Here is a 72,089-nt window from a genome sequence, read left to right as displayed (position 1 = left end):
TTTAGGGTTGTTTGTTTTTTGCTGTTGTTGAATTGTGTGAGCTGTTGTATATTTTGGTAATTAAGCCCTTCTTGGTAACATCATTTGCAAATATTTTCTCCCAGTCTGTAAGTTGTTTTTTCATTTTGTTTTCTTAGCTGTACAAAAGTTTGTAAGCTTGATTGGGTCCCATTGCCTTATTTTTGCTTTTATTTCTGTTGCTTTGGAACACTGGTATGATTTATGTCAGAGACTATTTAGCCTGTGTTCTCTTTTGGGAGTTTTATGGTATCATGTCTTATAAGTCTTTAAAGCTATTTTCAGCTTATTTTTGTGTATGCTTTAAGAGTGTATTTTAACTTCATTGATTTACATGCAGCTATCCAACTTTCCCAGCACTGCTTGCTGAAGAAATTGTCATTTTTCCATTATATGTTCTTGCCTACCTATCAAAGATTAATTAACCATAGGTGTACAGGTTTATTTCTAGGCTCTTCATTCTGCTCCATTGATCTACATGTCTTTTTTCATGCCAATACCACACTGTTTAAATTACTACAACTTTGTAATATTGTCTGATATCTGTGAGGGGTCTAATGCCTGCTTCACTCTTTTTCATCAATTTGCTTTAGTATTTCTGAGTCTTTTATGGAAAGCCTTTGACTGTGTGGATCACAATAAACTGTGGAAAATTTTGAAAGAGATGGGAATAACAGATCACCTCACCTGCCTCTTGAGAAATTTGTATGCAGGTCAGGAAGCAACAGTTAGAACTGGACATGGAATGACAGACTGGTTGCAAATAGGAAAAGGAGTACATCAAGGTTGTATATTGTCACCCTGCTTAATTAACTTATATGCAGAGTACATCATGAGAAACGCTAGATGAAGCATAAGCTGGAATCAAGGTTGCTGGGAGAAATATCAATAACCTCAGATATGCAGATGGCACCACCCTTATGAAAGAAAGAGAAGAACTAAAAAGCCTTTTGGTGAAAGTGAAAGAGGAGAGTGAAAAAGTTGGCTTAAAGCTCAACATTCAGAAAACTAAGATCATGGCATCCAGTCCCATCAGTTCATGGCAAATAGATGGGGAAACAGTGGAAACAGTGGCCGATGTTATTTTTCTGGGCTCCAAAATCACTGCAGATGGTGACTGCAGCCATGAAATTCAAAGACACCTACTCCTTGGAAGGAACGTTATGACCAACCTAGACAGCATATAAAAAGCAGAGACATTACTTTGCCAACCTAGGTCCATCTAGTCAAGGCTATGGTTTTTCCAGTGGTCATGTATGGATATGAGAGTTGGACTTAAAGAAAACTGAGCAGCAAATAATTGATGCCTTTGAACTGCGGTGTTGGCGAAGACTCTTGAGAGTCCCTTGGACTGCAAGGAGATCCAACCAGTCCATTCTAAAGGAGATCAGTCCTGAATATTCATTGGAAGGACTCATGTTGAAGCTGAAACTCCAATACTTTGTCCTCCTGATGCAATGAACTGACTCATTGGAAAAGACCCTGATGCTGGGAAAGATTGATGGCACCAAAGAACTGATGGTTTTGAACTGCAGTGCTGAATAAGACTCTTGAGGGTCCTTTAGACTGCAAGGAAGTCAACCAGTCGATCCTAAAGGAAATCAGTCCTGAATATTCACTGGAAGGACTGATGCTGAAGCTGAAACTCCAATAATTTGGCTACTTGATGTGAAGAGCTGACTCATTTGACAAAACCCTGATTCTGGGAAAGATTGAAGGCAGCAGGAGACGGGTGCCGGGAGCCAGCCTGAGGAACTCCGCCCATGGCAAAGGTCATGAGGAAGGAGGCTTGGCATACGCAAAGGCGTGATCAAGCCTCAGGAAACCCCCTGTTCCCGAGCATCTACCCCCAAAACCAGAGTCTATCTACTTTACTGTTTCATGCTCTCACTTACACCTCTGACTTTATGGGGGGCTGTTCCCCACTGGTTCTCTCAGAGAAGGAGTAAACGTGCAGCTCCAAGTCAATAAAAATTCCTGGGCGTGACAAGAGTGTTTCAACTTAGGAACTCCTCTGAAGGTTATCTAGCCCACCTGTATAGGTTCGTCAGGCCACAGGTGATTGTTTACAGCCTCCCAACCTGAGAGTCACGAGATGTTTTAGACTTACTAAAGGCAAATTCTTTTGGGAAGTTAGAAATTATTAGTATAGTGGGTTGGTTAGGAATTATATTGGTGAACGGTTTTTCATTTGTTGTGCCAGTAATTGCTGCTAATTCCCTGCCCTGGGTGTGACAAGGGTGTCTCAGGTCAAACCTCTCTGCTGGCAAACTAGCTTGTGTGATGGGATTATCCATACTCCTGCCACTATGCGCATGATTGTTTACTGCCTCTCAACCATAAACAGCACAGAGAGTTTGGAAAGTCTTAATTAGCATAAGGCTTTCCTCATTGTTAAGTCAATGATTGCTGCCAGGCTTCCATATCCTTAGGCACCTGGGAATATATTAATCAATGTATTTGGAATATAGAAAAGGAAATATAGTAGTTTTTAAGGTTAGCAATACTAAACTTTTTGTGTTAATGAATTTTTTCTTTTGTAATAGATCACTGTACTTTGTTATAAATCACTGTCCTTGCTATGTAAAATGTAACTTTATCACTATCTTAAGACTAAATAGATCTTAAGGGGAGCATTGGTGAAAGGATTTTCATTTGTTGGGCTGATGTTTGCTGCTAAATCTCCATATTCCCTGCTCTTATAATGAATATAACTAGCATATAGGAGAAATAAGTATTAACCTTTAAGATTAATCATGTTAACCTTGGGTTAAATAAATTCCTTTCTTGATTGTAACTCACTACACCCTCACCCTATAGGAATGCAACTTTATTTGGAGGGTGGTGCCTGGTTTAAGAAAAAACACCCTTGGAAAAAATAAGTTTTTTGATTATCAGAAAGAAAGGGTCGTAAAATGTCAGCAGGCCTCAGGGCCAGAAGAGGATGTAAAACCCCTAACATCTTTTTTTATGTAAAGCACCTGATTTTGATAAAGGTCAGGACTGCTGACCCCCGCGTGACTCTGTATTCATCCCTATGTGTAACAAAAGGTATATAAGCAAATCCCAAAATAAAGAAATCGGGATCAGTTTCCAGAAAGACTGATTCCCCCATGTCGCTTCTTTCTTGCTCTCCGTTTTTCTGGCCGAATTCCCATCTGGTGCATGGGTACCCACCAAGCCTGCTAATTTTGCCTGGGCTTCTAAGATTGAACCGGGGCGGGGGAGGGCGGCTCAGGGCTTCCTCTCCTTCGGGAGAATGGGAAGATGCCTGCGGCCTACGTAGGTGGTGACTGGTATTCCATGTAAACCAAGCTATTCAGCCTCTTTTTCTCTGCTAATTTTCTAATCCCTCTCTATCTGTAATTAAATAAGTTATTTCCAAGGACGCTGACTCCGTCCCCACCTTCAAATCACCTTGGATCCACCAGGACTGGACCCCGGCAGAAGGGGATGGCAGAGGATGAGATGGTTGGATGGCATCACCAACCCAATGGACATGGGTCTGAGCACATGCCAGGAGTTGGTGATGGACAGGGAGGCCTGGCATGTTGCAGTTCATGGGGTCGCAAAGAGTCAGACATGACTGACTGAACTGAACTGATATATTTTAGTATTATTTGTCTATTTCTGTGAAAAAAGTCTTGATAATTTGAGAGGGATCACACTAAATCTGTAGATGTCTTTGTGTAGTATGGCCATTTAACACTATTAATCCTTCCAATCCAAGAGTATGAGATACCTTTTCATTTTTTTCAATCATTTTCAATTTCCTTTCAAAATGTTTTATAGGTCTTAGCATATAAGACTTTCACCTTCTTGGTCTGGTTTAATGGTAACATGTTTCAGGGAAGAAGCCAGTTCTGACTACATGTTGGAAATTGTTTCTTTGACTTGCTTTTCATTGCTCTTGTTATTACAGTCATACTTAATGGCTTGTCTGGAGGACTCTGCCCCTCTGCTTGACTGTAAACTAAAGTGCCTTGGCTCAGCTCATGGAGAGAGTTTGTCCCTGCCCACTTATTAATAGAAGAGATTGGTGGTGTTGTTGTTGTTCAGTCATTCAGGCATATCTGACTCTGTGACCCCATAGACTGCAGCATGCCAGGCTTCTCTGTCCTTCACCTTCTCCCAGCATGTGCTCAGACCCATGTCCATTGAGTCAGTGATGCCATCCAACCATCTCATCCTCTGTTGTTCCCTTTTCCTCCTGCCTTCAATCTTTCCAGCATCAGGGTTTTGTCAAATGAGTCAGCTCTTCACATCAAGTAGCCAAATTATTGGAGTTTGAGCTTCAGCATCAGCCCTTCCAATGAATATTCAGGACTGATTTCCTTTAGGATTGACTGGTTTGACCTCCTTGCAGTCCAAGGGACTCTAAAGTCTGTCACTGTTTCCATTGTTTCCCCATCTATTTGCCATGAAGTGATGGGGCCAGGCTTTAATTTCTTGGGCTCCAAAATCACTGCAGATGGTAACTGCAGCCATGAAATTAAAAGATGCTTACTCCTTGTAGGAAAAATTATGACCAATCTAGACAGCATATTAAAAAGGAGAGACATTACATTACCAACAAAGCTCCATCTAGTCAAAGCTATTGTTTTTCCTGTAGTCATGTATGGATGTGAGAGTTGGACTATAAAGAAAGCTGAGCACCGGAGAATTGATGCTTTTGAACTGTGGTGTTGGAGAAGACTCTTCAGAGTCCCTTGGACTGCAAGGAGATCCAACCAGTCCATTCTGAAGGCGATCAGCCCTGCGATTTCTTTGGAAGGAATGATGCTGAAGCTGAAACTCCAGTACTTTGGCCACCTCATGTGAAGAGTTGACTCATTGGAAAAGACTCTGATGCTGGGAGGGATTGGGGGCAGGAGAAGAAGGGGATGACAGAGGATGAGATGGCTGGATGGCATCACTGATTCGATGGACGCGAGTCTGAGTGAACTCCGGGAGTTGGTGATGGACAGGGAGGCCTGGTGTGCTGCGATTCATGGGGTCGCAAAGAGTCGGACACGACTGAGCGACTGAACTGAACTGAACTGAACTGAACTGAACTGAGGCTGGGAAAGATTGAAGGTGGGAGGAGAAGAGGATGACAGAGGATGAGATGGTTGGATGGCATCATCGACTCAGTGGACATGAGTTTGAGTAAACTCCCAGTGTCGGTGATGGACTGGGAAGCCTTGTGTGCTACAGTTCAAGGATTCAAAAGGAGTCGGACACGACCGAGTGACTGAACTGAACTGATAGGGCCAGATGCCATGACCTTAGTTTTCTGAATGTTGAGATTTAAGCCAGCTTTTTTACTGAAGAGATTAACACACCTCTTCCAAAGGCAAGTCATTCCCTTGAAGATGTCCAAAACTGCAGACCCTTTCACTTTGCTTCCCCTCTCTATTTTGCCTTTTGACTTTCATTCCTCATTGCTTTTTTCTCTTTGTTCTATAAAAGAATCTTGCATCCAGACCCCACTGAGATGGTTTTTTTGAGGCACTAGTCTGCTGTCTTCTTGTTGTGCTGGTTTCCTATTTAAAGTATTTCCCTTGCCTCAACCCCTCAGATTCATTGGCCTGTTTTGCAGCAAGCAGAGCAAACTCGGACTCAGTAACAAGTAATTTGGGTGTCCTTTTGGATGCAATTTTCAAAGGGATTTTTTTTTTTTTACATTCACTTTCTGATATCTCATCATTAAAGAATATCTTGCCTTATTCTTGATCTTAGGAAAAGGAAAGAAAGTCTTTAAACTATCTGTTTGTTGCTATTTCTTTTTGCCCATATCCCTACATTCTGCCTTTTTCTAGTCTATATATAGAAGGAATTGAAATAAATATATCTTAAAAAATTTTTAACTGTGGCAAAATTGTTTAAATTTACCGTCTTAACCAATTTTAAGTGTACAATTCAGTTATGTTAAGCATATTCACATTATAGTGCATCGGCTCTCTAGAATTTACTCATCTTGCAAAACTGAAACCCTGTAGCCACTGTATGATATTCCTTGTTCCCCCCCATCATTGGAAACCAACTTTCTATTTTCAGCTTTTATAATTTTGACTACTTCATCTGAGTAGAAATCATATAGCATTTGTTTTTTTGTGACTAGCTTACTTAGTATAATGTCCTTGAAGTTCATTCATGTTGTAGCATGTGACAGAAATTCCCTTCTCTTCTAAAGCTGCAGGATATTCCATTTTTGTATACACCACATTTCCTTTATCCTTTCAATTGTTAATGTGACATTTGCATTACTTCTTTCTCTTGTCTATTGTGAGTAATGCTGCATTAAACACGAGCATAGAGGTATCTCTTTAAGGTAATACTTTGAATTCTCTTAGACACATACCCAGAAGTGGGGTTACTAGTCATCTGGTAATTCTATTGTTAATTTTTGAGGAGGCTATTTAATGTTCTAATAATGGCCACACTATTTTACATTCTCAGTAACAGTGCACAAGGATTTCAGCTTCTCTGTCCTCACCATCACTTGGGCATAACCTCTGCTGGACTGAGGGGCCCTTCTTACTTAGATAACCCAGTTATTGGGAAATCAACATTTTTAACATTCCCATTCCTACTGCCCTGCAAAAAAGCAAGCAGGCAGGCAGACAAATGCCATGTTTCTCCTGCTCCACTCTGATCTTGTTCAAATGGCTTAATTAACAACAACCAGTTTTCTATTAGTTTTTTAGGTGTTGATGATTAGAAGATGATGAAGTGTAAACCCTTCCCTTACCATCTTCTTAGTTCTAGAAATATGGTATAAAGATGAGTTATTTGTGAGGCATGGGACTGAATGAGTAACCTTTGCTGTTATCTGGGAATGGGTTACATAGGATTTCCCGGAAGAGTTGATAGCAGAGTTGAATTTAGGAGGTTAGTAAGGGCACCCACATAAGTATGTGAAAGAAAAGCCTTCCACGATAAGTAGAATAACATATTTAAATTTGGAGTGGTAAAATGTCATTTGGCAGTCAGGAAAAGGTAAGTAGATTGGTTTCATCTGATCATTAAATATGAAGGAAGGAGTAGTAGGTAATTAGGCTGGAGTTGTCACAGAAAATTGTTTATGCCAATTTAGGAGGTTTTTTTTTTGGGGGGGGGGGGCGTGTGGGGGGGTGGTCTTCCCTCATAGCTCAGTCGGTAAATTATCTGCCTGCAATTCAGGAGCCCCGGTTCGACTCCTGGGTCGGGAAGATCCTCTGGAGAAGGAAATGGCAACCCACTCCTGTATTCTTATCTGAAGAATCCCATGGACAGAGGAGCCTAGCGGGCTACAGTCTGTGGGGTCGCAAAGTTGGACACGACTTGGTGACTAAACCACCACCACAAGCTCACATTTTAGGTACTAAAGAAGGATTTTCTTTACCAGGAGAAAAGCAGTATGAATATGGCTTGAATTTTTTGAATATCAATTTGGTGAGGGGGGAGAAATGATAAAAAATAAGACTGAAATTTAAGCGCTGTCAATGAAACTGCATGGGATGGGGAACACATGTCCACCCATGGCTGATTTGTGTGAACGTATGGCAAAACCACTACGGTATTGTAAAGTATTTAACCTCCAATTAAAATAAATTTTTTAAAAAAGAAAGAAACTGAATGGAAGAGTCGGAGTGCTGAGGGATTAGGATAAATTTATGTGTATTACTTGGGTTGTAGCGCCACCTGGTGTTCATTATACCGTATAACTTGATTCTGTTAAGTGTCCGACTCTGCGATCCTATGATCTGAAGCCCTCCAGGCTCCTCTGTCCATGGAAATCTCCAGGCAAAAATTCTGAAATGGGTTGCCATTCCTTCTCCACGGGGTCTTCCCGACCCAGGGATCGAACCCAGGTCTCCTGCCTTGCAGGTATGTTCTTTACCATCTGAGCCACCAGGGAAGCCCCAAATAGTTGAATGTAATTTGAGAAAATTGGGAAAAGAGGAAAATGAGCTCTCAGCTGAGATCGGAATGTGACTTTGCAGGTGCTTAATTAATGTCTTATTTTGACACATTCTAGAAGTTCCTGGGAGCAGCATGAAAGATGTATCACTTTAAGTCATTTCAGGAGGATCTATGTGCATAGATAAATCATGAGGGAAGTGACCTGATGAATATGCGGGGCTGAGAGAATGTTTCTGATCATTTACTGATCTCCCCTAAAGAAAACAGTCATTCCTCAGCGGACATAAGTCTGGCTGAGAAATCATTAACTTTCCCAAAGCAGACTCAAGAGTATCGAAAAGACAACCTTATCTTGTAAGAAGTAGGTCTGTTACTTAAGCTGAAGACTCCATGGAGTCAACTTTTCTAGAGAGGAAAGATAGCTGAACCAAGATTAGGGTTATTGCACAGGAGGATGTGTTAGTTTGGTAGGCTGCCTGAACCCATTAGCAAGGCTTAAACAACAAAAATTTATTTTCTACAAGTGCTGGAGATGGGGCATCTATAATCAAGGGGTTGGCAGGGTTGGTTTCTCTCCCGAGGAGACCGCTGAGGCCTCTCTCCTTGGTTTGTAGGTGGTTGCCGTCTACATAGGTGTGTGTTTGCATGCAATCTCTCTGAATGCACCACTCTGCTATGTCTCTGTGTATCCAAATATCCTCTTATTAGAAGGACGCCATAATATTAGATTAGGGCCTGCCCTAACAAACTCATTTTAGCTTGATTGTCTCTTTAAAAAAAGAACAAAATAATGCCATTTGCAGCAACATGGATAGACTTAGAAATTGTCATACTGAGTGAAATAAGTCAGACAGAGAAAGACAAATTTATATGATATAGTTTATATGTGGTATCTTTAAAAAAAAAGGTATGAATGAATTTATTTAAAAAGCATAAGTAGAGTTGTGGATGTAGAAAACAAACTTATGGTTACCAGGGGAGAAAGATAAGGGAGGGATAAATTGGGAGATTTGGACTGACTTATATACTTGACTATATATAAAATAGATAACTAAATAAGAACATGCTGTATAGCACAGAGGAGTCTACTCAATATTCTGTAATGGCCTATATGTAAAAAGAATCTTAAAAAAAAAGAGTGGATATATGTGTATGTATTACTGATTCACTTCACTGTACACATGCAACACAACAGTGTAAATCCAATTATATGCCAATAAAAATTTGACATAAAATCCTGTCTTCAAATGTGGTCCCATTCTGAGGTACTGGAGTTTATGATTTCATTTTATGAACTGAACTGTGGGAGACACAGTACAACCCAGAGTAGTGGGTATGGTCACTCAGCTGGCTATTATATACTTTCTCAGAAACATTCTCAGGGCTTATAATTAAGACCTGGGAAAAAAAATGGAGTCCTGTGAAGTAATCTGCCTGCCAAAATCCATACTGATCAGCTCTCCAAGTAGTAGTGAATTTTCTTTTGTGGTGTCAGGGAGCATACCCACCTGATAAGCATTCTGGCAACTTTCTTGAACACAGACACCAGCAAAGCGATGCTTTAGGCAACTGTGATGGAACTGTTGACACCTGGGTGCACAGATCTGTGTTTGTACTTCATTTCCTGAACAGAGAGTAAAGAAGACATTGTCTCATTCCCAGTGGAGAGGGACATCATGGTCTGAAGATCTAATGTAGTGCCATTTTTGCTTCTCAGTACAATTGCTGGCCTTTTGGGTTCTTTAAGGCAGGTATAGAAGTTAGCGTTTTTAAAATCACATTTAAGAAAAATTTCTGGGAGCAAAGTCAAAAAAGTGTGATTAAAAGAATCATCACAACAAAAGGTGAAGGTGTTTGCAGCTAAACCAGGAGCCTGGGGGCAAAGCCAAGGGCTTAGAAAGTCCAGGGAAATGAAAGCAAGCAAAAATGGATCCAAATGGACAAAGGGAGGGCTGTAGTGGAAAGAGTAACTAAAATGGGTAAGATTTTTTAATATTTCTGGTAGTGTAGGAAGTGCAGAATAAAATTATTTAAATCATTTAAGTATGACTCCCTTATATCACATGATTGCCTATTTTGTGGATAAAGTGTCTTATAACACTTTTGATTACCATTACAGTGCCTGGGAAATAGAAGTGGCTGAATAGAAATTAGATAATTGAATAAATGGCTCATCACAGAGGTTATGCTCCTGTAAGCCAGCAGAAGCTACAAGCAAAGAAAGGCTACACTGGCCTACCTGGTGTTGAAATAGGAAGCAGCTCTATATGTGAACTCTACATCTTGCGTTTTTCTAAGTAGTTTTAACTGTTCCGCGAACGGATTGGATTTCAATTTAGCTCCATACAGTTATAACCCTCTATGTCCATTAGATGGCAGCAGAGACAAATTTTTCTTTCCTTGAGACCACCTTATTGAATAGCTTTCTCAGAAAAAAAGAAAACAAATTCACTGGTTTGTTTTCTACCTATTGTTATTGATAACTACAAGCAGTGAAAAAGTACTTTACTTATATTTTTATTAAGAATATTTTAAAACAAACATGAACTATAGAAGAGACTTGTAGTGTCTTGTGTGTGTGTGTGTGTGTGCGCGCGTGTGTTAGTTGCTCAGTTGTGTCCGACTCTTTGCGACTCCATGAACTGTAGCCTAACAGGCTCCTCCGTCCATGGGATTTTCCAGGCAAGAATACTGGAGTGGGTTGCCATTTCCTTCTCCAGATCTTACCGACCCAGGGATTGAACCCCGGTTTCCTGCATTGTAGGCAGATGCTTTACCGTCTGAGCCACCAAGGAAGTCCCTATAGTGTCTTATATCAAAGATTAAATAATAAGTAATAGTTCTGTTCTCAGCACTGAGCTGAAATATAGGGGAAATAGCAATAAAGAGAAGGCTTTATCCCTGACCTTGAATTTATTAATATCTCTTACATTATGTAATGCATCAGTCAGCGGCTTCTTGATTTCACCATTGCTCAGGATAAACAATAGGAAAGCTCTGTGAAGAGCACCTGTGCTCTAATGCTGATCTGCTTAGTGTAGGCCCCAGATAAGACACAGTGTTTATTTCAATATTAAGTGATTTTTAACCCTTCAGCCAAGGCAGAACTCAGTTGTCCCATTGTGTGGTTTTAGTGGAAGTAGGAGTGGGAGTGTGGTAGCAGCCTGTCTTCACAAGACAGAAACTATTGTCTCCAGTCGATGACCTCAAAGAAAGTGTATTCATTTGCTAGGGCTGCTATAACAGAAGATCACAATCTGGCAGCTTAAATAACAGAAATATATTATCTAGCAGTCCTCAAAGCCGCAAGATGAAAGTCAAGTGTTCGCAGGGTTGGTTCCTTCTGAGGGCTGTGAGAATCTGTTCTGTATCTTGCCTAGCTTCTGATGATCTGCTAGAAGTCTTTGGCATTACTCGGCCTAGAGAAGCATCGCCCCAATCTTTGCCTCCATCTTTGCGTGGTCCTGTGATCATTTCTGCATCTAAATTTCCCTTTCTCCCACCTATTTTATCCTCTGAGAGAAAATACACAGGATGTAGAAGACAAGGTGCTTAAGGATACTATAATTTTTGAAGGGCTATTAATTCACTTATAAATATAATTATAGAGAAATAAATACACATAGGATACAATGAGACATATAAATGCTGACTGAAGGGGACAAAGTAGGGGCTGATTGGAAGATATGTTTATCTTCTGAATTTATGAACCTTTGCCTGGATAAAGATTTGGAAAAATCAAAATGATCCATTAATTGTAATTTATGTAATGGTTTTTCAAATTACACATGGAAATGATCTTTGATAAAAGGCATGGGCAGATTAAGGAAGGCTGCACATTCCTGGCCTACACACTCTAGAGCAGGGCATGGGTCTGTGTCCCCTCCCCTGAACTGTGAGCAAACCCTGTGCTTGCTCTAATAAAATATTGCAGATGATGTTCACCAGTTTTTCAACCCAGGCCTCAAGAAAGTGGCAGCTTTCACTTCTTAGCTCTTGGAACACTGAGTCTTGTAACCCTGAGGCACCACGGAAGCAGTCTGGCTGCTCTGCTGGAGCTGGAAAGACCAGGCATTTGGGTGAAGCCACTCTGGACACCCCAGTCCAGTTCTGCTGCAGCCCAATTCCACCAAAATTCCCTTGTTATAAGAAAGGGCTTATCCTACCCCAGTGTGACCTCATCTTAACTAATTATATCTGCAGTGACCTTGTTTCCAAGTAAGGTCACATTCTGAGTTGGGGAGTTAGGACTTCACCATGTGAATATTCAAGGATAACAATTCAACTCATAACACAAGTCTTTAAAACTAGTTTCTTGCAGGGTATTATAAGTATCTTCTGGTTGATTTCCTTTTTTAGGGGCAGTGACTTTTAAAAATCATGACAGAGCTCCTGTTTAAAATGTATCATAGAATCTTATGCTAAAAAGCAATAATAAGTTATTGCTCCTTTTTTTTTTCTTTCTCCCTTTTTCCTTCCCTCTCTTTTTTTCATTTTTTTTTTTTCTCACACAGTGGTGTTGCACTTACATCTGGTACATGACTAGTAAATACTGAATCAGTAGAAAACAGCAAGAGCACAAAGGTAGGAAAGGAGAGGATTTTAAAGTATTGAAATGTTAGCAGTCATACATCATGTTTAAAACAAAAAAATAACAATATAGAGCTTATTAAGTTGTGAATAAGTTTCCTACAACAGATATTCTAAGGCCACTTAGCTAAGTGAATCCCATTTTTCTTTAAGTCTCGAAGGACACTAGCTGCTTACCTCAGAGGCAAGGCAAGCTGCTTGAAACATCTTTCTGTATCCTCTTTGTTATCCAAGATGTAGCACTGTGGAGAATGGTGTGGCCTTTGGCAGCCAAACTGGCCATAAGGAAGAATATTCAAAAACAGGATGTTGGTGAACTTAGTGAGTGCATGAGTCAACCTTGTTGAACTGTAACTGAACTCTTGGTGTTGAATTAAATTTGACTTCACAAGATGCATTATTTACATCATTCCCTGGTGGCTCAGATGGTAAAGAATCCACCTGCAATGTGGGAGACCTGGGATCAATCCCTGGGTTGGGAAGATCCCCTGGAGGAGGGCATGGCAACCCACTCCAGTATTTTTGCCTGGAAAATCCCCATTGACAGAGGAGCCTGGGGGGGCTACAGTCCATGGGTCCCAAAGAGTCAGACGTGACTCAGCAACTAAGCACAGCACAGCACACCGTTTATGATTAAAAAATGCTGTTGTCTTCATTTACATATACAACAAACTTCTGAACAATTCTTTCTGTGTGAAGGCTCAATCGTTAGTACAGAGAACTCAGAACCAGAGAAGGCATGATCTTCTTTTTCAGGAGAATCACTCCACTCAGTTGAGTCATTCAACAACCTAGATACACACTTGTGCATAACAGCAGCATGAAGAACACCTGAATATCCGCTGAGCCTGGTGCCAGAATCCCAGACAAGAGTCAGAAACTGCATGTGCAGGTTGTCGATGGTGATCCCCGGCCAGCCTGTGGGGAATTCTTGTGCTCTTGCCATTGTCACTTTTCTCCAACCTCTTTGACTGTTCTGCTGGCCACGTTTATGGGTCAGGCAAGCGAGGGTAGGCAAGACATCTGGAGAATGTCTCCTGGATATACTCTGAGCACATTTGCTGAGTATGATTGTCATCATGATTAGAGTCCAATGAAGGATGAGTCTTGAATATCCTCTACTAACCTTAATGCACTCATTGATTCTTCAATCCATCAGCTTTCTCAAATAATGTTATCTAAATACTTAACTCTTCTTTCACTGGTTCAAATTTATTTTCAAAGCTCTCAATTGTGTTTTATTCAACAGCTTTTTAATATGTGAAACAATGTATTCCTGATTATAATTATATAATTTTTTGTTCATGCAGTAGAGTCCTATTTTTGCAGAAAAAAAAAAAAATCTTCCTCATTTGCATGCCAGATCAGTAATATGTCTTCAGAGAACACTGTGTTTTTCAGCCGCTCTGCCAAGTGAATAAGTGTGAGTCCCTCTGTCACATGAGAATACAACCAGAGAGCGGGGTGGAAAACTGCCAGGCAAAATGTACATTCCTAAAAATTGTGAAAGGAGCCCTTGTGGTAGGACCTGGCCAGAAATGGAAGTCCACATGTTAATATAAGATGTAGTTCAAGTCTTCAAGGAGTCCCACAGATGAAAGATGGCACCTCATTTGTTTTCATTCACACTGTGTTCCCAGTGCTGAGCACAACGTCAGTGCATGTTCACTGACTGTGTAACAGGTTGAAAACCGTTAACTCAGTGGTCTTATTGGAAGCTCTATTAAAAACTGCTCAAAGGACCAACAATTTAGTTGACAAATGATTTTCAAGTAAGTCATAGGAAACTGTAAGTCCAGAATTTATTATTGATTTTATTATTTTTAAGAATAAATAATTTAGAAATTGACAAACATAATTGAAGTATGGCCTATAAGATCAAATCAAAGAAAATTTGCACATTTATAAATCAATAAACCAGAACAATTACATATCATGAAATAAGTATGAATCCTTTGCAACCCTAATTTCCTATGAATATCCCATTACACCTAAGCTAGTGCTCCTGACTAGTGCATGGTGTTTGCTTGACTAGCTAGCACTCAGTAACCATGTATTTATTTAAAATTGAAGGCGAAGTGTCTAAAACTAATCTCAGTGAGTTTGGAGGATGGATACAATGTATACATATGGCTGAGTTCTCTCACTGCCCGCCTGAAATTATCACAACATTGTTAATCAGCTGTATTCCAATATAAAGTAAAAACTTAAAAAATACAAAGTAATTTCAAGTCAAAAGCAATGTAAATTCTTTTGTAATAAAAACTTTACACCATGATGACAAGCTTAAAGATCCCATTTGAAATTACTTGAGTCGCTACTATGTATCAGATATTCAGACTTATGCAACTTCCTTTTCTGGACTTTATTCATCATTTCACAATAATAGTTTTTCTTACCATGTGGATACAAATTAAATTGGATATCATACTCTATTAATAGAGACAAAATTTCCTTCATTAAGCTGTTATTAGAGACACAAGTCTTCCCACTCTGAGAAAGATCAAATAATTTCTAGCTTTTAAAATTCTTTAATTCCATAAAAATTAATGCTAGGAATATTTCAGTTAAGGAATATGTAAAGTAGTCAACTTGTTTAAGAGCATGGTAAAAGTCATTTCAAAGAGATTCAATTCATGGAGGACATTAATTATAGCAAAAGGTCTTTTGATATTGACATCATGTTTGTGCTAAGGTCATAGACTTTCGTTATAATTTAAGTGTTTTGACGTGCTGACATGTTTAATTTTCTGAAACACATTTAAATATATAAATCATCTACTAAAAATGAAGAGAATACTACTGTTAACACCAAGTAACCTTGAGAAATGACCACGGCATTTACTATGAAGACACATTACAGAGTCAAAATTGCTAGTCTTTCTGCAGTGCAAAATGGAAATGTTTTATGAGTCTAATTGGGACCAATGAGTATTGGTGCTGCCATTTCTAAAGCAGCTGTGGCAAGGTCACTTCAATGCTTGTAGGTAGATAAAACCATCCTATTTATCTAAGAGTTTAATTATCTGCAGACATAACCATACAGTTTAAAAATAACTGACTGTATTACATGCAGTGTCCTCACCTTACTAAAGTGACCAGGCTAAAACAAAGAAAAGTATCACTGAGTCATCTGCAGTGTGCGTATTCATGTAAACAAAAGAGAAGTCTTACCTACTAAAGTGAAGAAAAAAAGTGGTTTCGGCCAAAACAGAACAACTATCCAAAAGACACAGTCTAACCAGGAGAAAAGTGATCAGGATTGTGAGACCAGGAGAGATTGCTTCTTTAAAAGATTCCTAAAGAGCATCCAATTCCTTTGCTCTGATTCTTTGTTACTGAGCAACCTTCTGATGACATATTCATTTCCAAATAATTGAAGTCTCTTGTATCTAATACCAGGTAGAGTGCCCTGAATTTGTTGGAGGTATTTGTTCTTCCATGCTAAATTAACAAACCTGCCAGTATCTGCTTTACCACCTGTCTCTTGAGAATGTGGTTGTTATAAACCAGTCCCTAAGAAATCAGTTAACTCTTGGCACACTGACAAATTCAAATTGGGTGGATTAAAAAGGAAGAAGCTTTTGGAGATAATAGGTATAGTTATACCTGGATAGGGGTGACAGTTTCATGGATGTATATATATGTCAAAACTCATGAAGTTGTATATTTTAAATATGCTCAGTGGGTCTTCCCTGCTGGTCCAGTAGCCAAGACTCCCTGCCCTCAATGCAGGGGGCCCAGGTCAACCCTTGATCAGAGAACAAGATCCCACATGCTGTAACCAAGAGTTCGCATGCTGCAGCTAAGTTTGCATGCCAAAACTAGAAGATCTCTCATGCCAAAACTAAGACCCAGCACAAACAAATATTAAAATGAACAAATATGTTCTTGCATAATAATTATACCTCAATAAAGCTTTAAGCAAAAAAAGAAAACAAAACAAAACAAAATCAAGCTGCATACTCTGGGCCCTGTAAGCTCAGCAGTTGCTGAGGCTCATTCTATTCTCTTTCAAGGTCAACATGTTCTAATCATCACTTGTCCTTAGTACAACTGTTTGACACAACAACAGCAGCAGTAAGAAATTTGTGAGTGATTACCACGAGTTAGCCAATATGATGGGTACTTTATCATATATTTAGTTATCTAGTTATCTCTTTGCCCCGTGAGACAATTTCCATTTTACAGGTGAAGTAATAGAGGCTCAAGGTAATAAAATAACTTAGTCACACAGTGGTACATTTATGGCTTGAACCTAGGCTTATTTGACTCCAAGATCTTTATGCCATTGCCTGCTGTCTGTCTAATATATTAAGTGCATTTTAATAAAGAGCCTGTCCTTTACTAGTACAACAAGTTCCTGGTAAAGAAAACTCCTACATTGCAAACAATCTACATGTTAACAGTAGAATAGATCTCACCAATTAAGACAGTGGCATATCTAGTAACTGAACTGATTTAGAATTTTTTAATAGGCCTCTGTTTAACTAAAAGATTTTAAACTATTGATCTACTCTGCAATGGTTGGACTGAGTTGATTGCCTGTGGCTTAATTGCTGCAATGCCCTCCACACTGGCAGTCTTTTCACAAATTCCTTTAAACCTGAGTCCGCTAGTTGGTGTTGTGAAGGGCTATCAAATTTACTCTTTAGGCTGTAAGTTCTAGTAAAAGAAGTAGTTAAATAAATATAATTGTAATGAAATGTGTTGTTACAACTGTCTGAACCAATTGCTGTGGGAACCAGAGGTAAGCCAGTAAATTACTTAAGTTTATAGGAGAGCTTTCAGAGAAGGCAATGGCAACCCACTCCAGTACTCTTGCCTGGAAACTCCCATGGATGGAGGAGCCTGATAAGCTGCGGTCCATGGGGTCGCTAAGAGTCAGACACAACTGAGCAGCTTCATTTTCACTTTTCACTTTCATGCATTGGAGAAGGAAATGGCAACCCACTCCAGTGTTCTTGCCTGGAGAATCCCAGGGACCAGAGAGCCTGGTGGGCTGCCGTCTATGGGGTTCCACAGAGTCGGACACGACTGAAGTGCCTTAGCAGCAGCAGCAGCAGCATAAGAGAGCTTTGTTGGTGAGGAAGTATCAGTTGGGTCAAGTCTTCAAGGATAGGTGAGTGTTTGCCAGGTGAAGAATTGAATAAGTGAAATTGCTTTGCAGGCAGTGAACCCAGGCTCTGCAAAGTATTAATGTGGGAAAAAGTTCTATAAGACCACAGAAGGATAGGGAATGCAATGTGGTAGCTTAGTTTGATTTTGTAATTATGAGCATATTGGCTAGGGGTTGAGACAGGTAGCATGTAAGGCTGAGCCAGAGTATGCGGGAGGATTTGACTATTGCTTACAGGTTTTCTCTTGGTGAGGGACTACAGGTCTAAAGGAGGAGACACATGAGGCAGATGTCGTCCTCCATCATCAGGTAGGTTCCAATTTTTAAGTCTGATTATCTCAGCTTTCTGGACTTTGATTAGCCTCTGTTTCAGGTCATGTTCAGTGTAGGCAGTGAAGAATGGATGGATCTTTTCATTCACACTGAGTATTCTTTAGATAAGAGATTGTCAGTGTGTGATTAAGAGACCATTGTATCAGGAAATTCTGTAAAGTTTGCTGAAAAGGCAGATTCCTGGGTCCTGGTATTTTGATATTGTTGCTTTGAGTTAATATTAGGAATGTAAACTTTGAACATTCTGATTCTGTTGCATGTGCAAATGTGGGTACCTTTGTTCTATAGGATAAAATACAAAAAGATATAGTTAATTGATTAATTGCTGCTCTCATATAATTCAGATATTTTCTTCACTTTAAGAGAAAAGAAGCTGCAAGACAATATATTGATAACACAGAATTACACGTTTAGCTTCAATATTTAGAAAACTAAGTATATCACAGATTAGGAGTAATTCAATGTGTATTATTCTTATATACGTTACAGCAAAGGCTACACAGTTAAAGGCTATTCAACCTGAATTTGCTCCTGGAAGTGTTTGTTTTGGCCTGTAAATTTCTTAAAGCTTAAATTAACTTCCTCATTTAGACACAGCAATATTTTATACAAAATATCACATTCACACAATGCATTAATAAACAGTTGAAACTCGTTAGTTCCAACTGTTTTCCTTTGGGAAAGAATCCAGACTATGCAGTTCAACATAGACTCCACCAAGTCTAATCTGCCCTGGGCTCTTGCCGGGCCCATAGGACTTGCCTTTTCTCCCTGCAGTGAGGCTGTTCTGCACCTAGCCAATGCATGCCTTCTAGATCCATCCTTGCCCTTTCTCCAGTTTTCCTCATGCTCAACCATTGCCAAATTGGGAGGTGGTTGGTCAGAGACCTTCACACTTCTGTGTCTTTGCACATGCTCTCCTTAGGTCTAAAATATCCTTATAAACTTTATATTTTTGGTCATCTTTTAAGAGTCACTGCAAGTATCATACCAGTTTTGCAGTCTTCCCTGACTCCTCCTAGGTTAGGTTAGGAATTCCACCTCTGCTCTCTAACAATTTTGCAAAACTCTCTTGCATCTCATAGCATGTTGTACAATAATTATTGGGCTGAACATCACCAGTAGACCATCAATTTATTCAGTATTTGACATTTAAAATAAAATTTCACCTAGGCTTGATATAGAAAAGATACTTTCAGACCTACAAGCAACCAGAAGATTTAAAATAATCCAAGTGACCCAACTGCTTATCTTACTGAGACATTGTGGCATTATTTTACAGGAATGCATAACGATTTTGACATTATCAGAAATGTTTGGGCAGAGTTCTTCAAGTAGGTACAGTGTATTCTTTCTTATTTCATTACTGTTATGACACTTATGAAATACAGCTGAATATATCACAGGAAACCTAAAAGCCTACTTACTAAAACTCTTCCTATTAGATACACTATAGCTACATCTTAGCTGAATGCAATTTATGATAATTCCTTAAAAAAATCCTATTCTGCTTTTAACTGTAAATTTATCTAATATTGAAGTCACATTTAACAGAATTTTGTTTATTCTTTTTTTGATAGAGTAATCTATTGTCCCCTTCATAATAATTCTTGTTTCAACTGTTCTTTATCACTTTCGACATTCTATTTCCTCCAAATATCAAAGGAAGTTATTTTTCCTTTTCTTGAACATATTTATTAATTTCTCCCTCTCTTTTTCTGGTCAAATGCCATCAGGTTTTAATTAATTCCCTCTACAATATCTCCATGCTATGACTTTCTTTAATTTATTCTGTCTACTCTCTTGCCTTATTTAATTCAAGGAAACATTCGGGGAAAGGATATAGTTTGCATAAAAAATGCTTCACAAATAAATTATTCTGCTTCCAACTGCCAAAATGGGTAAACAAAAACTTGTAAAGCCATTTCTGTAAAGTTAATCTACAAACAATGAGAACATTTCTGATTAATGTGTGTTAAAGCTACACTGAAAGTCATTAGTACACTTCAGTTGCACTTGCCCACTTCAAATTTTAAAAAGTGATACTGAGTTTAAGTGTTTGAAATTATGCTTTCAGGACCAGTTTTAAAAAGAATGCGTAAATCTGTCTTTGTTTGACTAATAGTCCTCTATCCAGATGGAACTGTGCATATGAGTTTTTAGAGCAATACAAGCTTGGAGGTCCAGTGATGGTGCCATGATGTTTCACAAATCAAATTTCTGTCCTGTGTGAACTGTTGCCAGTGTGATCGTATTTAATTTCTTGAAAAGTAACTTTAATTCCATTAAAATGAACTGGTTGAACTAATATAAAGCATGTTTTTGGAAGCTGTTAGGAGAAGGAGAAACCTAAGGAGATGGAGAGACAGAGTTAGAGGAAAAAATACTGGTATAAAGTAACGCAGAGGGGAAAGTGTCTGATTAGAGGTCTCTGAGAGAGAGACAGAGAGAGAGGGCACAGCACAGGCTGCCAGGCTGTAATGATTTTTTTCACTTTTCTTACTCTCTATTATCTCTATATAGTCATCAAACTTTATGACTTGATATTTTAGAAACACTCATGTAATTGCTTATTATCTCTTTCATGCAGTAGAGTGTAAGTTCTAGGAGTGCAGAGATCGTTTTATTTTCAAATATATACCAAGTTCTGGTAAATCATAGATTCTCAATAAATATTTGCTCAATAAAGTAAGAAAGGCTGAGAAGTTAATACATTTCCAAGTTTTGGAAGTATATGAGCCAAAAAGATCTGAGCAACCCAAGCAGGAAAGGAATTGTGATGGCAACTTAAAGGTAAGTACAAGGAAAAATGAGACGGCAGGAAGACTACAGGTGGAACAATGGAAAATTCTGGTGTTTTCTTACAAAATTAATAAACATTCAAAATTCCTTAAAGGATAAAATAATCTGTTTGCAGTAGATTAAAGTAGATAAAGACATAATTGATGTTATTATGTGTATATATGAGTTTTATGGTGAAAAAGTAAAGAAGTAGAGGAAATTGAGGCATATTTTGTGTGTTTAAGCAGGTATAGTTATTGTCATCATGTTTCTGAACAAATGGGAGACTCTTCTTTTGCTTGTCATCAGTTTAGTGTTTTTCTCTTCTACTACTACTTACTACTACTACTAAGCCACTTCAGTCGTGTCTGACTCTGTGCGACCCCATAGACGGCAGCCCACCAGGCTCCCCCGTCCCTGGGACTCTCCAGGCAAGAACACTGGAGTGGGTTGCCATTTCCTTTTCTCTTCTACCAAAATAAATTTAAAACATCTCCATTCAAGGTTGAAAGGCAGTATGCTGCCGAGTGGCCTCCTTTAAGTCTTGTCAGACAAAGGACAGGGGTGAATTCCACAACAGTTTATATAGTAAGGGGTAAGAAGTAGGTTTTATTGGGTAAAAAGAAATAACGCAAGACAAGATCGGGGACACAAATGCACATGTTTGCCAGTCTCACACTATTGCACAGAACGGTACTCCAGAACCACGGCTTCCACTGATGAAGCTGAGGATCTCCCTTTTAAGGGCAAAAATGAGAAGGTGGCTTTATCAAGGAGGGAATAAACTGACTGGTTTGATTGTGGGCATTAGTTATTTATAGGAATATAAATTCCATCTGGAGTGCCCATGGGCTTCCTAGGTGGCGCTTGTGGAAAAGAACCTAACCTACCAACACAGGATATGTAAGAGACGCAAGTTCAATCCCTGGGTCAGAAAGATCCCCTGGAGAAGAGCATGGCAGGGCACCCTGCTATTCTTGCCTGGAGAATCCCATGGACAGAGGAGCCTGGCGGGTTATGGTCCAGAGGGTCACAAAGAGTTGGACACAACTGAAGTGACTGAGAATGCATGCACAAATGGGATGCTCATGCCCACTGTCTGAAGACCTGGAATCTATGCAACATTGCAATTCTCAGGTGAAGGAAGCCTGACACCTGGGATGCTGAGCCTGGATAAGCTCCTTTCACTGGGAGCCTCCATCAGTTCCTTAGCCTGTTTATTGTCTGGGAAACCCAGGCAGAGAAGCATAAGTCATTAGTAGTCCTTTCTTTGTGCCCTTGGACAAACTAACTTCTTAAGGTTCAGCTTTTTTATCTTAAAATAGGAATTGTGTGTATCTCATGGAATTCCTTGGAAATTTTATTTTAAATGAACTACTAGATGTATTTTTTTTCCTCAAAAATGTACTATAGAATCATTTATTAATGACCACTGAAAACCATGAAATTGCATTTTCCTAATCTTCATGACTTTTTGAAATTTACATACAAACAGTAGCTCCATTTCAGGGAAGAGGTAATACTGGGATTTAAGTGCAGAGTGCTTAAATCTAGAAAGCTAGAATTCTGCCTGAACTTAAACATTGTTTAACATTTGTTTTAACATTGTTACATGGACCTCAGTATTAGATAACAAAATGCCCAGTGGTCAACACTTTGAGACCTTATTATTTACACTGTTACTGCAAAATAATTCTGGAAGGAAAAACAAAAGGGTGATATGATTGTTTAGGTAATGTCAAAAGGACAATTCCTGAGTTTTCTGGTACATATTAAGAGCATATTTCTTTTAAAAAAAAAAATAAAACTGGCATGGAGAATCTCAATGTCTATGTTCTTACTGCTCAGAAATAACTCAAGCAAGACAGTCCATATAGTTGGAGAGGCTAAGGATGTTCTAGGCCAGTCTATGAGGAAGGAGGTCTTAGTGTGGTGGGCTGTAGAGCTAACAGGATGCCTTCTTTGTACCAGACACCATGATTTACCTTTTACACATATGATTGCATTGCACTGCATTTTCACAGCAGTTCCTGTTGTCTTCCTTTATGGTTCATCTAAGGAAAAATAGATTACTGAAGAATACTGAGTAGTGATCTGAAGAGAAAAAGTACCTACATTTCTTTATTGAAGGAATGGATGATTCAAAAAACTTTCTGTAGACTTAAGGTCTTAAGAAGTTTCAGAGCTAAGCCCAAAAATATTCTTTTAAAATAACAAAATTAGTTAAAGGATAACAGAAAAAAGTCTAAATAGAAAGGTACTTTAAATGAGAAAAATGCCAAAGTGACCACACTCAGACTGTAGTAGAAGACAGGGTCAGGGTCTGCAAGGAGGGCACTGGGCCAAGTTATCCCAGAACAGGGCCATCATTGTGCATGGAGGTCAGGAATTAGAAGCTGGAGAGACACAGATCAAGATTCGAGCCCCATGTTTCTATTCTCCCACTATGTGACATTAGGCAAGTCATTTAGGTTCTGAGCTTTTGTTTTCTATTTATAAAATTAGAATAATCAAATGCTCTGTCATACAAAACAGATTAATTTAGTTTATACAAATTGCACCTAACACAGTGCTAGGTACATGAACATTCAGTAAGTAGGCTTATCAATATTAAAAATTTTACTGTCTGGGAAACTTTTAAAGGGTTTCTGATGCATAGGTTTGGAGTGAATCTAAAGTGCCTAAGATTTCTCAGTCTCCAGTTGAGAAACCACTATCTTGGAGTGCCGTGCCTGGGTTCATAGCTTAAGGGAGTAACATTAAGGGAATGACATTTATCTTCTTTCATTTATAACACAGGCACTCATCAGAAAGGAGACACTCTAAAAAAAGAAAGGAGATGCTCTTCTTAATCCTGTTTATAACAAGTGCCATGTTTCCCATCTCTTATAAAGTAATACATGGACTTCAAGATGAAGTCTTTGTTAAAGAAAATGTGATATGAACTATGACGGTGGTGGTTTAATTGTCAAGTCATGTCCAACTCTCGAAACCCCATGGACTATAGCCTGCCAGGCTCCTCTGTCCATGGGATTCTCCAGGCAAGAGTACTGGAGTGGGTTGCCATTTTCTTCTTCAGGGGATCTCTCCGACCCAAGAATCGTACTCCAATCTCCTGCATTGCAGGCAGATTCTTTACTGACTGAGCTATAAGGGACTATATGAACTATAGGCTTTAATAAATTATACATACTGTTTTAAATGATTGGTACTGATTCTTGGCATTTGTATATTAACAGGTACACAGTGCATGAATTTATAGCAAAACACAGGTCTTATCTGAATATCCTTTGACAATAAGCAGAGTTAACTCTTCATTTCTTACTGTCTTTTCTCCTGTGTAAAGGAAGGGCTTTTTCCACTTTTGAGTGGAGCATGAAAGCTACTTTTCTACAAAATAGGTATATAAATACTCTGGTAAAATTCTGATCATTCACTACTATAAAATAAGAGACATGGGTTCGATCCCTGGGTTGGGAAGATCCTCTGGAGGAGGGCATGCAAGCCACTCCAATATTCTTGCCTGGAGAATCCCAGGGACAGAGGAGCCTGGTGGGCTACAGTCCATAGGATCACAAAAAATTGGGCAAGACTGAAGAGACTTAGCACACACACATGCATGCTACAAAAATTAAAATATAAAAAACTTACTGGAATTTCTTTTAATCACCTTGTAAATCTAAAAGTATAGCCAAAGTAGAACGTTGCTATTGTTAGCTGCTAAGTCATGTCTGACTCTTTGCAACCCCATGGACTTCAGACTTCATTTCTGAAAAGATCTTTCCTATAGGGCATTATGCTGTTACATCATTTCAAGAACTCCTTTATATCACTTTGTGTGAGTTTTATAAATTAGTGAAGATCTTGCTTTGGGGGGAAACATGCTATTTAAGATACTGTATGTTAGAGCTCCAAAACTTGTAAGTTCCCTTCCATTTGGGCATTTGAAACACTCAGGTTATGCTAGAATGCCATACGCAATTGCATCTGCAGATGAGCAGCAGAGCCCAGAGGGTTGTCTGAAAGATTCTTTGATCCATGGCTGATGTCACTGGAGGGATGTTTCAGTCTAAAACCTGAAATGTCTTCAAAGACCCAGGATCTGCAGTTTAATTAAAATGGAAGGATTGAGGTGTGTTAAGGGGAAATTTTTTTAAAGAGCATCAAGACAATAATTTACAGACTTCAAAGACAAAGAAAGTAGACAAGATAGTAGTCCCGGAGGATGGAATAAAATATTCTAGTAAAAATGGAGCAACATTTTCTTTCTTTTTAAGGTCTCTTGAAAATTACAAAACAGAAAATATTCAAAACACCCTCCATAGCTTTGGTTCTCAGATTTCTAGGTTCATCGGGATCTTTTGTTAAAATACAGTTGCCCAAGCCAGACACTGAGTTTAATGATAAAGATTTTCAGTGGGAGAAGCTAGGTGATTGTAATTCAATCAAGGTCTAAGAATAGCTACTCCATAGTTTTTGTTACCTAATATACCAGGCAATAAGGACAGAGATCTGCCTTTTAAGGGGCCTCCCTGGTGCTCAGCAGTAAAGAATCCCGGGGTCAGGAAGATCCCCTGGTGGAGAACGTGGCAGCCCACTCCAGTCTTCTTGCCTGGAGAATCCCCATGGACAGAGGAGCCTGACAGGCTACAGTGCATAGGCTTTCAGAGAGTCGAATACTACTGAAGCAACTCAGCATGCACACACTAGCTCCTAAGAGAGTAAAGCACCACTCTTTTTTTTTTTTTTTTTTACTTAGATATAGCTGCTGTCCATGGAGTTCTCCAGGCAAGAATACTGGAGTGGGTAGCCATTACCTTCTCCAGGGGATATTCCCAACCCAGGGATTGAACCTGTGTCTCCTGCATTGCAGGTAGATTCTTTACCATCTGAGTGACTAGGGAAGCCCTCATAGTTGATGCACAATATTATATAATATTTAGGCTTCTAGCATAGCAATTCACAATTTTTAATGGTTATATTGCATTTATAGTTGTTATAAAATATTGACTATATTCCCTATGTTATACAATATATCATTGTAGCTTATTTATTTTATACATAATATTTTTTACCAATTAATCCCTTAACACTATCTTGATCCTTCTCCCTTCTTTCTCTACATTGGTAACCATTACTTTAGTCTCTAGATTTGTGAGTCTGTATCTTTTTTTTTGTTATATTCAATAGCTTGTTTTATTTTTTAGATTCCACATACATGTGATATCATACAGTATTTATCTTTCTATTTATGATTTATTTAACTTAGTATTATGCCCTCTAAGTACATCCATGTTGTTGCAAATGGCAAAATTTCATTCATTTTTATGGCTGAATAGTATTTCATTGTATAGATATATGGTACCTTCTTAATCCATTCAGTTGTTGATGGATACTTAGGTTGCTTCTATGCATGCTAAGTTGCTTCAGTCGTGTCCAACTCTTTGTGACCCCCTGGACTGCAGTCCACCAAAGCCCCTCTGTCCATGGGATTTTCCAGGCAAGAACATTGCAGTGGGTTGCCACCTCCTTCTCCAAGGGATCTTCCCAACCCAGGGATTGAACCCGAATGTCTTACATCTCTTGCATTGGCAGGAGGGTTCCCTAAAATCAGTGCTGTCTGGGTGCACAGAATCAAAGCCAGTCAGAGGCCTGAATTTATCCGGGTTTGCTGTCTACACCATTAATGCCCAGTTATCCTCTGGCAGTGTAGACCTGAATCAAGAAGACTAGAAAGTCTGGATCTTGGAAGGAAAATCCCCATGATGGTGTGTGTTTTGATTTCATCATTAATTCTCAACTAAATTTTAGAGATCATCACGTTTGGTTCTGCTCATTTCCAGTACTTGGAATGTTCCTCTTGCTTGTCTGTGCTCCTAATCCTGGCCAAATCTAATTGTAAACAATACTATTATGGACATCGTGGGAGCATGTATTTTTTTAAATTAGTGTTGTTGTTTTTTTTTTCAGATATAAACACAGGAGTAGAATTGCTGAGTCATATTATAGTTCTAGGGGCTTCCATGGTGGCTCAGTGGTAAAGAATCTGCCTGTGATATAGGAGACCTGGGTTCACTCCCTGCATTGGGAAGATCCCCTAGAGGAGGGCATGGCAACCCACTCCAGTACTCTTGCCTGGAGAATCCCATGGACAGAGGAGCCTGGTGAGCTACAGTCCATAAGGTTGCAAAGAGTCGGACACAACTGAGCGACTAAGCCGCAGCAGCAGCAGCATGATAGTTCTATTTTCAGTTTTTTTGAGAAACCACCATACCGTTTTCTACAGTGGCTGTAGAAATTTACATTCCCATCAATAATGTATGGGGTCTCCCTTTTCTCCACATCCTTTCCAAAATTTGTTATTTGTGTTCTTTTTGATGGTAGCCATGCCGACAAGTATGAAGTGATATCTCATTGTGGTTTTAATTTCTATTTCTCAGATCATTAACAATGTTGAGCATCTTTTCATGTGTATATTGACTATCAGTATATCTTTTTTGGAAAAATGTCTACTCAGGCATCCTGCCATTTTTTAATTGGGTTCTTTGTTTTTTTGATGTTGAGTTATATGAGATGCTTGTTGAATATTAACCTCTTATCAGTTTATCATTTGCAAATATTTCTCCCATCCAGTGGATTGTCTTTTCATTTTGCCATTGGTTTCCTCTGGGTTTTTTTCTCCTATCATATGGACTCATGAAAAGTGGAAATTTTATTAGAACATTAATCAGTATTGTTAGAGATACCAAGGGAACATTTCATGCAAAGATGGGCTCAATAAAGGACAGAAATGGTAGGGATCTAACAGAAGCAGAAGATATTAAGAAGAGGTGGCAAGAATACACAGAAAAACTGTACAAAAAAAGATCTTCATAACCCAGATAATGATGATGGTGTGATCACTCACCTAGAGCCAGACATCCTGGAATGTGAAGTCACGTGGGCCTTAGGAAGCATCACTACGAACAAAGCTAATGGAGGTGATGGAATCCTAGTTGAGCTATTTCAAATCCTGAAAGATGATGCTGTGAAAGTGCTGCACTCAATATGCCAGCAAATTTGGAAAACCAGCAGTGGCCACAGGACTGGAAAAGGTTAGTTTTCATTCCAATCCCAAAGAAAGGCAATGCCAAAGAATGCTCAAACTACCTCACAATTGCACTCATCTCGCACACTAGAAAAGTAATGCTTAAAATTCTCCAAGCCAGGCTTCAGCAATGCGTGAACCATGAACTTTCAGATGTTCAAGCTGGTTAAAGGCAGAGGAACCAGAGATCAAATTGCCAACATCTGCTGGATCATGGAAAAAGCAAGAGAGTTCCAGAAAAACATCTATTTCTGCTTTATTGACTATGCCAAAGCCTTTGACTGTGTGGATCGCAAGAAACTGTGGAAAATTCTGAAAGAGATGGGAATACCAGACCACCTGACCTGCCTCTTGAGAAACCTATATGCATGTCAGGAAGCAACAGTTAGAACTGGACATGGAACAACAGACTGGTTCCAAATAGGAAAAGGAGTACGTCAAGGCTGTATATTGTCACCCTGCTTATTTAACTTATATGCAGAGTACATCATGAGAAGTGCTGGGCTGGAAAAAGCACAAGCTGGAATCAAGATTGCCAGGAGAAATATCAATAACCTCAGATATGCAGATGACACCACCTTTATGGCAGAAAGTGAAGAAGAACTAAAAAGCCTCTTTGATGAAAGTGAAAGAGGAGAGTGAAAAAGTTGGCTTAAAGCTCAACATTCAGAAAACGAAGATCATGGCATCCAGTCCCATCACTTCATGGGAAATAGATGGGGAAAAGGTGGAAACAGTGTCAGACTTTATTTTTCTGGGCTCCAAAATCACTGCAGATTGTGATTGCAGCCATGAAATTAAAAGATGCTTCTTCCTTGGAAGGAAAGTTATGACCAACCTGAACAGCATATTCAAAAGCAGAGACGTTACTTTGCCAACAAAGGTCCATCTAGTCAAGGCTATGGTTTTTCCAGTGGTCATGTATGGATGTGAGAGTTGGACTATAAATAAAGCTGAGCACTGAAGAACTGATGCTTTTGCACTGTGGTTTTGAGAGTCCCTTGGACTGCAAGGAGATCCAACCAGTCCATCCTAAAGGAGATCAGTTCTGGGTGTTCATTGGAAGGACTGATGTTGAAGCTGAAAGTCCAATACTTAGGCCACCTGATGCGAAGAGCTGACTCATTTGAAAAGACCCTGATCTGGGAGAGATTGAAGACAGAAGGAGAAGGGGATGACAGAGGATGAGATGGTTGGATGGCATCACCGACTTGATGGACATGGGTTTGGGTGGACTCCGGGAGTTGGTGATGGATAGGGAGGCCTGGTGTGCTGTGGATCATGGGGTCGCAAAGAGTCGAACATGATTGAGTGACTGAACTGAACTGAACTAATCAGTATTGGATCACTAAGTTGTTCAATCACTAAGTTGTGTCCGACTCTTTGCAACCCCATAGACTGCAGCCTGCCAGGCTTCCCTATCCTTCACAATCTCCTTGAGTTTGCTCAGACTCATGTCCATTGAGTCAGTGATGCCATCCAACAATATCATCCTCTGTCACCCTCTTCTCCTCTTACCTTCCATCTTTTCCAGCATCAGGGTCTTTTCCAGTGAGTTGGCTCTTCGTATTAGGTGGCCAAAATATTGGAGCTTTAGCTTCAGCATCAGTCCTTCCAATGAATATTCAGGGTTGATTACCTTTGGGATTGACTGGTTTGATCTCCATGCTGTCCAAGAAACTCTCAAGAGTCTTCTCCAACACCACAATTTAGCAGTGGTGTTTATTCAAAGATTTTATGTTGGTTATGTGTGTGTTCATTCAATAAGTGCTTTTTGTACACCCCACTAAGTATAATCCAATGTAATACCTATTGACAATAAAAGGATGATCAAACAATTGAAATTATCTTTAATTTACTCACATTCTAATTGTAGAGGCACACAAGCAATGAAGAAAATACAATAGAGGACATGAAGGTAGATAAACACAGATAGAGGATGGCAGTAGGGAGTGAGAGCCTTAATCCAATTGAAGAGAAGAAGTTCTCAGAGAAAATTAAGCCATATCTTGAGAAATGATCAAACAGCTAAGTTAACTTGGGGTTGTCTATTGACCACATTTCAGTCAGAATTGATCTGGCTAAAAAAAAGTCATGAAACAGCTGGGGTAGCCACAAGTATTTAAATACATGTCTTTTTAGTATACTTCTGGGTGTGCATAATTAATACCAGTTAATTAGAGTAATTAGGTATATCCAGAGTAAACAGTTGTGGAAGAAGTGCAAATGATGGAAAGGAGCAGATCACGACAGTCTTGTTCAATAAAATTAGAAATTTAAATTTTATCCTGTAAACAAATGGCAACCCACTCCAGTGTTCTTGCCTGGAGAATCCCAGGGATGGGGAAGCCTGGTGGGCTGCTGTCTATGGGGTCGCACAGAGTCAGAAAAGACTGAAGCGTCTTAGCAGCAGCAGCAGCAGCAAACAAAGAACTTCAGAAGGGTTTTTAAAAAGCAAAGGAAAAAAAATCAGGTTTGCATATTTGAAAGCCCCTTCTGCCATTCTGATCAAATTATGAAGGATAATTAAAGGTGTGGTAATACAATTGATGTCTGATAAAATATTATGGTTATCTGAGGCAATGACAATGATATAGATGGAAATGGATATGAAAGATATTAAGAAGACAATAAACAGGACTTGCAGACTAAATATGAGTTGGTTGTAATAAATGCATGCAAAATTGACATTTGATCTGTAGAAATACTTCACTGCCAAACGTTTTAATAAAGTGCACCTTCCCCATAAACATATGGGATTTGGAGAGAAAATTAAAGTGAACTTTACTCTTAAAATACAGTAACACTGCCCTGTCCTCTGAGGTATGGGGGTGGCCAGAACTGTGGATTTTGACAGACATCCAGTCTTGTTTATTGTCTTCTTAATATTTTCTTAATCGGAAAATAGCCTGGTGTTTTAAAAATACTACGTTTAGATCAATAGGGGAAAGATATATAGGTTTCCTCTTAATATTTTAAATGCTCTGATATTAAGGTGGTTAATCTGGAATCAACAATATCTGATGAGCATTCAACAATATTAATTGGCCAATTAATATTAGGCAGCTAGGATGTTCTACTGAGGAGATGACTGAAGGACTCTGTTCATACAGCTAATATTGTAGCGTTAGTGTAGGACACAGCACATCATGCTCTCTGTCAGATCTTCCAGGAGTGCTTGGTGAGGCAGAGGGAGGAGTAGTTAACCTGGGACCCTTCGTGGTATGGATGAGACTCAAATTTGCTTTAAAAACATGTGGGATTTTTGCTTTCCACAATGGCACACAAAGACAACTGGAGGGAACATATTCGTGAAGTAAAAATCTAGATTCATTTAAAGGGATTAATAATATCTACTTTTCTGATTAATTGTAAGAAGAAGAGGGAAGAAGGGGGAAGAGAAGAAAGAGGAGGAGAAAGGAGAAAAAGGGAGGAAGAAAAAGCAAGAAGAAAATTATTTTTTAAACAATTTCCTGTTGATGTATGGCAAAACAATACAATATTGTAAAGTAATTAACCTCCAATTAAAATAAATACATTTATATTTTAAAAAATTTCCTGTAATACTTCCATCCAGAGATTAGCTTCATTAACAGTTTTCTGAATAATATTCAAGCCTGTTAAAAGTACATATTGTACAATGATTGCAGTTGTTTTTGCTTTAACTTTATATTATTTTTCATTAAATAATTATGGGACAAATAAACAGGTCTGAGAATTAGGTGAGAATACTAAACTTAGCCATGTCTATACTTGTCTATCCAGCTTTTTACATTTAGTATTTTAGTGTAATTATGTTTATTGTTTTGAACAATAACAAACATGATGGCAAATAACATAATTCTGCTATGATAACATAGGAGCATTAATATTTTGGTGTTTTTTTGTATCTCTATATATTTCCTTAATATATATTTATACCTGGTGACTCAGTGGTAAAGAATTTTCCTGCCAAGCAGGAGACATGGGTTCAATCCCTGTGTCAGGAAGATCCCCTGGAGAAGGATCATTCCAGTTTTCTTGCCTGGGAAATCCCATGGACAGAGGTGCCTGGTGGGCTTCAGTCCATGTGGCTGCAGAAGAGTAGGACACAATTGAGTGACTAGACAACAACAAAATATAGACAATTTAATGTTCTTCTTTTCCTACTTACAATATAACTTTATCCCAAGCTTTTTAAATATTTATTTGAAAACTTATTCTAAATGACTGCGTGTTATTTTATCACATGAGTCGTATTTTTAAAAATATTGTTAAACATTCTGGTTACACATAAATACATACATTTGTGTATATGTTGTTGTTCAGTCACTCAGTCATGTCTGACTCTTTGTGACCCTATGAACTGCCGCATGCCAGGCTTCCCTGTTCTTTGCAATCTTCTGGAGTTTGCTCAAACTCATGTCCAGTCATGGAGTTTGCTCAAAATCATGTCAGTGATGCCATCCAGCCATCTCACCCTTTGTCAGTCTTCCTGTTGTCCATCTTTCCCAGAATCAGGTTTTTTTTTTTTTTTCCAATGAGCAGCTCTTTGCATCAGGTGGCCAGAGTATTGGAGCTTTAGCAACAGCATCAGTTCTTCCAATGAATATTCAGGGTTAATTTCCTTTAGGACTGACTGGTCTGATCTCCTTGCAGTCCAAGGGACTCTCAACAGTCTTCTCTAGCACCACTTTGAAAGCATCAGTTCTTCAGCACTCTGTTTTCTTTATGGTCCAACTCTCACATCCATACATGATGACTGGAAAAACCATAGCTTTGATTATATGGACCTTTGGGGGCAAGGTGGTGTCTTCTCTTTTTAATATGCTGTCTATGTTTGTCATAGCTTTCCTTCCAAGGAGCAAGCATCTTTTAATTTTGTGGCTGCAGTCACTGTCTGCAGTGATTTTGGAGCCCAAGAATATGAAATCTACCACTGTTTCCATTTTCCCCCCCCATCTTTTTTCATGAACTGATGGGACCAGATGCCATGGTCTTAGTTTTTTGAATGTTGAGTTATAAGCCAGCTTTTTCGCTCCCCTCTTTCTCCCTCACTAAGAGGCTCTTTAGTTCCTCTTCACTTTTGTGTACATGTGTTGGTGTATTTCCTTAGTACACCCTGGAAGTATGGTAATAAGGAATGGGTTTTATTTCACTGGTTCATACTTTGCCTTCTAGTACAGAGTCCAAACTTTCCCTTTGTTCCATCATCATATCTGTAGCCTCCTGGTTATCAGTTTCAGGTGTGCTCATCGCTGAGGCTGGGCTTCCCTGATAACTCAGTTTGTAAAAAATAAATAAATACTATTGCCAAAAAAAAAAAAAAAAAAAGAGAGAGAGAGAGAGAGAATCTACCTGCAGTGCAGGAGACCCCAGTTTGATTCCTGGGTTGGGAATATCTGCTGGGGAAGGGACAGGCTGCCTACTTCAGTATTCTTGGGCTTCCCTTGTGGCTCAGCTGGTAAAGAATCTGCCTGCAATGTTAGAGACCTGGGTTCAATCCCTGGGTTGGGAAGAGCCCCTGGAGAAGGGAAAGGCTACCCACTCCAGTATTCTGGCCTGGAGAATTCCATGGACTGTCTAGCCCATGGGGTTGCAAAGAGTCGGACATGACTGAGCAACTTTCACTTACCGCTGAGGCTAGCCTGCTGTCATATGGCGTCTTCTGTTCCTTGTTTCCTCGCCTGCCTGGACTCCAGCGGTCCTGCCTCTGTCCCCTAAGCTAGGCTAGTTTGTGATTTCTCACTCTCCAGTACTAACAGGTGAACTATTTCCCCTCTGGTGCCATATGAATGCTGGGTACCACTTAATATTTTGTCCATTTCTTTTGACTATGAGCTTACTTCCACAATGTGCCATCTCTCCTGGAGGGGCAGTATCATCACTGTCTCAAGCTTTGTGCACTGTGGTCTTATCCTGGGGGTTTCTACCACTTTGGTGAGGTCAGGGTGACAAAACAGCTTTGGGTATTCTGAAGCAAAAAAAAAAAAAAAATCTTCAACAAGCCAACAAAAAGTAAGAGAGAAAGCTTTCCTTTCAGAAGCAAAAGCTTTTATAAAAGTATTTATATATTTTCAGCTCCATAAAGAAGTGTAACGTGTGCCCTAATCATTAATAGCAATTTTTGTAAACTAACTTTTTCAGTTTTTATCTATTGCCCTCTCATGAAATTTAGATTTACTTACAACAGGAACTGGGCTAGAAAAACATTTAGAATGGGAAACATGTTATATTTTAAATCTTTCTGCCTATTCAGTGACTGTGATTTTATTAAGTCAACCTCCTTGTGCCTTTTATTAAAAACAATCTTTATAATTTCTTCTTTGGGCATATTCTTTCAAGAAAGAATGATGTTTAAATTTAAACTGGTACTTCTGCTTACTTTTCTCTCTACTACATTCTCAAAATTCTTTTAAAAGATCCTTACTAATATCAAATAATCTGTTCTGGATGTGCCTTGGGATGAAAATATTTTTAATAGAGTCAACCCATCTCTTCCCCTTGGGCAGGCTGTTAGAGATGAAGATTTGCCAACTATTTCAAAAATGTGAATGAGAATCCCAGTCTAGACTCATGTAAGTGAATTTTGGCAATAGTCATTATTTTCTGGTTTTGTCGTGGGAATCTCAATCTCTACCTAGGCCTTTTCCATCCTTGGGTTTCCTCTTAGGTTTGCTTTATTCTCAGGCAGGATGACCCATTTGTGGAAGGCTATTTCATGCCTAGTGTGGTGTAGGAACTGATGCAGAATCCTGTCTCAAAGACAAGAGAGCTGGATTTGGCAAGCCTCATAACCCTCCTCTCTTTCCTTGCAGACTTTCTCTAGATTCTGCTTCAGACTCTGCGGGTAATCAACCAATTATCAGAAATCTGAAAGATCTACTTTGGTGAACCATGAAATACTCTTCATGCTTCTGTATAGGTTGTCGTAGTACCTGCTATTGGCCCCTTTCCCTGCTCTCATTATTTCCCTAGTGTGCTTTTCTAATACATCAGCAAAGCAAAAGAAGCTGTGCTCGTAAGCATCTGATTTCTGAATCCATGTGGGTCAAACATACAAGTCAGAAAAGGGTGTCGTCAACAAGAACAGAAGACAATCAATAAACATATGAAAAGGTGTTTGACATTTGCATATAAAAGTAAATGTAATACATTAAAACAATTATAGAATCTCATTTTTTATGTATCATGTTGATCTTCAGGTGATGAGGACCAGCTTATGCAGAAGCACGTACTGATGCTGAGAGAATAGACTGGACCTCATTAGTATCAACCTGACAATACACATATAAATTAAAACTGCTAGTACCTTTGTTCCAGAAATTATACAACTAAAATTTACCTCTTAGATAGCCTCAATCAATTGTGCCAAGATATACATATATATATATATGAATATTAATTTAATGTTGCGATATAGAAAAATAATCAATAGCCAAAAACAAATAAATGAAAAGACAGCAAAAAGATCTGGATACAACCATAACTTCAATCAATGGAGAAATGAAAAACATGTTATTGAAAATAATAAGGTATATACTGAAAAGGAAAGATTTCTAATATACATTAGAGGGGGAAAGCAATATAAATAACACAATATATATGGAATTCTGGTCTATGGAAATAAAAATGAACCTATCCATGTGGTATTCAATTTTTTTCTAGAAGATAAAAGTTACTACTAATGGTTATTACCTTTGAGAAGATCAATCAGTTGAAGAGCAGCTTAGATTGATGCTGAGATAGATAAACTTTCATGCTAAAAGCCAGTTCAAAACCTCATGTACCTACTATATATCCACCTGTGATATGTTTGCAGTGGCTGCCATTAGATTGTTCTCAGCAACTACCCCAGACTCTGCCTTTCTCTCTGATGCACAACATCACTCTCAAGTTTCTACTCCCTTTCTCCTCGTGGCTTTTGAAATTGTGGTGTGATAAGGACTTGATATCGCTTGCAACTAATTTTCAGCTTTGGGAAGATGCTCCTCTCTGATATGATCTCTCAAAACTTGTTCTCTGGTATCAGGTTTTAGTTAGCCCTTATAATGTCCTTCTTTGCTTCATGAGCAAAAGGGGTCAGATAAACATATTGCAATTACAGTTATGTTGAAGATATTCCCAACATACCTGATATTGAAGTACAAAGAACTATTAGGTGGTAAAATATCAAGGCCGATATTCTCATCACTACTATCCAGAAATACACACTGGCAATGTGATCTAAGGGAAACAACAATGAAAGGAAGACCATTCTAGTTCACTTGTAAATTTTGCTTTACAAGTAAGCTTAAACAATCTTTATTATTGTTAAGTAAGAAATTATTGCTTCCCTGGTGGCTCAGACGGTAAAGCGTCTGCCTGCAATGTGGGAGACCTGGGTTCGATCCCTGGGTTGGGAAGATCACCTGGAGAAGGAAATGACAACCCATGCCAGTACCCTTGCCTGGAAAATCCCATGGACAGAGGAGCCTGGTAGGCTACAGTCCATGGGGTCTCAAAGAGTCTGACGCCACCAAGCGCCTTCACTTTCCTTTTCTTTTTCCTTTTTCAGTGAGTTATTGCTGAGGATGGGAAGGACTCTGCCAAGAAAGATTCAGATCAAACATATGATTCACCCCACTATTTAATTCTCTTATTTCTGTATTAGTTTCAAACTCAGGCATTTCATGAAACTCTAGACAAATGCCGAGGATAAAATTCAATATGTTGTGCCTGACTTGAAAAACTAAATTACAGAAAAAGTTCTTAGAACTTAACTTCCTTAAGTGTGAGTGAAGCAAAAGATACTAAAATAAAGCCTGGATGTATTATTATTGAAACTACTAATTTTATCATTTAGATGGGAATTTTCATTTTTTATTAATTTAAGGGACAATTCTAGCTTTATATATGTGTTCATATATAAATAAATGTAAAAAAAAAAAATGAGACCGGGAGCTCACTGTGGCTCAGATCATGAACTTATTATTGCCAAATTCAGACTGAAATTGAAGACAGTGAGGAAAACCACTAGATCATTCAGGTATGACCTAAATCAAATGTCTCATGACTATACAGTGGAAGTGAGAAATAGATTTAAGGGGCTAGATCTGATAGACAGAGTGCCTGATGAACTATGGACGGAGGTTTGTGACAATGTACAGGAGACAAGAATCAAGAACATCCCCAAGAAAAAGAAATTCATAAAAGCAAAATGGCTGTCTGAGGAGGCCTTACAAATAGCTGTGAACAGAAGGGCAGCAAAAAGCAAAGGAGAAAAGGAAAGATATAAGCATCTGAATGCAGAGTTCAAAAGAATAGCAAGGTGAGATAAGAAAGCCTTCCCCAGTGATCAATGCAAAGAAATAGAGGAAAACAATAGAATGGGAAAGACTAGAGATCTCTTCAAGAAAATTAGAGATAGCAAGGCCACATTTCATGCAAAGATGGGCTCAATAAAGGACAGAAACGGTATGAACCTAACAGAAGCAGAAGATATTAAGAAGAGGTGTCAAGAATACACAGAAGAACTGTACAAAAAAGATCTTCACGGCCCAAATAATCATGATGGTGTGATCACTCACCTAGAGCCAGACATCCTGGAATAGGAATTCCAGTGGGCCTTAGAAAGCATCACTATGAACAAAGCTAGTGAAAGTGATGGAATTCCAGTGGAGCTCTTTCAAATCCTGAAAGATGATGCTGTGAAAGTGCTGCACTCAATATGCCAGCAAATTTGGAAAACTCAGCAATGGCCACAGGACTGGAAAAGGTCAGTTTTCATTCCAATCCCAAAGAAAGGCAATGCCAAAGAATGCTCAAGCTACCACACAATTGCACTCATCTCACACGCAAGTAAAATAATGCTCACAATTCTCCAAGCCAGGCTTCAGCAATACGTGAACCGTGAACTTTCAGATGTTCAAGCTGGTTTTAGAAAAGGCAGAGGAACCAGAGATCAAATTGCCAACATCTGCTGGATCATGAAAAAGGCAAGAGAGTTCCAGAAAAAATATCTATTTCTGCTTTATTGACTATGCCAAAGCCTTTGACTGTGTGAATCACAATAAACTGTGGAAAATTGTGAAAGAGATAGGAATACCAGACCACCTGACCTGCCTCCTGAGAAATCTGTATGCAGGTCAGGAAGAACTGTTAGAACTGGACATGGAACAATGGACTGGTTCCAAATAGGAAAAGGAGTATGTCAAGCAGTGTATTGTCATCCTGCTTATTTAACTTCTATGCAGAGTACATCATGAGAAATGCTGGGCTGGAGGAAGCACAAGCTGGAATCAAGATTGCTGGGAGAAATATCAGTAACCTCAGGTATGCAGATGACATCACCCTTATGGCAGAAAGTGAAGAGGAACTAAAAAGCCTCTTGATGAAAGTGAAAGTGGAGAGTGAAAAAGTTGGCTTAAAGCTCAACATTCAGAAAACGAAGATCATGGCATCCGGTCCCATCACTTCATGGGAAATAGATGGGGAAAAGGTGGAAACAGTGGCTGACTTTATTTTTCTGGGCTCCAAAATCACTGCAGATGATGATTGCAGCCATGAAATTAAAAGACGCTTATTCCTTGGAAGGAAAGTTATGACCAACCTGAACAGCATATTGAAAAGCAGAGACATTACTTTGTCAATAAAGGTCCATCTAGTCAAGGCTATGGTTTTTCCAGTGGTCATGTATGGATGTGAGGGCTGGACTATAAAGAAAGCTGAGCACCAAAGAATTGATGCTTTTGAACTGTGGTGTTGGAGAAGACTCCTGAGAGTCCCTTGGACTGCAAGGAGATCCAACCAGTCCGTCCTAAAGGAGATCAGTTCTGGGTGTTCATTGGTAGGACTGATGTTAAAGCTGAAACTCCAGTACTTTGGCCACCTGATGCGAAGAGCTGACTCATTTGAAAAGACCCTGATGCTGGGAAAGATTGAGGGCAGGAGGAGAAGGGGACAACAGAGGATGAGATGGTTTGATGGCGTCACCAACTCAACGGACATGGATTTGGGTGGACTCTCGGAGTTCATGATGGACAGGGAGGCCTGGTTTGCTGCAGTTCATGTGGTCGCAACGAGTCAGACACGCCTGAGCAACTGAACTGAACTGAAAGTAGGAATGGTGGCCTCTTCTATATCTTCTTATGGAGTACATTTTTAAACTCTTATAAAGCCATTAAAGTGTATATTCTTTTTCTTAAAAACCAAAGGTGAATCCTTATCATATTCAGATGTTTTATACCTCTTGATAGTGCTCCACCATTCTTGACAGTTTCATTGTTTTCCTTTTCCGGTATTTTCCTCTTTGAGTTTCAGGTTGGAAAATCGCTATTGACCTAACTTCAAATTAACTGATTCTTTCCTCATCTATGTTGAGTCTAATGATGAGCATATAGGAGGCATTCTTCATTTCTGGTACTTTTTAATTTTTTCCTACAATTTCCTTTTCTTTGTTGGCATTACCCATTTTCATCTTCATATGTGACTTCAAACACTTTTACATAGTAGACAAACTTTTACAAACATTTGTCCCTTTTTGCTCCACATTGCACACTATAGGCATATCAAATTACTTCATGTATCGATAATTTTATAAAAACATGTTTCCATGTTTAAATTCCTTGTTTAGTGAGATTCTTTCCTTTCAATACCATGCTCAAATATTAGTATGCGAAGCCTTCTGAATGTGACTCCACCTCTCTTGGCACAATTAATTGTAGCCCCTTCCTATGTTTTGTCAGAATATTTTTTCTATATAACTTTATATACGTATTATACATGTTGCTAGTATATCACATTATATTCAGTTCAGTTCAGTTCAGTCACTCAGTCGTGTCCAACTCTTTGCGACCCCATGAATTGCAGCATTATATTATACCTATTATATTATTATTGCATCTATTTCTGGATATCTATGTACTTTATAAGACTATAACATTCTCAACAACAAGGAAGACTTTTTACCTATAATTCCTGACACATAGTAAATATTCGGTATTCAACTACTTATATTCTGTCTTATTCTTAAAAGTGCAGGAGAAGTTTGAAACAAAGCATAAGCAAAAAGGGACAAATTATTAATGGAAATATAGAATCCAAATAAGTGGAAATGCATGTAAAATGTTAAACCCTTTCCAATAATCCAAATATTCAGACTATTTAAAGATACAACTGAGTTTTAATCTGTCTCTGAGCTTTCTAGAAGGTAAATAAGTAAAATGAGATATGTGATATATTAGGAAGCAAATTGCTACAACAATGAGAGGTAACCACCCACAACTTCTCAGTGGTCCACACCATTTATTTATCATGCATCTCCAGGTCAACTTGAATAATTCTGTAGATCTTAGCTAGGTTGAGATCTGTGGGTTAGCTGGGTATTGGCTGATCTAGGTGGTAGTGATAAGTATTCTGTTTCAAGCTGCAGGTATGAGAGTCTGCTCTGGTGTCTCTCAAATTTCCTGGATCAATGGGCTAGACAGATCATGTTCTCAGGGAGACATGGGGATCAAAATGACAGGACCAATATTGCAGGTACCTTCCAAGCCTTTGGCTCTGTCATGTTCACTAATATTCTATTGCCCAAACTAAGTCAGATCCAATGTCAAGCAGCATGGAGGCACTGAAGATTTATGGATCATAATCTAATCATACATCAAAACTACTGAATATATTTTCAAAGAATATTGTTTCATAAGGGGAAGCAAAACTTGACATACTAGTCTAGTACACCAATAAATATTTCTCAAATGCTATTTTATGTAGGAAGTCCTTAGTGATACATTGGCCATATCACTTGATAATATTTTCTAAGCCTATCTGGTTTTAAATTTGCATCACTATTTCCTTAGCTTCATTTAATACAAATAGGTGCTTATGTTATGGTTATTGTTTCACATGCATTATTTAATAATACCTCTATAACCATGTCAGGAAGGGAAGGCAATATCTTTATTTCCATTTTATAGATGAGGGATATTAAGGGAGATTAAGTAATATTTCCAGTACAAAAGATTTAATAAGTGACATAATTTAGATATCACAAAGCCCTTGTTCATTCTATTATGTCATGTCGTTTTTTCAAGGACTGGAACTTCTTTAATTCTGAAATTGATGGAATAAACAGGAACTACATTCATACAAAAGGCTAATATTTGTGTGTGTGCTTAGTTGATCAGTCGTGTCTGGCTCTTTGCAACTTCCTGGACTATAGATTGTCAGACTCCTCTGTCCATGGAATTTTCCAAACCCACCCAATAGAGTGGGTTGCTGTATCCTACTCTAGGGGATCTTTGTGACCCAGGGATCAAACCCACATCTCCTGTATATCCTGATTCTCCTGCATTGGCAGGCATATTCTTACCACTGAGCCACTTGAGAAGCCCAAATATTTGTGTGCTGTATTAAAAGAGCTCACCACTGCCTACTATTTTTTCTAGCCTCACCAGAATTCACAATGGTATTTACATTCATTTATTTTTACATATGAATGTCCATTTGTTCCAGCATAAGTTGTTGAAAAGACTATCCTTTTTCCATTGAATTATCTTTTATCCTTTGTAAAAAAATTCAGTTGGCTATGTTTGTGTGGGTCTACTTCTGTCTCTCTGTTCTGTTCTAATGATCTGTCTATTCTTTTACCAAAATCATATTATTTTGATTATTGTAGCTTTGTAGGAAGTCTTGAAGTCATGTAATGTCAGTCTTTCCCCTTTGTTCTTCTTCAAAATCACTTTCTAGTGGTCTTTCACATACAGATCCTTAACATGTTTTATTAGATTTGCTCTAAATACTTCCTTTTCATGCCATTATAAATGGTAGTATATAATAGATTTAATTTTTCAGAGCATTTTGAGGTTCTCAGCAAAATCGAGTGGAGGACAGAGATTTCCCATATACCTCCTGCCCTCAAATATATACCCCCTCCCTCAGTATCAACATGTCCCACCAGCGTACATGTGTTACACTGAAGAAGCTACATTGTGACGTCATTATCACCCAGAGTCCAAAGTTTATACTGGGATTCACTCTTGGTATGGTACATCTGTAGGTTTAGACACATATATAATGATATGTATACCCCATTATGGTTTCCCAGGTGGCTTAGTGTTAAAGAGTTGGCCTGGCAAGTAGGAGACATGGGTTCAATCTCCGGATCAGGAAGATTCCCCTGGAGAAGGAAATGGCAATACACGGCAGTATTCTGGCCTGGGAAATCTCATGGACAGAGGAGCCTGTTGGGCTACAGTACTTGGGGTCACAAAGAGTCAGACACAATTTAGCAACTGAAAAGCAGCAACAGCAGCATACCCCCTTATACTATTAATATCATATAGAGTAGTTCCACTGCCCTAGAAATTCTCTGTGCTCTGCCTATTTGTCTCCTAGCAACCACTGGTCTTTTATTGTCTCCAGTTTTGCCTTTTCCATAATGTCATATAGTAGGAATCATACTGTATGTAGCCTTTCCAGTTTGGCTTCTTTCACTTAGTAATATGCATTTAAGTTTCCTCCATGTCTTTTCATAGTTCATTTCTTTTTAGTGCTGAATAATATTTTATTGTCTGAATGTACCACAGTTTATTTACCTACTGAAGGACATCTGGTTGCTTCCAAGTTTTAGCAATTATGGATAAGCTTATATAAACATCTATATGCAGGAGGTTTTTGTTTAGATATAGGTGTTCAACTTCTCTTAAATATCAGGGAACATGATTGTGGGATCAAATGTAAAAGTAATGTTCAGTTTTGTAAGAAACTGCCGATCCGTCTTCTAAAAGTGACTATTTTTCATTTCCACTAACAATGCGTAAGAGCTCCTATTGCTCTACAACCTCTCTAGCATTCGGTATAACCAGTGTTCTGGATTTTGGTCATTGTGTTGTGCTGTTAATTTCAAATTCCAATTTTCCATGATTGGCATAAAGGAAAGCAATGGATTTCTGTGTATTAACTTTGTATTTTTAACCTGGCTATAAATGCTTATAGGATTTTTGTTGTTACTGATTCTTTGAGATTTTCTACATAGATATGCCATTTGCCAAAATCAACACCAGCTCCAGAATAACCAATTTTATTCTTAAAACCCAAATTGTATACTTTGAATTTCCTTTTTTTAAATTCTGCCAGGACTTTCTGTTACAGTTTTGAAAAGGAGAAGTGAAAGAAACATTACTGTGTCTTTACATGGTCTTTCCTCTGTGCAGACATACCCCTGATATCTCTTTTGTGTGTCCTAGTTTTCCCTTCTTATAAGGACACAAGTCAGATTGAAGTAGGGCCAATGACTCTGACCTCATTTAACCACTATTACCCTTTTAATCATCCTGTTTTCAAATATAGTCACATTATGAGATACTGAGGGGTTAGGGCTTCAACATATCAATTTTGAGGGACATAATTCAGCCCATAAAAAAGTGTATAAACAGAGCAGCCTCAAGTAAACCAAGTTTCTACTAAGAAGGACATAGCTACTATTGCCTTTCTTCTTCTCCTTTTTTTTTAATTGAATGCAGATGTGACAGATGGATGCACAGATTGAATGCAGAGCAGCCATCATGTGATCCTGAAATAAAGACTAAGTCAAGTCTATGTCAAAATGTACATTGTGGACTCTAAAACTAACACTAGTAGCCATGTAGCTCCAGACTCCTTATTATGTAAAAATTAAAAACCTGATTAAAATCCTGAATAATTTAAGGCTTTTAAACCAAATGTTTTATTATTTCCTGCCAGATATAATTATACCTAAATATACTTTCTATGTTAGAGATTTCATAAATTTTGATGATGAAGTTTTGATTATTAGCACAAATTAAGATAATGTGTCAGTTTCAATCAGGGTCCTAGCAGGAAAACTGAATTCATCCTAAGTATTGCCAATGAAGAAACTTTAATGAAAAAGTTATATATACTGGATAAGACTAAGAAAAGGAGCAGTGAAGAAATACACGGCAGTCTCTGACTTCTTGCCTTCAGAATGCCTGCCTCTGCTGCTAGTGTCCAAAATCAATGGGATGACCTTTGGCAGGGGAGTCTGTTAGACAGAGTCCATGTTTGTCAGCATCCTAAGGAAAGTGAGGTGAGAGAAAGGCAGAAAACCAAATCTTGGAGAGGTACAAGGGAAATGAAAAATCATCATCACAGATTTTTAAAAAACTTAACCCTGACTTTACTTATTTTTCATTTCAGTTACTGTTTGACATAATACCATCAGTAGCTCTTCTCTAATATCAGATAACCACACTTTAACTAGAATGTACAAACCTATTAATTAAATTCAACCACTCTCTGGAAAAAGAGATTTGACTAAAAGCATATGAGTGAAATGTCTGTGATAATGCAAATTGAGAAACTGAAGCTTATAATCAGTTATAATTCATCAGAAAACTTCTAAAAAATAATCCATATCTGAAGCCCAAGTATACCTTTGTTTTAATCCAATGAAGATGAAAAAGTGCTACTTAAAAGCAGTTGGAAGATCTGGGAAGAAGTCTTAGTTTCTTTATCTATAAAATGAAAGGAAGCAATCCCATAAATTATATTATGGATGCCTAAGAAAGCTGAGCACCGAAGAACTGATGCTTTTTAACTGTGGTGCTGGAGAAGACTCTTGCGAGTCCCTTGGACTTCAAGGAGATCCAACCAGCCCCATCCTAAAGGAGACCAGTCCTGGGTGTTCACTGAAAGGACTGATGCTGAGGTTGAAACTCCAAAACATTGGCCAGCTCATGAGAAGAGTTGACTCATTGGAAAAGACCCTGATGCTGGGAGGGATTGAGGGCAGGAGGAAAAGGGGATGACAGAGGATGAGATGGCTGGATGGCATCACCGACTCGATGGACATAAGTTTGAGTGAACTCCGGGAGTTGGCGATGGACAGGGAGGCCTGGCGTGCTGTAATTCATGGGATCGCAAAGAGTCGGACACGACTGAACGACTGAACTGAACTGAACTGAACTGAAGAATAAGACTTAGTATCAGTTATCAAATACGTAGACTAAAGTTTGATAAATATTTTCTTATAATTCACATGGTTAATTAAGTTATAGGAAAGCCTATATGTTAATGCTAACCCAAATTTATTAAATACCTCTGATGTATGAGTTAATCTTTTCTTCCTTCTTTCATTTCTTCTTGCCTTCCTCCCTTCTTTGCTGCTTTTAACAAACACTTCTTGTTTTTTTTTTTTTTTTTTTTTTGTAGTTATTGAGAATACAAAGAGCTATGGTATTACTAGGAGAAGTAGATAACCTAATCTGGGGTCAGGATACAGAACCCATTCTGAAATTTGAAGATCACACAGAAGCTGTCTGTGGAAAGAAGTGGGGGAGGTATACAGACCATGTACAAAGATACTAAAGGCAGAGCACTTAGTGAATTTTCTACTACATTTTCTAAACATGCCAGGAGAATATAGGGTGAAGAGTGGAAGCAATCAAGGGTGAAAGAATGTTGGTGTCAGAGGGATACATATGACTTGCTGAAGAGTGTGATTTTAAACGTATTAGAGTTGCTCACTGAAACTAAGAAAAACTTGAAAGTGAGATTTGGTGCTATTAATAATTACCTTGGGATAAAAGTTATAAACTGAAAATGGGCAAACCTGGATTTATGGATTTTAGAGATACATTCAAGGGTTTTAAGGAGAGATGTGGTATGATAAAAATTCCCCTTGAGGTAAAACAAGTTTGGATGCTATTTAAAAAGTTAATGAGGCAGATTCTGAGACCTTGGGCCAAACCAGCAGTAGAGGGGTTGAATAGGAGTTATTTGAAAAATATAAAACAAGTAGTATTAACAGGAATAGACATGGAAGATTAAGGAGTATAAATATTTCCTATGTCACTTCAGCAAGATAGCTGTCTCATATTCCTCATCGATTGTAGTAACTGTTTTATATCCATATCTGCTACAAATAGATTTTTAAATAAGTCAGATATTTTTCTTGCTTATAATTCCTACAGGATTTCTAATTGCATTTAGAATAAAATCCAAACTCTGTATGGCCCAAAGTTCCTGTGGGATCTGATGATTTCTTGTCTCAGCTAAGCTCAGTGTCTGCTCCACTGAGGCAGGAAAGTTGTCTGTTTATTGTTTATTATCTGTGCTTAGTGCCTGGCGCATGGTAGGTGATTAATGAATATTTATTGAACATATAGACTGACACATGGATTCTCCACAGAGTCTTCTTTGGCTCGGTTTTGACTGGAAGAAGATCAAAATTGGTATAACAGGTTTCATAGCTAGATGAGACCAAGAGAAGTCATTAAATCAGTAGTCTTCCTTCAGACAGGTAATTTAGTAATTAGTCTTGGTTAATGAAAGGAAAGTGAGATTCAGTTTACTTGTCTAAAGTCATACATCTTTATCTTTCATTTGGATCATAGAACTCTGTTTATTTTGCTTGATTTTCTATATTGATTCCTGTATAATGGACTTCCCTGGTGGCTCAGATGGTAAAGAATCCCCTTGTAATGTGAGAGACCTGGGTTCAAGCCCTGGGTTGGGAAGATCCCTTGGAGTAGGGCATGGCAGCCCATTCCAGTATTCTTGCCTGGAGAGTCTCCAAGGACAGAGAAGCCTGGCAGGCTTAGCCACCCTGTCTTGAAGGAGAGGTCTTGTGTAGGAGATAAAACTTTTCGTTCAGCCTTGCCCCACTTCTTGGTTGTCTCTAAAATATCCATGCTAATTCAAGAAACCCACTATATCCTCAGGCATATTATTCAGAAACCTATTATATCCCTCAGGCTCTAGTGGTAAAGAACCTGCCTGCCAATACAGGAGACGCAAGAGATGAGAGTTTGATCCCAAGTGAGAAAGAACCCCTGAAGAAGGAAATGGCAACCAACCCCAGTATTCTTGCTTGGGAAATCCCATGGACAGAAGAGCCTGGGAGAATATAGTCCATAGAGTTGCAAAGAGTCAGACACAACTGAAGCACATTAGCATTATATTGTCAGTAGCTGTCAGTAGTTTAGGATGTCCTAAGACCTATCAATGTCCCAAAGGAAAAGAATTCAGCATCTAGATTCAGGCTGGCTAGAAGCTGGGTCCTAAGGCAGCAGCCTGTTGGTTCAGTTCAGTTCAGTCATTCAGTCATGCCCGACTCTTTGAGACCCCATGAATCACAGCATGCCAGGCCTCCCTATCCATCACCAACTCCCGGAGTTCACTCAAACTCATGTCCATTGAGTCGGTGATGCCATCCAGCCATCTCATCCTCTGTCGTCCCCTTCTCCTCCTGCCCCCAACCCCTCCCAGCATCAGAGTCTTCTCCAATGAGTCAACTCTTCGCATGAGGTGGCCAATGTATTGGGGTTTCAGCTTTAGCATCAGTCCTTCCAATGAACACTCAGGACTAATCTCCTTTAGGATGGACTGGTTGGATCTCCTTGCAGTCCAAGGGACTCTCAAGTGTCTTCTCCAACACCACAGTTCAAAAGCATCAATTCTTCAGCACTCAGCTTTCTTCACAGTCCAACTCTCACATCCATACACGACTACTGGAGAAACCATAGCCTTGAGAAGATGGACCTTTAAAAGTATGCAAAAATGCAGTCTTGAAGAGCTGCGAGCAAAAGCCGTGCTGACCACTAGAACCAGGTCACCTAGAAGGGTGCCCTGGGTGGCAGTTCTAAACATCGAAGGTTCAGACAAATGGATAAGCTGCTTTCTGGGAGATAATGGTAAGCTGGAACAAGGCAGAGGGAAAGTGTCAATATATTTAAATATTCATTTGTGATAAAAAGTGAGACTTCCAAGAATACATGTGGTTACTTCATTTAAATGAATTTTTATTTTTCCTCACACTAAATATGATGTAAGGCTCATATTTACTGCATTCTTTAGCTTGTCTTTTAGGTGGCCACACTCATAGGACAATTAATAAACAGAAAGTAAGGAAAATAAAAGTTGAATAATTCATGAACCAATTTCTTTTTTTCCACTTGTTCAAGCTGTTCCAGGGACCAAACTGGGTGCTGAGGATACCACAGATACTGTCCTTGACCTGAGGGACTGAGAGTCTAATAGGGGATAGAGTCATAAACTGAAGTGCTTCAAGACTCTTCTGTGTGTTGTGATAAGAAGCAGTAAGGGTCATGGAGTGGCAGTAAGGCTTGTGATGTTTTGGGTTCAGACTGCCAGAATTCATATCTGAGCACCATCACTTACTACCCATGTGATGTTGAGCACAATTCTTAATCTCCCTGAATTTCAGTTTTCTCATCTGAAAAATGAAAATAATAATAAACCCACCTTCCTAAGGTTATTGTAACTACTAATTTATTAATATGTCTGAAGTTCCTGGCAATAACAAGATATATTCTCAATAGCTATTCTGTCTGTGGACATCTAGAGAGTTTTCCTACAAGAATTTTTCTCTGTCTGAGATGATTCAAGGAAGGGTGATTGAGAATATTTCCATGTTTGTGAGAACATTCTGAACAGATAGAACATCATGAAAGAAGAGTCACCATGAAAGAGATACTCAGGAAAATGTAAGTCTTTTGATTGACTTAGACCTCTGTTCTTCTGGTTTAAAGTGGGTTTTCATTTGAGAGGGAGATGAGGTTGGAAGACAGAGGCCAGATAATGTACAGCCCTGTATGACATGTAAAGAGGTTTGGGTTTGATCCAGACTACTGCAGAGATAAAAGAGAATTTTATTCAGAGAAGTCACATAATCAAATTAGACTTGGAGAGAAGTGCAGAAATACACTGGAGCATGAGAAACTGGCAGCCAAGAAAAGTAGTTAAAAGATGGTTGCAATAGTTCAGCTAATAGATAGCAATGGCCTGGAGGTTACAACTGTGGGTATGGAGAAAGATGCATAGTTCTGAGACATTATAGAAGGTAAAATATATAGGACTTAGTGATTTATTTAGCTTGTGGGTGATTAAGGAGAGAAAGTCTAGGCTATCTTACAAAAATGTCTATAAAATGAAAAAAGAATACATTCTTCCAGATAAGTTAAATAATGACTATTCCAATTAGTGCTGCAGTTTGTCTCTATTGTACTTACCCCTGGGAGCATAACAGCTTTCTTCACTGATCAAGTACTCACCTGATTGAAGATAGGCAGGCACATTATTGATTCTTAAAGGCCCATAGTTAATTCTGTGCCTAATCATTCATGAAAACTAGTGTTTTTTCTACAAAAATAGAATAAATTCAATGATCAATTATAATACAGAAAGTTGGAGCTAGTTAAAGAGATCTGTGACTCAAGAATAAACTTTACATTTATTTCTAATTCCAGCATCTCAATGCTTTAAACACTATGCACTAATGGATTTCATTCCCAGAGCAACTAATATTCTGAAATCAAATCAGCAATGTCATTAATTCCATAACAGAAAGTTTTCTTGCCTGTAGTTTACAGTTGCTGTATGCATTCTGATACAGACTACAAAAAATATTATTTTTCAGCTTTCTATTGCTTTGAAAACCTTAACTTCTTCCTTAAACAGCTTAAAATAGTCAAAGAGGAGTAGTTTGAGATTATGAACTGGAGAATTTTAAAGCTACCTAGGTTAGTTGTTTTCCACTTTAATTTGTCCTGCTAATTAGAAGACTTCTCACAATGCGCGTACTCATGGAGGAGTCATCTAAACTAGTGGGCATTCTGTTCTGGTTTAAGGAATGAAAAGGTAAGCTGTAGCTTCTCTTTGAACTAGACATCATGAAATAGGATGAGAAGTTATTCCCTTTCAAAGTGCATTTTATTTTTTGCTCTATTTGTAAAATATAATTTACATGGCCTGACCATTGACGGGAGAAATATCAATAACCTCAGATATGCAGATGACACCACCCTTATGGCAGAAAGTGAAGAGGAACTAAAAAGCCTCTTGATGAAAGTGAAAGTGAAGAATGAAAATGTTGGCTTAAAGCTCAACATTCAGGAAACGAAGATCATGGCATCTGGTCCCATCACTTCATGGGAAATAGATGGGGAAACACTGGAAACAGTGGCTGACTTTATTTTTTGGGGCTCCAAAATCACTGCAGATGGTGACTGCAGCCATGAAATTAAAAGACGCTTACTCCTTGGAAGAAAAGTTATGACCAACCTAGAGGGCATATTCAAAAGCAGAGACATTACTTTTCCAACAGAGGTCCATCTAGTCAAGGCTATGGTTTTTCCAGTAGTCATGTATGGATGTGAGAGTTGGACTGTGAAGAAGGCTGAGTGCTGAAGAATTGATGCTTTTGAACTGTGGTGTTGGAGAAGACTCTTGAGAGTCCCTTGGACTGCAAGGAGATCCAACCAGTCCATTCTGAAGGAGATCAGCCCTGGGATTTCTTTGGAAGGAATGATGCTAAAGCTGAAACTCCAGTACTTTGGCCACCTCATGTGAAGAGTTGACTCATTGGAAAAGACTTTGATGCTGGGAGGGATTGGGGGCAGGAGGAGAAGGGGACAACAGAGGATGAGATGGCTGGATGGCATCACTGACTCGATGGATGTGAGTCTGAGTGAACTCTGAGAGTTGGTGATGGACAGGGCGGCCTGGCGTGCTGCGATTCATGGGGTCGCAAAGAGTCAGACCCGACTGAGCTACTGAACTGAACTGAACTGAACCATTTTTATTTGTACATGTGATTATTGGATATTAAGTAAAGGAATTAAGTAAAGGGCTTCCCTGGTGGTTCAGCTGGTAAAGAATCCACCTGCAATGCAGGAGACGGTTCGATCCCTGGGTCAGGAAGATCCCCTGGAGAAGGGTAGGGTACCCACTCCAGTATTCTGGCCTGGAAAATTCCATTGACTGCATAGTCCATGAGGTTGCAAAGAGTTGGACACAACTGAGTGATTTTCACTTTCACTTGCAAGTAAAGGCATGCATTATTTAAGCAGTATATTGTATGCCAGGATGCCGGCACTAACCAGATGCATCTAGAATTTACTGATTCGAGTTAATAACTAGCAAAAGTTAAAAATTACCAAAAGAAATATAAATGTTGACTATAGATAGTATTGTAGAAAAAAATGCCATAACTTTTTTGTTTCAATTTCTCTTTAAAGCAGCCTACAAATTTATTATGAGATGTGATATGTTATATTGTGGGAAGACTGAATCAGGAAGTGATTAAAGAAATTATGATATATTTAAAAGCTTATTGTACATAAGTTTTTTGTTTACTTCTTTGAATGGATCTTAAGACTTCACAATTTCTACTCCAATTCCACCTTTACCTCCAAAGAAATTATTGAAGGAAAATAGTCCAAAATGTTAATCCTAAAGTATTATGTACTTAAGAAGATTTAAGATGACAGAGTTTTCATTTGAATCAGTTTCTCAGCCTAAATTTCAATCTCTTGCAATAAGAATAAGTCATTAGGATATGTGATTATAAGCTTTGCCTCCCATAGCTACTCAGATTGTTTCATTTGAAAAAAGGTGACAAAAAATCCATCAAGGTCAACCAATCATATTTTTTGTGCTATTTACTTTCTTCAGCAGATCATTAAATTCTTTTAATCATAAACAAATTTTGGAATGTTTCTGATCTGTTTTATGTGCCCTTGCTTTGGGATTCTGTTGTTTAGTTGCTAAGTTGTGTCCAACTCGTTGCAACACAATGGACTGTAGCCCACCAGGCTCCTCTGTCTGTGAGATTTCCCAGGCAAGAATTCTGGACCAGGCTCCTCTGTCTGTGAGATTTCCCAGGCAAGAATTCTGGAGTGGATTGCCGTTTCCTCCTCCAGGGGATCTTCCCAGCCCAGGGGTTGAAACTGCGTCTCCTGCATTGCAGGAAGAATCTTTACCATTGATCCACCAGAGAGAGAAGTCCATTTAATGTATAGTACAGTCGGGCACGACTGAGCGACTTCACTTTCACTTTTCTCTTTCCTGCATTGGAGAAGGCAATGGCAACCCACTCCAGTGTTCTTGCCTGGAGAATCCCAGGGACAGGGGAGCCTGGTGGGCTGCCACCTATGGGATCGCACAGAGTCGGACACGACTGAAGCGACTTAGCAGCAGCAGCAGCAGTGTGTATATGTCAATTCTAATGTCCCAATATAGCTTTCCCCACCTCCATGCCATTTCCCCCCCTGATAACCATAGGTTTGTTTTCTACATTTTCTGTTTTGTATATAAGTTCATTCGTACCATTTTGTAGATTCCACATGTAAGCAATACGTATCATATGTGACTCTGTCTGACTTACTTGGCTCAGTAGGGGCCATCCATGTTGCTACAAATGGCATTGCTTTGTTCTTTTTTTGTGACTGAGTAACATTCCGTTGTACATATGTACCACATGTTTATCCACTTATCTGCTGATGGATGTTTAGGTTGCTTCCATGTTTCAGCAATTGTAAATAATGCTGCAGTGAACACTGGTGGTACATATATCTTTTCAAATTGCAGTTTTCTAGGGCTATATAGCCAGGAATGGGATTGCTGGGTCATATGCTAATTCTATATTTAGTTTTTTAAGAAATTTCAGCCATGTTCTCTATAATGGTTGTATCAATTTACATTCCCATCAGTAGTGTAGGAGAATTCCCTTTTCTCCACACCCTCTCCAGCATTTATTGTTTCTTGAGTTTTTAGACAATAACAAAAGGCCGGTGTGAGGTGATACCTCGTTGTAGTTTTGATTTGCATTTTTCTAATAATTAGTGACATTGAGCATCTTTTCATGTGCTTTTTGGCCCTCCATGGCTCAGACAGTAAAGCATCTGCCTCCAGTGCAGGAGACCTAGGTTCAGTCCCTGGATTGGGAGGATCCCCTGGAGAAGGAAATGGCAACCCATTCCAGTACTCTTGCCTGAAAAATCTCATGGATGGAGGAGCCTGGTAGGCTACAGTCCATGAGATCTCAAAGAGTTGGACCTGACTGAGTGACTTCACTTTCTTTCTTTCTTTATGTCTTCTTTGTAGAACTGCCTATTTTAGATCTTCTGCCCATTTTTTTATTGTTTTTTTCTTTTTTTTTTCCATTGAGCTGCACAAGCAGTTTTTATATTTTGGAGATTAATTTCTTGTCAGTTGCTTTGTTTGAAAATATTTTCTCCCATTCTGTGGGTTGTCTTTTCATTTTGCTATGGTTTTCCACTCCCTCTATTTATTTTTTCCTTGAAAATAGATTTAATCATATTTAAATTAGAAATGTTTGGTGTTTTTCTCCCAAATCCCCTCCAAACAAAAGTCTCCTTTTTTTCCCCAGGTGTGTTGTTTAATTTTTTAATAAGGATTATACACACACACACACACACACACACACACATATAAAATTTGCAGAGTGATGCTTTAATATGCAGTGTTTACTTTAGAAAGTTTGTAATTAACTTCTTTCTCTGTCTTTCTGAGATACATGTAAATCTTTTAAAACTAAATAAATCTTTTTCCAGCTTTATGGTCTAGGAACGTCTTTTTCAAGGACCTGAAAACTCTCTCTTTGAAACATAATCATCAAGATGATTATGTTTATTTATCATCTTCTATCTTCCAGTTTCTGAGGAAGAGTAAGAACCTAACCTGAGCCATCCAATGCCTTGCTCCAAGTTGCAAAACCACCTTTTCTCATAAAGATATTAGAAATTTACATTCCTTTGGATTAAGTCAACTAGTTAACACAGATGGTCATCCCAAATATTAAATAAAATGAAAATGGATTATATGACACATGGTGTTGTCAAGTCCACTTACTTGAGAACCAATTATTGTTTATTTTGAGAATATTCATGTAAATGGGTTGTATCTGCTTCGCTATATAAAAAGATGAGATTTCTGTTTTTCTAATCTCTTAGCAGATTGCCTGGTTTAAAGGTTATTTAATAATAAAGTTGTTTCCTTTCTCTTCTGCCTTTAGGAGAAGTTTTCCAGATTAGAAAGAAATTTTGTTTTTATTATATTTCTCCAACATATGCAGGACTTAAATTTAGGTAGTAAAGAGTTAAATAATGACTTAATCAATCATAATGCTCACATCAGTCTGTGCTTATTATATACATGAGTTTCTGCTTCCAAAAATTGTCTAACATTACTCCCTTTCCTTGTACCTGAATATTTAGTGACCAGCCAGCTGCAGCTTTGCCAAAGAAAACGTGGCAAGTTGATCCATGGAGCATATAGTTGTTATTGATGTGTGTTAATCTAATATTACAGATATACCAGCTGCCATGTCATTGCCAAGATTCTAAATTTGAAGCTCAGAATTCTGCAGTGAGGTTCATGAAGAGCTTAGTGCCATGACAGATGCTTATGAAAGGCTGAGCTCCATCTTCAACCAACTCATGTCATGAGACCCCATCTTAACTTTATCCCTGTAGACTGGAACTTTTGTCCTGGACTGGAACATAGCGCCTGAGATCTTGAAATCTATAGACTGACTAACTTGAGGTTGCCTGCTTGCTGGCCCAGACTTTGGAATATTAACCATCCATTCATCCTCCTTTACCTCTGGCTACCACTGGTCAGACCACAGTACATTTTATCCTGAACAGTCCCTGAAAAGAGGTGAGAGACTGAATCCCTGCCTGTTTCAGACAATAGCCAAGATTCTGGAAGCAATTGGGAAGGGTGGTAGGCAAAGAGAGATGCCACATGGGAGACAACAAGGAAGGAAACATAAAGAAATTATTGTAACCATGCTGCTAATACAGTATTATGTTAGGCAGGTAATTCTGAAGTATGTCTGTGTGAGCATGTGTGTGTGTACTTACATATTTCAGTTTGTTTGCCTATAATTATATTACTTCAAGCCAACAAAGTTCAGTTATTTATTATAACTATAGTTTGTATATGACTTTATGAAACAATATATAGTATCTTTTTGTTTTCGAAGCAAACTTGTACCTTTTACATGTCTAAGCTGTCCAGATGCCAGTTACTCAGCACAAAAAAGAAGAGCACTCTGGACAGGGCAGCATTTATAATTTCATTGTTGATATAAGCCCTAAGCCAGAGTACTTATTCTTGCCTGGCTCTTCTGTTCATTAAGCTCTTGAACTCTTGAACAGTTAGGATCCTACTTTCTCTTCAGAAGTAACTGATGACAAATAAGTATTAGTTTGTCTCTTGAACCCATGCTATACTTCTTAGATACAGCTTTGTTTTCTGGCCCCTCAGAGTAGCCATCTTTCCTTACCCAGACTCCACTAAAAGATAATTTGTAATGTTTTATATGAACTGAATTATTCTAAATTGTCCAAAGTTTGGTTCTTAGGTATTCTAACAATTATTCCACCACAGACTCCAAATTTATTTATAATATCTGTAGATTGCATTTGGAAATATTGATTATGGAGAGCAAACAAGAGTGTATTCTGGGACTACATAGAATTAATGAGGTTTTTTGATGTTCGTTTAGTCTCTTAATCTGTTACGGTATGTATTCATCATTAACAAAAAAGCCACATAACCAATATAGGCCTTGGAAAATCTAGAATAAAATATAAGTCCTTAAGTACAAATTAGAGATCAGAAGAGGGACAGGTCAACATCTAAGACGTGTGTGTTATTAAAGAGTCATATTACAATTTTCACACTGCAAAAGTAACAAAAAGATAAAATCAAAAGAGTTGGTGCAGCCTGTTGGATCACTTGCCTAGAGAATTAATGGTCAGAAAACGAGGATTAGAACAGTTCAAGGGGTATGTGAGGGGACAGAGAATGAATAAGAAATATTTCCATTTCTTTTCAAGGCAAAGGCACCATTAACTTGACAAATGGCTGGTTCATGGTTGTGCTGTTGATCACATATATTTATAGCGTCAGAAAGATATGGTGTGACAATGAGAAATAGGGTAGTTTGAAACTATGGGTAGCAAAGCAAAGATGAAAATAAATGAAAAATTGTCTTAAAAGTTTCTAAAATAATGGGGGAAAAACCCCATGAATATTTGCCATCTCCTGAAACACCCTGCCCTATAATATCAAAATCAAAATAATTAAATTTATCTAAAAATTCCATCAGTACCCAAAGTCATTCATTTCTATGGGAAAGTTCTAGGAATTTATATCCTTTGAAAAGATTATCCCAAGTGCTTTCGATAAATACTTTCCCAGACCTAAAATATATTCTAAAATATATTTCCTTACACTAGAGATTGGGAAGAATAATATAGGAGACAGAGAAGACTGGGGGATCTCAGAAAGAAAAAAATTGAAAGCATGTTAGGGAATGTGGCAAGATCTGAGATAGAAATAATGTTTTGATATAAGCAGATGGACCATGCCTAATCTTGTAGCAAGTTTCCATGTCATTAGCATGAATCTAAAGTAGCAAAAAGAGAACAAAATTCTCCTGTGTGAAACACTGGGTGCCTTACAGCTGGATGGAAACTGAGTCATCCACAACTGACTACTCAGTCTTTGCTGAATAGACCCAAGGTCTATGATGTTGGTTGTGTCCATTTTTGATGTGGACTTATAATCACCAGAAGCTAGAGTCTAGCCTAGAGACCTCCTAGCAATGATTTAATGCTTGACTATACCCTGAGACGTTGTCTAGTCCCCATCTAACTTAAGCTATGTGGATACCCAGAAGCCATACATACAATGTCCAGTGATACCCACAAGCTCAGGAAGAGATGTATACCCTCCTTCCTGGAGGAGGATAAAGATAAAGGAGTACTTGCTTTTTTAAATTGAATCAAACATGTGGTAGGCGCTCCCTACATTTCATTCAATGTATGTATTTGGGAAAAACAATTTAAAAATAATTCCCTCCGGGAGATGGTGATGAACAGGGAGGCCTGGCGTGCTGCGATTCATGGGGTCGCAAAGAGTCGGACATGACTGAGCAACTGAACTGAACTGAAGGTATTATAATAGAGAAACACACTAACAAGCTGCACTCGTAATCAACATTCTGGTGCTCAAAATATATTTCTTAAAATGTCATTTTGAAACAGGACTTGTTTCTGGCTTGCTGTTTAGCATATTATGTATCTAATTTGTAAAAATTCATTTACCTGGACTTGGTTAATATTTGCATTATAATTCTAGAAAACACTTTCTATATCAATTATTTCTTTGTATATGCTTTAATCTCTTTTCATCTTTATGAATGTAATAGTGATTTAATTGCCATATCTGTCAGCCCATTTCTACACCAGGATTGATTCAAATGATCCATCTGGCTATCAGGAGCCCACTTTATCTTATATCTATCCAAATGTTTCTTCCTAAAGTTTCATTCTTAACTGAAGAGATAACCTTTTTTTTTCACTAAACTCTAATATTTATTATATTTCTGGTCTCAGAGAATGAATTAATAGAATGTACAGGATGGGAGAGAGAGATAAGTGAATTTATTGTTATGCAGTTAAAAATATATAATCTACTGTAAATTTTTACTATACAAAAGAAGATTCTCAGGAATTTAAGAGGACATATTGCTGGACTTTCCATCTAGTGGGGATGGTATTCATTAAAGGCTTCTCTGAGAAATAATATCTGTGATGATATTGAAAGGGTGAAAAAGAGTCTATAGACCAGAGAAGGAGAGGGGAGTCACAGGACAGAAAAGACCATTTCAGGACAAAGACTTTGTTAGACTCTAGTGTGATTTTCTACTAATAAAGGGGAGAATTTCTGTACTGCTAATTCATTTATCATATGCTAGGCACTTTATAAGATGCTGGGAATACAGTGGTGGGTAAATAGTTATTTATTTGACTGTTTTTCCATGCAATTATTTATTTACTTAACTTGTAGTCTAATGGGGTAGAGAATAATTAACAAGATTATTACAAACTAAGTATAAAATTTCATGCTGTAACAAGATGCTTTATAATATATAATATGAGAATATCTTCCCTGAAAATAATATTCTTGAGCTAAGAGCTAAAAGGTCAATAGATATCAAATAGGAAAAGATAGGAGAGAATTAATTTTCAAATAAAACAGTAGGAGGCCAGTGTTGTCAGAGAAGACAGTATCAGAGGAAGTGCCTTAAAAGATGAAGATATAGAAATAGGCAGAGGCTAAGTTGAACAGGGCCTGTTGGAGGAAGGAAGGAAAAAAAGTGCCCTCTAAACTGAGAGGGCATCTTTTTTTAAATATCTTGCATTTATTTAGTATCTTATAGTTTACAGTGCATTTTCATGTTCACCATCTAATGTAAATGAGGAGACAAATTCTATGGAACAGCTAAGGGCTTATTCCATCACAGTCATCATTTCAAGTGGAAAGAAAGCAGTGGCTTTTATTTTTACATTATTTATTTACTTTAGTGAGGTATAGCTGATTTACAATATTATATGTTTCAGATGTACAGCATAGTGATTCATAATTTTTAAAGGTTATACTTCATTTATATTTATTATAAAATAATGGCTATACAATTGTATACAATTATATACAATTCCCTGCATTGTACAATATATCCTTGTAACCTATTTATTTTATGAACTGTAGTTTGTCCTTCTTAATCCTCTACCTCTCTCTTGGCCCTCTCCCTTAACTCTCCCCACTGGTCACTACTAATTTGTTTTTCTTTACCTCTGTGAATGTTTCTTTTTTTTTTAATTTTTATTTTTACTTTATTTTACTTTACAATACTGTATTGGTTTTGTCATACATTAACATGAATCCACCACAGGTGTACATGAGTTCCCAAACATGAACCCCCCCTCCCACCTCCTACCCCATGTCATCTCTCTGGATCATCCCCATGCACCAGCCCCAAGGATCCTGTATCCTGCATCGAACATAGACTGGTGATTCGTTTCTTACATGATAGTATACATGTTTCAATGCCATTCTCCCAAATCATCCCACTCTCTCACTCAGAGTCCAAAAGTCCACTCTACACATCTGTGTCTCTTCTGCTGTCTCACATACAGGGTCATCATTACCATCTTTCTAAATTATATTCAGTAGTTTTTTTTTCTAGATTCCACACATAAATGATACCATACAGTATTTGTCTTCCTCTGTCTGATTTATTTCACCTAGAAAAATACCCTCCAAGGCATCTTGAGACGGCAAAATAAAGCAGAGAGCTCTATATAATCAATGGGTCAGTTTTTTATAGAGAAACTTACTCAAAGGGTAGGATTTGAATAGGGAAGACAACCATCCAGAAGTGTTGACACTTGCACTCTGTACTACCAAGGGGCCATAGGGACAGTTTTACAGATAACCAAGGGTATGAGGGTAGGTGCTTGAAAACAGACACACATTCCTAAGTTAACTTGGTAACTGGTCTTGTGGGCCCTGGGAATACACAAGGAAAGGTTTACATCACTGGGAGATAACAGAACACAGAGGCTACTTTGTCCTAATGACTATTAAACAATATCTGTTACAAACCTATGGCAAATACTCCTAGACAGTGTATTAAAAAGCAGAGACAAAGGTCCATATAGTCAAAGCTATGGTTTTTCCAGTAGTCGTGTATGCATGTGAGAGTTGGACCAGAAAGAAGGCTGAACACCGAAGAACTCATGCTTTTTAACAGTGGGGCTTAGGGAAGACTCCTGAGAATCCTTTAGACAGCAAGGACATCAAGCCAGTCAACCCTAAAGGAAATCAACCCGGAATATTCATTGGAAGGACTGATACTGAAACTGAAACTCCAATACTTTGGCCTCCTGATGTAAAGAGCTGTCTCATTGGTAAACACTCTGATGCTGGGAAAGATTGAGGGCAGGAGAAGAAGGGGGTGACAGAGGATGAGATGGTTGGATAGCATCACCTACTCAATGGACATGAGTTTGAGCAAATTCCAGGAGGGACAGGGAATCCTGGTGTACTGCAGTCCATGGTGTCCAACTGAAAAACAGCAACGATTAATTACAAAGCCTTTGATAACAGGGAAGTAATTCACTGAACAGTATAGTCCTGGTTAAAGTCAGCAAAAGGACAGGACAAACCATAAGGAACCAAGATGGTATCAATTTTATTAACAGCCATACAGGGCCTTCCAAGTGCAATGTGTTAGTTTGGGTTCTCCAAGAAGCAAATGCCAAGACAGGATTTTATTAGGGGAAATAACATGTAAAAGGAAATAGGAAATAATCAGGGAAAACTGGTAGGACATTCAGACCATGATGTTAATCGGGTGCTAACATCAAAAGACTGATGTTCAGTCTAAGGGAGTTTCAGTAAAGCTTTCAGTGATACCTCACACCAAAGTCTGTGGACAAAGACCTCCATGTCTCCTGGGAAGGAATCTGCCATAGTAAATGGTAAAGAGCAGCCCATGGGCATCATGGGCTTGCAGTAAGACCAAAAATGGATTTCAAAACCCTGTGGCTTTATATTTTGCTGATTGCATCTTAGAGTCCACTTAACACTTTCTTCTGAGTTTACAATATCTGTAAACTGGTAGTTATATCTAATGACCAGATTAGATTCAAGTATAATTTCTTTTTCAGGATACCTTTGCTTTCAATTTTCCTTATGATGCCTTTTTCTGATACAAGGACATTTAATGTTTTGCTGTATTCAAATCTGTCAACACTTTCCTTTCTATTCCCTTTCTTGTTTGCAGTGTTTAATCTGTGTCTATGCCACTGTGTGTAGTAGTATATGCACTTTCAGTTCAGTTCAGTCGCTCAGTCGTGTCCGACTCTTTGGGACCCCATGAATTACAGCACGCCAGGCCTCCCTGTCCATCACCATCTCCAGGAGTTCACTCAGACTCACGTCCATCGAGTCCGTGATGCCATCCAGCCATCCCATCCTCAGTTGTCCCCTTCTCCTACTGCCGCCAATCCCTCCCAGCATCAGAGTCTTTTCCAGTGAGTCAACTGTTCGCATGAGGTGGCCAAAGTACTGGAGTTTCAGCTTTAGCATCATCCTTCCAAAGAAATCCCAGGGTTGATCTCCTTCAGAATGAACTGGTTGGATCTCCTTGCAGTCCAAGGGACCCTCAACTGCCTGGATTAAATTCCTGTCCATGTTATTATATGACTTTAGACAAGTTTCTCAATACATTTAATATTTATTGAGCTCTCACAGTGTATTAGGCACTAAGGTAAGCTTTATTTCTTTTGTTTGTTGTCTCATTGCTTTTGTTCTATCTTGTTTTGTTTTAGTTTTGGTATTTCTTTTCCATTTTTGTATCACAGTGTCTGAGATGTAGGAGATACTCATTTGTTTAACAAACATTTACTTGACTATAGACCAAGTATGGGAATACAAAGATGAATAAGATTTGATTCTTCCATATGAACTTCTCTTTGACTAGTTGGGAAGACAGATTGGAACACATTAGGGATTTGATTTTTCTCCCTTTAATAACACAGCTTACTAGATAGGAAGCAAAGATTTATTTTTAAAAAGCATATGTGTATTGTTTCAATTACCTTAATATTTTAAAACTAAAGTAATATCATTTTTGCTTCTCTAATAGTTGAATACAAATAGTTGAAAGCCTGATTTTCCATAACAAAAACTATATAATCAGAGGTAGCAACTGAAAAACAAGGTCCTTCACTGCAAATTCAATACCTGCCTCAGATCTCTCTGTAACACTGGGGCTGCCTGGCTGCAGGGTGCAGGGCATGCGGTGGGAACAAAACCAAGAATCTACGCTGGTCTGCTTGCTGATGGACCTGGCCACCTGCTCAGGCCAGCTCTGCGTGTGAAACCAGGTTAAAAGCCCAGGGCCCCAGGGAAGACATTGGGCTGCCTCACTTTTCTGAGTCTAAAAATGGGATGACGACCTAGGGCTTTTGGTAACAGAGTGTGCAGCTCTAAAGCACACGTTCCAGCTTCCTTGCATGTTTGGCTTGGGTTTTGTGAGTGCATTGCTATTTACTCCATGAAATCACGTGTACAACACTCTGCTTTGTAACTGGACTTGTATTATCACTTTTTTCTGTTACCACCCATTTCATGTTAGCTGCATTGTTAGTCAGCTTATAATTAAATTAACCATGAATCATTTTAGTGGCCTGTGAAGTGGTAACTAGTCCATTTTGTGGTCTTTTGACACACTGTTTTTATAATTTGCATCATTGGCTAATTAGTTGATATTTAAAATTCTTTGACGATTTCTCTGTGGTTTCATGCTTGATTTCTTTCCGAATATTTGTTAAAGAACAGTTCTGTATGTTTTCCTTGCTGTTGGAGTTCTCTGCCGGTGTGCCTGCTTTCATCATTGGTTTTTATTTCCTGTCTCATCCTGTTGTCTGCTTAGTCATCATCAATCCAGACCCCTCCCCCGCCCCCGAGGCTGTAGTTTACCCATCCATCTCCCTTCCCCTGTCCCCCCACTTGCTCTGGTCATAGCCATGCTGTGGTCCACGGCGTGTGTTCCCTTAGTCGGGTTTGTGCTTTGTCTTCATGTCTCATTAAATGGTGTTTTTCCCCCATAGCAGTAAGTTGAATTGGTGTATCACTATGCAGTTACAGGAGAAGGCAATGGCAACCCACTCCAGTACTCTTGCCTGGAAAATCCCATGGACGGAGGAGCCTGGTAGGCTGCAGTCCACGGGGTTGCACAGAGTCGGACATGACTAAAGCGACTTAGCAGTAGCAGCAGCAGATTAGTATTAGTTTAAAGTGCTCTGGGTGAAGTAGACCTGGGTATGGCATAAGCCCTCTTGGAGGAGGTCACCATTAACCTCACCATACAGCTGCCAGAAATTACACAGGACTGGGAAAACAGACTCTTGGAAGGCACAAACAAAACCTTATGTGCACCAGGACCCAAGAGAAAGGAGCAGTGACCTGACAAGAGACTGACGCGGACTTCCCCATGAAGGTCCAGGAGGCTCCAGTGGAGGTGTACGTCAGCAGTGGCCTGCTGCAGTATTGAGGGCACTGAGTGTAGCAGTGCCTGCAAGGGACCTTTTGAAGGAAGTCACCATTATCTTCATTACCTCCACCATAGTTTGGTCTCAGGTCAAATAACAGAGATGGAACACAGCCCTACCCATCAGCAGAAAATTAGATTAAAGATTTACTGAGCACGGCCCCTCCCATCAGAACAAGACCCAGTTTCCTGCTCAGTCAGTCTCTCCCATAAGGAAGCTTCCATAAGCTGCTTATCCTTCCCCATCAGAGGGCAGAGTGAAAACCACAATCACAGAAAACTAACCAAACTGATCACATGGACCACAGCCTTGTCTAACTCAGTGAAACTATGAACCATGCCATCAAGGGCCACCCAAGACAGACGGGTCATGGTAGAGAGTTCTGACAAAATGTGGTCCACTGGAGAACAGAATGGCAAACCACTTCAGTATTCTCGCCTCGAGAGCCACATGAACAGTATGAAAAGGAAAAAATATAGGACACTGAAAGATGAACTCCCAGGTCAGTAGGTGCCCAGCATGTTACTGGAGATTAGTGGAGAACTAACTTCAGAAAGAATGAAGAGATGGAGCCAAAGCAAAAGCAACACCCTGCTGTGGATGTGACTACTGATGGAAGTAAAGTCTGATGCTGTAAAGAGCTATATTGCATAGGAACCTGGAATGTTAGGTCCATGAATCAAGGAAAATTGGAAGTGGTCAAACAGGAGATGGCAAGAGTGAATTTTGACATTTTAGGAATCAGCAAACTAAAATGGACTGGAATGGGTGAATTTAGCTCGATGACCATTATATCTGCTACTGTGGGCAAGAATCCCTTAGAAGAAATGGAGTAGCCATCATAGTCAAAAGAGTCTGAAATTCAGTACTTGAACGCAATCTCAAAAACGACAGAATGGTCTCTGTTCATTTCAAAGGCAAACTATTTAATATCACAATAATCTAAGTCTATGCCCTGATCAGTAATGCTGAAGAAGCTGAAGTTGAATGATTCTATGAAGAATATAAGACCTTTGAGAACTAAAAAGATGTCCTTTTCATTATAGGGAACTGGAATGCAAAAGTAGGAAATCATGAAATACCTGGAGTAACAGGCAAACTTTGCATTGGAGTACAGAATGAAGCAGGGCAAAGGCTAATAGAGTTTTGCCAAGAGAACACACTCATCATAGCAAACACCCTTTTCTAACAACACACGAGAAGACTCTACACATGGACATCACCAGATGGTCAACATTAGAATCAGACTGATTATATTCTTTGCAGCCAAAGATGGAGAAATTCTATACAGTCAGCAAAATCAAGACTGAGAGCTGACTGTGGCTCAGATCATGAACTCCATATTGCCAAATTCAGGTTTAAATTGAAGAAAGTAGGGAAAAACCACAGGACTTCAGGTATGACCTAAATCAAATCCCTTATGATTATACAGTGGAAGTGACAAATAGATTCAAGGGATTAGATCTGATAGAGTCCCTGGAGAACTATGAATGGAGGTTCATGATATTATACAGGAGGCAGCGATAAAGACCAACTCCAAGAAAAAGAAAGGCAAAATGGTTTTCTGAAGAGGTCTTACAAATAGCTGAGAAAAGAAGAGAAGTGAAAGACAAAGGAAAAAAGGAAAGGTATACGCATTTGAATGCAAAGTTCCAAAGAATAGCAAGGAGAGATAAGAAAGCTTTCCTTAGTGATCAATGCAAAGAAATAGAGGAAAACAATAGAATGGGAAAGACTAGAGATCTCTTCAAGAAAATTAAAGATACCAAGGGAATATTTCATGCAAAGATGGGCATAATAAAGGACAGAAATGATATGGACCTAACAGAAGCAGAAGATATTAAGAAGAGGTGGCAAGAATACACAAAGAACTATTAAAAAAAAAAAAAAAAAAGATCTTCATGACCTAGATAATCACGATGGTGTGTTCACTCACCTAGAGCCAGACATGGAAAGCAAAGTCAAGTGGGCCTTAGGAAGCATCACTTGAAACAAAGCTAGTGAAGGTGATGGAATTCCAACTGAGCTATTTGAAGTCCTAAAAGATGATGCTGTAAAAGTGCTGCACTCAATATGCCAGCAAATTTGGAAAACTCGGCAGTGGCCACAGAACTGGAAAAGGTCAGTTTTCATTCCAATCCCAGAGAAAGGCAATGCCAAAGAATGCTCAAACTACCACACAATTGCACTCATCTCACATGCTAGCAAAGTAATACTCAAAATTCTCCAAGCCAGGTTTCAACAATACATGAACCATGAACTTCCAGATATTCAATCTGGATTTAGAAAAGGCAGAAGAACCAGAGATCAAATTGCCAATATCCGTTTAATCATTGAAAAAGTGAGAGAGTTCCAGAAAAACATCAACTTAGGCTTTATTGACTATGCCAAATCCTTTGACTGTGTAGATCACAACAAACTGTAAAATTCTTAAAGAGATGGGAATACCAGACCACCTGACCTGCCTCCTGAAAAATATGTATGCAGATCAAGATGTAACTATTAGAACTGGACATAGAATGACAGATTGGTTGGTTCCATATTGGGAAAAGAGTACATCAAGGCTGTATATGTTGTCACCCTGCTTATTTAACTTATATGCAGAGTAGATCATGAGAAATGCTGGACTGGATGAAGCAGAAGCTGGAATCAAGATTGCTGGGAGAAATTCAATAACCTCAGATACACAGACGACACTACCCTTATGGCAGAAAGTGAAGAACTAAAGATCCTCTTGATGAAAGTGAAAGAGGAGAACAAAAATGTTGACTTAAAACTCAAGATTCAGAAAACTAAGTTCTTGGCATCTGGTCCCATCACTTCATGGCAAATAGATGGGGAAACAATGGAAACAGTGTCAGACTTTATATTTTTGGGCTCCAAAATCACTGCATATGGTGACTACAGCCATGAAATTAAAAGATTATTGCTCTTTGGAAGAAAAGTTATGACCAACCTAGACAGCATATTAAAAAGCAGAGACATTACTTTGCCAACAAAGTCCATCTTGTCAAAGCTATAGTTTTTCCAGTAGTCATGTATGGATGTGAGAGTTGGACTATATAGAAAGCTGAGCACCAAAGAATAGATGTTTTTGAACTGTGGTGTTGGAGAAGACTCTTGAGAGTCCCTTGGACTTCAAGGAGATCCACCTAGTCCATCTAAAGGAAATCAGTCCTGACTATTCATTGGAAGGACTGATACTGAAACTGAAACTCCAACACTTTGGCCACCTGATGCGAAGAGCTGACTCATTTGAAAAGACCCTGATGCTGGCAAAGATTGAAGGCAGGAGGAGAAGGGGATGACAGAGGATGAGATGGTTGGATGGCATTACTGACTCAAAGGACATGAGTTTGAGAAAACTCCGGGAGTTGGTGATGGACAGGGATGTCTAGCGTGCCGCAGTTCATGTGGTCGCAAAGAGTCGGACACAACCAAGTGATTGAACTGAAGCGAACTGATATATCCATTAAAATAATTTGCATTCTGTGTCTGCTGCTGCTGCTAAGTCGCTTCAGTCGTGTCCGACTCTGTGTGACTCCATAGACAGCAGCCCACCAGGCTCCCCCGTCCTTGGAATTCTCCAGGCAAGAACACTGGAGTGGGTTGCCATTTCCTTCTCCAATGCATGCAAGTGAAAAGTCAAAGTAAAGTCGCTGAGTCGTGTCCGACTCGTCACGACTCCATGGACTGCAGCCTACCAGGCTCCTCCGTCCATGGGATTTTCCAGGCAATAGTACTATACAGAATCAAAAAATGATCTATATATAGATATTTGATTATTTATATTTGGTCTGCAGGAAAGGTATCAAATGTCTTCCCTGGTGGCACAGTGGTAAAGAACCCTCCTGCCAATGCAGGAGAAACAGGAGACGTGGGTTCAATCCCTGGGTTGGGAAGAATTCCTGGAGAAAGAAATAGCAACCCACTCCAGTATTCTTGCCTGGAAAATTGCATGGATATAGGAGCCTGGTCGGCTACAGTCCATGAGGTCGCAAAGAATCAGACATGACTGAGCAGGCACACATTACCAAAATGTATCAAATATCTGACCAGCACACTTTCAGTTGTCCTTTCTGTACCTGTGACAGAAGTTGCTATTCAAGAGTTACTTTCTTTCTCTCCATTCTTTTTGTTTTTGGACCCAAACTACTTTTTAGCACGTTCTTTCAGGTACTATTATCAATCAATTCACATTGGTACATGAAACCTATTTGTTTCCCACAATCTCCATAGTATAAAATATCTTTAAAAAAACAACGTAAATGGCATAAATCAATTATTTTAAGCAAAGTCTCTTAAATATGTACCTGCCTAGTAAGTATATTAAACTTTAGTATATAACTTTTTTTTTCATTTGACAGTTTTTAAAATTTATTCAATACATTTTCATTTAACTTGGAATAATACTGTAAAATAAGAAGTCTCTATTATATACAAGGAAAGAGAGACTGAGATAGGTTTAGGGACTTGCCTAATGATACACAGTTAGACAGCTAAATAGGGGCTGACCTTTTGGCAGAGGAACTTTAATGAACAAAATTTAATGCCTAGGGTTTGGGACAAAAGTAAAAATTTAGCCAGACCTGAGATATAACTTTTATTGACAATTTATTGTATATTAGATACTGTATAAGTACTTTCCATATATTAACTTGTTTTAATTTTATAATACTGCATAGTATCATCGTCATATTGATTTTACAGAAAGGAAGCTGAAGCACAGATGATTAAGTAACATGTATAGGGTCCCACATTTAGTAAATGGGAGACGTGGGATTCACCTCTGACTCATGAGCCTATAGAGTTAACCACCATGAACTGAAACTGAATCTGTCAAGATATGCCTGAAAGTTGTTTTACCACAAAGTAAAGACAAAATTAATAATTAAATTCTAATTGTTCTAAGGCATTAGAAAATACTAACATTTTCAGGACTTCATATTTATTGCCAAGTTCAGTTCAGCCACTCAGTCGTGTCTGACTCTTTGTGACCCCATGCCAGGCCTCCCTGTCCATCACCAACTCCTGGAGTTTACTCAAACTCATGTCCATTAAGTTGGTGATGCCATCCAACTATCTCATCCCCTCTCTTCCTCTTCTCTTCCCACCTTCAATCTTTCCCAGCATCAAGGTCTTTTCAAATGAGTCAGTTCTTTGCATCAGGTGGCCAAAGTATTGGAGTTTCAGCTTCAGCATCAGTCCTTCCAATGGATATTTAAGACTGATTTCCTTTAGGATGCACTGATTGGATCTTCTTACTGTCTAAGGGACTCTCAAGAGTCTTCTCCAATACCACAGTTCAAAAGTATCAATTTATTGCCAAACCAGTTATGAAATACATTATTTTAATTGACAGTGATGTGTGTATGCATATGTGTGCTTAGTCACTCAGTCCTGTCCAACTCTGTCCACCAGGTTCCCATGTCCATGGGGATTCTCTAGACAAGAATATTGGAGTGGGTTGCCATGCCCTCCTCCAGGGTATCTTCCCAACCCAGGGATCGAACATGGATCTCCTGCACTGCAGGTGATTCTTTACCATCTGAGCCACCAGGGAAGCCCCCGTGTGTGTATGTAAGGAAGCATTATGGTAAGTTAGACCGCAAGGTAAAACATGCAGATGTACTTATTATATTAACACATCCTTTTTGGAGTACACTATGCTGTACTGAAACTATTACATGACAAAATTAGGAAACATGGGTGCCAGTGTCTGTGTTGTTCCTTACCGCTTCATGCCTCAATGAAGAACATCATGGCATTCAGGGAAATAAATATACATATTTATTGCTGTTAGCACTGTCAATTACAATAATATATTTGTAAACTGGCTTGGCAATAAATAGTCTCAAAAATGTTAGTATTTTTGACCCACTAATCCCAATCTGGGAAAACTTTCTAAGAAATAATTTAAAAAAAAAAAGAACAACTGATACTTACACATCAAGATTACCTTAGTAAGTTAAAGTAATAAACAACTAATATGTCCCAAATTGAGATGATGTGGAATGAACTATTTAAAATTTATTACCATGTTCATTATCATAGAATTAAATATTAGTAATAGTATAGAATAATAGGTGTCAGGAATGAAAAATAATTGCCAAAGTAAGTTTAATCCCTTTAAATTAAAGAGTCAATTGTAGTTGAAATGAAAATTATCATAATGAACTGATATGGCATTATGTCAATAAATCAGTGAGAAAGGAGAGTCTACCATGTATGTGTAAGTGGGTACATAGGTCACAGATTTCCGGGGAATAGAGTTGGCTCAAGTAGGATTTCAATAGAGCTGTTTAACTAAAGAAATTTTTCCAGAGAAAATTTTAAATGGTTGTTCTAATGCCATAAATCCTAATAATGTAAAGATATTGACTTGTGGTCAAAGAACCCACTTAGAATGAACATTCCAGGACTTAATGTTACAACCTACTATGGTAGTTATTTTACACATCAGAATGAACAGTTGACTTTGCAGAGTGACCAAGAGGGAAAGTTGAATCATTTCAAGTAGAGGGGTAATGCGCATGTCACAGTCCCATTATCATGCATAAAATATCCAGGAAAAAAGAAAGTCTCTAAGATACTCTATCAACACTGGGGACTAGTGCCTCTTAACTCTTGCAAACCAAAAATATGGCAATTTGTAACTTTATTGTATCTACTGAACATTTATTATATGCTAAACACTCAGACTCTTCCCAAGTATTATCTCAATTAATCTTTACAAAAGCCTTACTCCTTTTTTTTTATGAATAACCACAAGAAAATTAGTATAATTTTTGTATTATGTACTGTGCTGTGCTTAGTCACTTAGTCATGTCCCACTCTTGGGACCCCATGGACTGTAGTCCACCAGGCTACAGTGGGCAGGGATTTGGAATTTCTGACCAGCATTTGACCCTCTAATGGGCATTCTTTGCTCCATAGCTGCCCATTGGGTTATGCTACCTATTGCCTATTCAGAAACAAATCATTTCCTCTCTTCCCCTAAAACTTAGTCCAGGAATTAGAAAAGGTACTACTCTAAAGGATGTCTTATATTCTTATGTTTACTAAACTAATTTTATTACATTTCATAGTATTAGGACTCTTTCTGTACCTGTAGTCCTTTTACTATCTTTAATTCAAAGTGTTTTGATAATAAAACCACTTCATATGCTTGGGAAAAAATAATAAGCATCACTAAAGAACTTCCCTGAGGGCTCAGATGGTAAAGAATCCACCTGCATTGCAGCAGAACCAGGTTTAATCCCTGACTCCAGAAGATCCCCTAGAGAAGGAAATGCAACCCACTCCAATATTCCTACCTGGGAAGTCCCCTGGACAGAGGAGCCTGGCAGGTTACAGTCCATGGGGTCACAAAGAGTCAGACACAACTGAAGGACTTTCACTTGGTTACTGCTCAAAGAACATAAATGCATCTTCATCTACACCATACTCTATTCCTAGTCCATCTTCCTGGAAGTACTCACTTTTCAATATTTAAGACAATATCTAGGGATTCTCTGCTGTTTGAAACAATTTCATGTACTTGCACAAACTCTTATATTCCTTCCCAATTCTTCTCCAATTAAAAATAATAAATTTTTTGTGTGAGAGTCTGTCCTATCAGAAATTTATCTTGAAATTATATACTAAGCTTAAATGATTGACTTTACAAGATGAGGGACTTACAGGATGAGAAGTGCTTTTTGATTTTCACTTCTTTTTACTTCTACTGACCCTTTCCTTTGTCAATTTTCTGTCAGACAATTGTCACTATTTCTAACATTTTCATAATGCCTATTATGAACATGAAAAACAAATCATTGTAGAATCAAATAATATTACTAACTTACAGAAAGAGAAATGTAATTATAATTTACGTATCTTGTCAGCTGAAGATTAATCAAGATGAATACTATATTCACATATTTCATCAATTATTCACAATGGTACCACATTTTAGTTTCCATTCTGTATAGATTTCTGTCTTCTCTGTACTTTCTACTTATTTTTCTTTTAGCCATTATTGAGGTTTTATATATATATATATATATAAAATCCATACAATATTATTAAAATTTTCTAAGTTCTTATTTACATATTATAAATTTTGTGTGTCTACTTTCGTATTAAACTTCTTGACTTCCTGTTCTAATTTAAACCATTTGTTTTCTTTGCCTATATACATATATAACTATATACAACTGACTGTTTATTGCAATACTGGTTTAGCTTCATTGTTGGTGGATTTCCATGTCTTTTTCTCTTTAGATCATTTTTCTATTCTGCTGAAGTTTGTCCTAAATGAATTTTAGGGGCAGAGAAGATAAATTTCTAAACCTTTGCATGTCTGAAATGATCTCTTTAATTTGTCTTCACATTTATTTTACAGTTTGGTGAGGTATAGAATTAAGGGGCAAATTCATTTGATTTTGAAAATTTGAAGACATTTTCCCCAGCTACTTCATCTTCTTATATCCAAAGTTGATGAGAAGACAGGTGCCTTCCATGATGAATGTTCCTTTTTATCAGTTTTCTGCTAGGTGAAACTTTTTATTTTCTTGCATATATCTTTAAAATTTTTTAACTAAAAATATTTCATTGGAATATAGTTGATTTACAGTGCTATGTTAGTTTCAGGTATACAGCAAAGTCATTCAGTTATACGCATGTGTGCGTGCATGCTAAGTTGCTTCAGTCTTGTCAGACTTTGTGCAGCCCTATGGACTATAACCCATCAGGGTCCTCTGTTCATAGGATTCTCCAGGCAAGAATACTGGAGTGTGTTGCCATATCCTCCTCCAGGGGATCTTCCTGACCTGGGGATCGAACTCACATCTCTTCAGTCTCATGCAGTGGCAGGTGGGTTCTTTACTACTAGTGCCACCTGGGAAGCCCAGTTATACATATACATATATACATTCTTTTTCAGATTCTTTTCCCAAATTGGTTATTACATAATGTTGAGAGAGCTCACTGTACTATACAGTAGGTCCTCTTTGTTATGTCTTTTATATATTCAGTTCAGTTGCTCAGTCATGTCCGACTCTTTGCGACCCCATGAATTGCAGCACGCCAGGCCTCCCTGTCCATCACCAACTCCCAGAGTTCACTCAGACTCACATCCATCGAGTCAGTGATGCCATCCAGCCATCTCATCCTTGGTCGTCACCTTCTCCTCCTGCCCCCAATCCCTCCCAGCATCAGAGTCTTTTCCAGTGAGTTAACTCTTCGCATGAGGTGGCCAAAGTACTGGAGTTTCAGCTTTAGCATCATTCCTTCCAAAGAAATCCCAGGGCTGATCTCCTTCAGAATGGACTGGTTGGATCTCCTTGCAGTCCAAGGGACCCTCAAGAGTCTTCTCCAACACCACAGTTCAAAAGCATCAATTCTTCGGCGCTCAGCCTTCTTCACAGTCCAACTCTCACATCCATACATGACTACTGGAAAAACCATAGCCTTGACTAGACGGACCTTAGTCAGCAAAGTAATATCTCTGCTTTTGGATATGCTATCTAGGTTGGTCATAACTTTTCTTCCAAGGAGTAAGCGTCTTTTAATTTCATGGTTGCAGTCACCA

This window comes from Budorcas taxicolor, chromosome 8, assembly GCF_023091745.1.
Source record: "Budorcas taxicolor isolate Tak-1 chromosome 8, Takin1.1, whole genome shotgun sequence".
NCBI lineage: Eukaryota > Metazoa > Chordata > Mammalia > Artiodactyla > Bovidae > Budorcas > Budorcas taxicolor.
This window is presented reverse-complemented; position numbering follows the sequence as displayed.